Source organism: Parambassis ranga, chromosome 2 (assembly GCF_900634625.1).
Source record: "Parambassis ranga chromosome 2, fParRan2.1, whole genome shotgun sequence".
NCBI lineage: Eukaryota > Metazoa > Chordata > Actinopteri > Ambassidae > Parambassis > Parambassis ranga.
Genome location: NC_041023.1, coordinates 3,901,656 through 3,973,744, shown reverse-complemented (window position 1 = coordinate 3,973,744; position 72,089 = coordinate 3,901,656). Strand labels below are relative to the sequence as shown.

The following is a 72,089-nucleotide window of genomic DNA, read 5'->3' as shown; positions in this document are numbered from 1 at the left end:
TCCGGAGGAAAATGGTCATGCTGAGGGCCTGTTCCTGGCGCACTGTATAACTGGCTGAGATCCTGCGAGCGGGTTTCCTGAACATTCTGCAAAGCTTATGATGGTAATAAAAGCACAAGATTGGATCAAACTTTCAATGCTAAGAGTAGCAGCTAGCTACTTACTTAACTCTTCTGCGTCAAAAGCCCAAACTGTTATGGCTCTACAGTCTACTTTTTAATAACCAGGTCAGAATGATCTACCTGCTCTAACTGTTACAAACACACACAGCAGGTGTGTCTATATAATGGAACATGGTGTATGAACAGGTGAAATACTCCAGAAAGAAAGCAGCAATAAAACATGACAATCTGTAGTTACATTAACTTTACAGTACAAACATCTTCCACATGTTTCCATAAGCTCTTATGGACAACTGGTCCTATCTGTATCATGGCTCAGGCTGTGGGCACCAAGTGAGGACAGAGAATATTAAATGGATGATAATAAAATATAGTAAAAATAACCCTCCATTTTTACAGTGTATTTAACATCATAATAACAAAGTGTTCCTGCTTTATTTTACTGTTCCTCTTTGATGGATGGACTTGTGTTAGCAGACAGTAGCTAGCTGGCTAATCTACTACTGCTACTCGTGCACCGTCACCGTGTGTGTGTGTGTGTGTGTGTGTGTGTGTGTGTGTGTGTGTGTGTGTGTGTGTGTGTATCTACACCTGCTATGTGACCTGCACACAGACCAATATGGCTGACATTTGACAGACAGTCCGTCCTATGACAGCCAGGTGCATGGTCACTGAAGGGGACATCTGATTGGACCCTTGGACCTGATATAAAAACCGTATGGCACGAACGCTGCTTGTTTTTAGCTTACTAGCTTAACATATTCATGCTGATAATGTTGCTAGATATTTAAAAACGTTTCATACATTGGTGTTATTGTGCAGTGTAGAGATAATGTTGATGTGCTGTGTGTATTTGTCAAATAACCTGCTCTGCTATGATTCTAACGGTTGGCCTGTTTCAAATGTGCTGAGCTCTGTTGATGGACAGTTCTGGAAGAAATGTCTCTTAAAGCTGTTCTCATGGTGTGGCTGGTTTTTGGAGATTATGGTGTGTTTTACAAACGGTCTGTGCCGTGCTGGTTTGGTACAGACAGGCGTGGCTGCTAGCATATGGCTGCTAGCGTGTGGCTGCTAGCGTGTGGCTGCTAGCATGTGGCTGCTAGCGTGTGGCTGCTAGCATGTGGCTGCTAGCATGTGAATGGAAAAGTACTGTGGCTTATGTTAATCAGCAGGTGCTAAATTAAGCAGGGCTCATTTATTTTAACAGTCAACTGAGAATATAAGCATTGCTTAATATTGCTGAAGCTCTGTAATGATGTGGCAGTTTCATGGTGTCTTTTCTCTGCATATTGCTAATGTTAATGCTTTGTGGATTAGCCTGTACACTGAAACATCTGTATGTGGCTTCATTAGCTTTGCTGTGCATTATGAGCTTCTATATTGCCCTGAGGCTGGCTGTGTGTGTCTGTGTGTCTCTGAGACTGGCTGTGTGTGTGTGTGTGTGTGTGTCTGAGGCTGGCTGTGTGTGTGTGTGTCTATGAGGCTGGCTGTGTGTAGTTAGTTAGTGTATTTTGCTGCATGTGAAAGGCTAACAGTGTCAGTGGTGAATCCTAATCCTCATGTATGGTTTCACATTAACGTGCTGGTTTTGGTGCTATAATGCTCTCATCATGAATGAAGTTGTGTGGGACAGTGTAAAAGCATCAGTGCAGTTGTGACTGGGTAAATGACTGTGGTCTGCCATGTTTGGTTACTGTGGTTAGTGCAGTGTGTTGTGACTGAAAGTGTAATAAGTAGAGGTCATAGATGATGAGTGCTGTGTAAAAGCACACTGTCATCACCTTGGAAGCATTAATATGTGGGATAGCCTTTTTTGCTAATTGACAGATGTAGTTGTTTTGTGTGTTGTCGTGTTTTGCTCTGCTGCTTCTGATGCAAATGTGTGCTTAACTGTTTCATCACTAGCAGTTTATACATATGATTTAAATGAGGCTGGTAGACTGGTGCTTTAGTAACTGATGTGGCGTCAAGTTGAATGATTATTGCTGTGTTTTGTAACTGTTTCAAACATGTCATTTTTTTCTGTTGTCTGGTACTTTTGGTAATTAAACTGTGAGTTGCAACTGTGAGTTAAAATGCTAATTGCATTATTTGTAATTACATGTAATTGTTGATCACAAGGAGAGGTCAGAAGTACAGGATTACTAATTAATTTTGAGTTCATTTGATTAGGTTAAATCCTTAATGTTATGCTGAGAGGCCTAGTATCTGGGTCATGGCTGTTTCATGCTGTTCACTTGTTTAATGAAGATGTGTTAATGTGTTACCATAGCTACTGAACTCCTTGTGTGTGAGAGCCTGTTTGGTTTGTCATTTAAACCTGAACATGATCAAAGTGTCGTGCATTCACATGAACTTTATTAATACCCATGGAGTTAGCAGCTACCAGAACTGACAGTAAACACAATGCATTTGTTGTTTTTCTGTGTCCTCTTCACAGATACTGTGTTGATACTCCAGTATTTTCTGAGCCAGTCATCTACAAAGTAAGTTACTAACACAGCCACAACTGTTATGTTGTATGTTATTTTAAGTGATACAATGATTCTGTACATAGTTTGTGTTGTGTGAGGTGTAGTTTTTAACAGGACCCAGGCGCAGACAAAACAAAGTGCAACAAAAAGGGAGCTTTATTCAAAGCTAAACTACAAAACAATGACCAGAGGAGCAGGCGAACTGAAGGAGGGCTACTGAAAGCAGTGCCAGTCAAAAATGCAAAATAAAAGTACAAATAAACACAAAAGAAAGGAGGTCAAAAACAAAACCAAACCTGAGGAAGAAGGGGGAAGAAGGGAGGACAAGGAAACATGGAGGAGACATGGAGGAAGAAGGAGGACGACGAAACGGTGGAAGGCAGGATTCACATGGGGTTCACAAGGGAAGAACTGACAAAGACAAAGGGAAAGCACAGGGCTTAAAAAGAGGAGAGACGACACAGGTGAACACAATTAGGGAGGAGCAGGTAATCAGGGAGGAGGAACAGAAGGAGAGAGGGAAGGACTGAAGAGCAGCAGAGAAAGAGGGCAAACACTGCAAACTAAATAACAAAACAAACAATATAATAACACAATAAGACAAAGAGCCAAAACCCTGGCTCATGACAGTTTGTAAACCTTCCAGTGTATTTCCCACATTCCGCATTTCCCAGTTATCCATTTATTTATTTTTTTCCTTATAAATTCTTTCCTTTCTGTTTCCTCGTTACTTCCGTAAATGCTCATGATTCTTAGTTTCTCTCTGTTCTTCCCCAGATCTGTCACGACCAGCCGGCCCCCGTCGCCAGCATGCAACCAGGACACATCGCAGGGGAGGCCCGGTTTGCACAGAATTGCTGCGCCTGCCTGGCCCGTGGGTCCAGGGGCATAAAAAATGTCCCCTCCCCAGTGTTTTTTCACCGTTTCCAACAGGTCGGTGCTCCATCGTACCTCTTGCAGGCAGAGGATGTCTGAGTGTGTGTTGTTTAGTATGTCCTTAATTTTTTCTATTGCCCTTACCCCCCTGATGTTCAGTGACGTTATAATCATCATTATGATAGTTAATATAGATGGTTTTATTTTCATTTCCTTGTTCTCCGAGTTACTCTCCCCGGTTTACTGTCCTGTGCTTTCTTCCTGTGTTGCAGTCTTGGTCCTATTTCTCTTTCTAAATCTGAGTCTGAGGAGATCTGCTTGATCTATTGAAACCTTAGAGATGATTATTTTTCATTTTGTTTTTTTTCCGACTCGATGATCACATTTTTGGGGGCCTTAACATGCTAACTAACTAACACACTGACTGATCATGTAAATAATTTAAAATATATATACTTTTCTAAATGTACCTGATTAAGATTTGGTTCTTACAGCAGATAAAATCATATATTTAACTGTACTATAACTGCCATGAATACTTCCTGCTCTTGGAGCTGAATGTTTTGCAAACACAACAGAGCTTGAACCTGAACAAGGAGCTGCAGCCTGTCTCCTCGGATTTTGCTGATCATTGAGGCAAAAAAAATGAAAGTTTTTTTTTTATCTGTGTGAGTGCAGGTATTTATTTTATTTTTTTACACCAATGATAATTAAGAGTAGATCCTGGTCAATGCTGCAGGTGGAGTATGAGCTGTGTGTATCCTCTGCCTGTCAAAGACTCCATCCACCACCAAAATAAGAAAGTTAACTGTTAATGTATTTTCAAGACATGGAAGGCATTTACACAGTATGATGTGCTGATGTGTTGGGACATATTTAGCTTATAAAAGTAATGGAGGAAGGACTTGGTGCACCCTGAAGGTGGAGCAGAAGTGCCATGCATCAGTTGTCTACCTCCCCAGGACACCGCAGCCCTCATTACAGGGGACTGCCACTGTCAGCTGTGCTGCTTCTCATGTGTAACCCTTATTCAAGAGTCTAGAGTCTGATCTCACCGTTTATAGGAACTACACTGCAGTTTTGGGCGGATTGTCTTCAGTCGATTATTTGATGATTTGGCAGGTCTGGTTTTAGATCTGCAGATTGCACCCCCTCCTACATTAGCACAGGCCACTGCATGGTGCAGCTTTGACACCTACTTGTAACACTTGTGTCGCTGAAAACAAGTGATGGACCAGTTCTAGGTTCGTGGAGTGGTGTAATTAATAATATTAGGAACAGAGACTTGAAGATTTGTATATAAGCCGGCAGTTTACTTAACAACAATAAATATTTAACAGGTTAATAAACAGATGAATAGATAATGAAATAAAATATCAATAAATAGAGTAATGAAAGTATCAATAAATAGATCAATAAAATATGTACAAAAATATCAATAAAAATATCAATGAATATTTACAGTGCAAAATGAGCAATAAACAGTATAAAATAACCCGTTTGGTCCTTCTTATTAAAATAGAGTTTAAAAAGATTTAAATACTGGTTTGCTCTAGTTTTTTCTGTTTCTCTTAGACCGGTCTTTTATATTCTGTATAGCTAATTTAGAACAATTGCTTTAACTAATTTTCAGCTATTTATCTTTGTTTGTTCTGTTTTTCTTGGAGTTAACTCTTTTCTTTAGGGAACAGGTAAGTATTTAGGTTAGTTTTAGTGTGATCTTTTCACAAAAGGTAAGTATTCAGGTACCCTTTAGCAGGAAAACACATAGAAAAAATAAAATACCTTAACCATGTCGCATATACATTTACCTATTCACACCTCAATAATTCCTAAATAATTGTGTTGCAACACAATAATTTCAATTTGGGGATCCCCTTCTAATTTGATCTGTTAAATATCACAGTTCAGTTCAGTTTGTCTTGGTCAAACCGTAACAGTGGTCCGTTTGCGGTGTTTCAGTCCTTGCAGGTTATCCTTCCTTGGGTAGGCTCGCCATCATGCTCACGTAACGTCTTTCAGTTGGTTCCAGTGAGTCTGGTCTGTCTCTGAGCTGTCCTCAACTCTCCCGGGGGTAGGGAAAAACCTGGCCAAAACCGTCATCAAGCACTCGCATCAAAATCACTGTTTTGATGTTGGAGGGTTGCCTAAATATGTTAAATAAATGTACAAGATGTTGGATAAACTTAATTTTGCGTGTATCAGTTGGTCAGCGTCTGTTTCTATCCGTGTCTTCAGGAGCTCGCACACAGCGCCTGGGACAGCGTCTTAAAGGGACAGTAACATTAAATTTCAACTCACATGAAAGCTGTGAGAAAATAAACGGGAGCTTTAGAATATGTTAACAGGGTTATTTATTAAATAGTCATTGCTATGTTTTCATTGTTATTTATTAACTGTACATATATATATTTGTACTTGTGATATATATATATATATATTATTTATGCTATTTAATTGATTTTAATTATTTATTACCCTATTTGGACCATGGGTTACATACTGCTAGGAGGGTTTTTTTAATGCACTAAAATTGGAAAGCAGTTTTTGTGACTGGGGGACAGGACACAGAAGAGCAGGGCTCTCTGATAAGGTGGACCAATGTGACCACTAGTGTGACGTGTGGCGCCCTCAGTGACACCATGAGCTTCTTTTGGGTGTCGCCTCTTTAACCGGGGTCAGATTTATTGTGGCAACGGCGCCCTTAGCAACGCGGCGGGTCCATGGAGACAAACAACAGTCCGAGTAGTGAGGGAATGCTGGGCTGCACGGTTAACAGACACGAGGAAAGAAATCTGATTAAACTGCATGTTTGAGGACTTTTTATGGGCTCACTTCTTACCGCTGCTGTGAGGTGAAGATGGGATGCCTAAGCTCGACGCACACGGCGGTTGAGCCGCTGGTAGCCGCGGAGGTGCAGGAGGTAGGCTCGGTGTGTGGAGACGTGTTACAGAGATTTACGTACTGTATCCTACCAATGATTTAGCTGCTGATTCTCATTCATTATTAACCAAAACTAGCAACTCTAAGTGAGAAACTTCTGCTAACTCATACAACACTATCAATAAAATCAGTCAATCAAATTACAGGATGGAACATAAATGTGATATATAAATAAAACGGGCATTGACATAATAATAAACCTTAAAATGTTTGGAGACTAACCTGAATTAAAAAAACTACAAATGAATTTAGTGTTAGATTTAGTTAAATATAAATTATACCTGTCCTCTGAAATGAAAGCGTGACAGATTTTCTCTGGTTCTACATTTACACCAGCAAAAATTGGCAAAATTTACTTCAATCTCTTTGTAGTGTATCATTGTTGTTGCTGAGTTACTGTATTCATGACAATATGTCAACACAATGATGATGTCACCATGACAACGTCACGTCTGGGATTCAGGATGCTGTCAAATTGTGATAATGTGTGTGTGTGTGTGTGTGTGTGCTGCCAGGAGGAAACTAAAAGTAAACTCAGCGGTCGTAGGGACTCTGCTGTGTCGAAGGGCACTGCGGACAGCGGGGTGGTGATGGAGAACACAGAGATCCCCAACTTACCCGACACAGTGCCCAGTAACCTTCCTCCTCTAACATCAGTGAGCATCACAGAAAGTGAGGGGAACAAAGAAACACAGCACAGTGAGGATGTGCTCCACACAGGCTGGAGAGAGAAAACATGTGTCTTAAAATGTGTTTATGTTCTGTCTGCTGCTCCAGGTCAGCTGCTGCAAAATGGCACAGAACAGAACCGTCCAAAGGCCAGAGAGATCCTGGAGGAACTGATGCAGCAGGGAATCATCATAGAAGGGCAAAGAGAGGCCGGCAGTGGCGCAGGACAGGCCTACAGCATCATGGTGGGCACCTGGTTAGCATGCTTCATTCACAATATCAATGCTATGATAAAATATGTAACATTGTGTGTGTGTGTGTCAGCTGGATGACAGTGAAGGGTTCCGGCGAAGGTACCCTGCCAGACTTAAGTCTCTGAGGGGCAAAAAAGCTCCCCGCACCAGAGAACAGATTGATGAGAAGATGAGGCTCGCTGATGAGAGACGCAAGGTAGTGTGTGTGTGTGTGTGTGTGTGTGTGTGTGTGTGTGTGTGTACTAACCACCTTCTTCTAATGTCTTCTCTCTCACATGCTTGATATTTCAGTCAAAGGAAGACGCGCTCAAAACACGTTTAAGAGCCAAGTCTGCGCGTATTCGTGGCCCCGCTCCTGTCTGCACCACTGAGGAGGATGAAGATGCAACCATTACCCCTGTGGTGCCGCTGCAGTTACCTGTCAGTCCTGCCAGACAGATTGGTCAAAAAGCTGGTGAGGAAGGAGAGTGGGTGAGAAAGGCTGGAGGTGACGGCAGGGAAAAAAGTGGCCCCGCTCCTGTCTGCACCACTGAGGGGGATGAAGATGCAACCATTACCCCCGTGGTGCCGCTGCAGTTACCTGTCAGTCCTGCCAGACAGATTGGTCAAAAAGCTGGTGAGGAAGGAGGGTGGGTGAGAGACGCTGGAGGTGACGACAGTGGCCTTCCTCCTGTCTGCATCACATAAACCCAATAGTGGATTGGGTTCATTCTCTGGAATGTTGAATTAAAATAAACGTTGTTCTCGGACCTGCAGGACTTTGTAGTCACTTCAGCTGGACACGCATCAGAAAGTCTCACCTACGCTTACTACGTGGCCGGTTGTGGTGAAACGGCCACTTCATAGGACGTGAGCCAAACTCAAACATTTTGCACTGTGAAGACTCCTCTTTAAGATATATATTGTTTGCAGGTAAATAGACAGGATGTCATTAAGCATCAGCACTTTAATGGAGGTAACATTATTATATATATTTGCATTTAGGAGGGATCAGTCTGGCACTGAAAGTACTCCTGCACCACGTGCTGCTGAGGAACAGGAGTACTTTCAGTAGCCAGACTGATCCCTCCTAAATGCACCACTGAGTGCCACTGGAGGTCATTCCTTTCTGTGGCCATCAAACTGTACAACTCCTCCCTCTGAGATCAGACAATCTAACGCACTGTCTTGTAATTATACCCATATTGGATTTATAGTAGACAAGATTTTACTGCACACAGTTTTAGTTGTATTATATATGACTATCAGTCTTCACTTGCCTGGATTTTACTTGAATGTTTATTAACGTTTAGAATTTCTAACCTGTTTTATTTTTATTTTACTCTTTCGTTTCTTACTCGTTTCATTTCCCTGTAGATGAGCTACTAGGAAAAGTCTGAGTAACATGAGGAAGTGCCTTATGTGAAAAGACATTAAAAACTTATTTATGAATAAAGTTCCAGCTTTTCTTTAACTGTAAGTGTGTACAGTGGCAGTGTGTGAAGATATATGTGCTACAAAAGGATGCTGAATATGAATGAAATGTGATAAATTAAGAGGGAAAGATTACTATTTTAGGGGATATAACAACTCATATTACACACTGCTCAGAGACTGACCCACTAGTGTAACCTGATCTTTTAATATTTGTTTTAACTTACGCTTAAAAGTAACTTTAAAGTTATACAAATATTGGGTAGAGTAACAGTATTTCCCTCTGAAATGTACGTGAACATAACAGAAAAATGGAGAAGTTCCTCTCCCTATATTGAACACACAGTGCATATTTGACCATTTATCTATGTCATCTATGTCTTCAGGTTGGTTGTAGCCACACACACACACAAGTGGAAGCTGTCAGGAAGCTGCACCTGTCTGTGGAGCATCTGTCCTCTGAGCTGCTGCCTGTCTGTTGGACAGGATGGATCTCAGTAACAGTTCAATCATGAGAGACTCAGCGAACTGAATGAGAAATATTTATTAAGTACAAAGTTTGAATGTGCATCGGCGTCCTAGACCCCGTCGTGAAGACCACATCCGAAAAGGGGGGAAAACGCAAGAAGAGAGGCCGCTGGATCAGAAGATGAAACGCACTAAAAAAAACTGGGTGGGGTTAGAGGCAGCGCTTTTAGGAATGGGTCCCAAACGTATTTAGTTAGACAGCAGAGTTACCAAGAAGAGCTGGAAACACCTGATGCTATCCGTGGGACAATCCGCTCCATGTCACAGCCCTCTTAACTGACATCTACCTCCAGGCTGCTTCAGTATTATCACTTTTGTCGAGTTTTTTTGTTTGTTTTCTCCCGAGAAAGTCACAGAGCCAGCTGATCTTTTGCTTTCCTCTCCACACACGTATCGATAAGGAGACTTTGCACTATAATTAGGGCCCGAGCACCGAATGGTGCAAGAGCCCTATTGAAACCTTAGAGATTATTATTTTTCATTTTGTTTTTTTTTCCGACTCGATGATCACATTTTTGGGGGCCTTAACATGCTAACTAACTAACACACTGACTGATCATGTAAATAATTTAAAATATATATACTTTTCTAAATGTACCTGATTAAGATTTGGTTCTTACAGCAGATAAAATCATATATTTAACTGTACTATAACTGCCATGAATACTTCCTGCTCTTGGAGCTGAATGTTTTGCAAACACAACAGAGCTTGAACCTGAACAAGGAGCTGCAGCCTGTCTCCTCGGATTTTGCTGATCATTGAGGCAAAAAAAATGAAAGTTTTTTTTTTATCTGTGTGAGTGCAGGTATTTATTTTATTTTTTTACACCAATGATAATTAAGAGTAGATCCTGGTCAATGCTGCAGGTGGAGTATGAGCTGTGTGTATCCTCTGCCTGTCAAAGACTCCATCCACCACCAAAATAAGAAAGTTAACTGTTAATGTATTTTCAAGACATGGAAGGCATTTACACAGTATGATGTGCTGATGTGTTGGGACATATTTAGCTTATAAAAGTAATGGAGGAAGGACTTGGTGCACCCTGAAGGTGGAGCAGAAGTGCCATGCATCAGTTGTCTACCTCCCCAGGACACTGCAGCCCTCATTACAGGGGACTGCCACTGTCAGCTGTGCTGCTTCTCATGTGTAACCCTTATTCAAGAGTCTAGAGTCTGATCTCACCGTTTATAGGAACTACACTGCAGTTTTGGGCGGATTGTCTTCAGTCGATTATTTGATGATTTGGCAGGTCTGGTTTTAGATCTGCAGATTGCACCCCCTCCTACATTAGCACAGGCCACTGGTGCAGCTTTGACACCTACTTGTAACACTTGTGTCGCTGAAAACAAGTGATGGACCAGTTCTAGGTTCGTGGAGTGGTGTAATTAATAATGTTAGGAACAGAGACTTGAAGATTTGTATATAAGCCGGCAGTTTACTTAACAACAATAAATATTTAACAGGTTAATAAACAGATGAATAGATAATGAAATAAAATATCAATAGAGTAATGAAAGTATCAATAAATAGATCAATAAAATATGTACAAAAATATCAATAAAAATATCAATGAATATTTACAGTGCAAAATGAGCAATAAACAGTATAAAATAACCCGTTTGGTCCTTCTTATTAAAATAGAGTTTAAAAAGATTTAAATACTGGTTTGCTCTAGTTTTTTCTGTTTCTCTTAGACCGGTCTTTTATATTCTGTATAGCTAATTTAGAACAATTGCTTTAACTAATTTTCAGCTATTTATCTTTGTTTGTTCTGTTTTTCTTGGAGTTAACTCTTTTCTTTAGGGAACAGGTAAGTATTTAGGTTAGTTTTAGTGTGATCTTTTCACAAAAGGTAAGTATTCAGGTACCCTTTAGCAGGAAAACACATAGAAAAAATAAAATACCTTAACCATGTCGCATATACATTTACCTATTCACACCTCAATAATTCCTAAATAATTGTGTTGCAACACAATAATTTCAATTTGGGGATCCCCTTCTAATTTGATCTGTTAAATATCACAGTTCAGTTCAGTTTGTCTTGGTCAAACCGTAACAGTGGTCCGTTTGCGGTGTTTCAGTCCTTGCAGGTTATCCTTCCTTGGGTAGGCTCGCCATCATGCTCACGTAACGTCTTTCAGTTGGTTCCAGTGAGTCTGGTCTGTCTCTGAGCTGTCCTCAACTCTCCCGGGGGTAGGGAAAAAACCTGGCCAAAACCGTCATCAAGCACTCGCATCAAAATCACTGTTTTGATGTTGGAGGGTTGCCTAAATATGTTAAATAAATGTACAAGATGTTGGATAAACTTAATTTTGCGTGTATCAGTTGGTCAGCGTCTGTTTCTATCCGTGTCTTCAGGAGCTCGCACACAGCGCCTGGGACAGCGTCTTAAAGGGACAGTAACATTAAATTTCAACTCACATGAAAGCTGTGAGAAAATAAACGGGAGCTTTAGAATATGTTAACAGGGTTATTTATTAAATAGTCATTGCTATGTTTTCATTGTTATTTATTAACTGTATATATATATATTTGTACTTGTGATATATATATATATATTATTTATGCTATTTAATTGATTTTAATTATTTATTACCCTATTTGGACCATGGGTTACATACTGCTAGGAGGGTTTTTTTAATGCACTAAAATTGGAAAGCAGTTTTTGTGACTGGGGGACAGGACACAGAAGAGCAGGGCTCTCTGATAAGGTGGACCAATGTGACCACTAGTGTGACATGTGGCGCCCTCAGTGACACCATGAGCTTCTTTTGGGTGTCGCCTCTTTAACCGGGGTCAGATTTATTGTGGCAACGGCGCCCTTAGCAACGCGGCGGGTCCATGGAGACAAACAACAGTCCGAGTAGTGAGGGAATGCTGGGCTGCACGGTTAACAGACACGAGGAAAGAAATCTGATTAAACTGCATGTTTGAGGACTTTTTATGGGCTCACTTCTTACCGCTGCTGTGAGGTGAAGATGGGATGCCTAAGCTCGACGCACACGGCGGTTGAGCCGCTGGTAGCCGCGGAGGTGCAGGAGGTAGGCTCGGTGTGTGGAGACGTGTTACAGAGATTTACGTAGTGTATCCTACCAATGATTTAGCTGCTGATTCTCATTCATTATTAACCAAAACTAGCAACTCTAAGTGAGAAACTTCTGCTAACTCATACAACACTATCAATAAAATCAGTCAATCAAATTACAGGATGGAACATAAATGTGAATAAATGGCCCTTAAAATGATCACATCATAGTGCTAATATTTGTTTTAAAACATGTCACTAACAAAAGGATAAGTTGAATTAAACAATTTAATACTTAATAATCTTGGCCTTTGCCTGAGTATTGGCAGCTCTTGGGGATTTTATGCTTCATGATTGTATCTTTGTTTTATTGTATTTTACTGCAGTTTGTCTCTTTTATGTATTTTATTAGTTTGAGTTTATTTCATGTATTTTAATGTTAAGCACTTTGGTGGGCAATGCCCTTATAAATGTGATATATAATTAAAACGGGCATTAACATAATAATAAACCTTAAAATGTTTGCAGACTAACCTGAATTAAAAAAACTACAAATGAATTTAGTGTTAGATTTAGTTAAATATAAATTATACCTGTCCTCTGAAATGAAAGCGTGACAGATTTTCTCTGGTTCTACATTTACACCAGCAAAAATTGGCAAAATTTACTTCAATCTCTTTGTAGTGTATCATTGTTGTTGCTGAGTTACTGTATTCATGACAATATGTCAACACAATGATGATGTCACCATGACAACGTCACGTCTGGGATTCAGGATGCTGTCAAATTGTGATAATGTGTGTGTGTGTGTGTTTGTGCTGCCAGGAGGAAACTAAAAGTAAACTCAGCGGTCGTAGGGACTCTGCTGTGTCGAAGGGCACTGCGGACAGCGGGGTGGTGATGGAGAACACAGAGATCCCCAACTTACCCGACACAGTGCCCAGTAACCTTCCTCCTCTAACATCAGTGAGCGTCACAGAAAGTGAGGGGAACAAAGAAACACAGCACAGTGAGGATGTGCTCCACACAGGCTGGAGAGAGAAAACATGTGTCTTAAAATGTGTTTATGTTCTGTCTGCTGCTCCAGGTCAGCTGCTGCAAAATGGCACAGAACAGAACCGTCCAAAGGCCAGAGAGATCCTGGAGGAACTGATGCAGCAGGGAATCATCATAGAAGGGCAAAGAGAGGCCGGCAGTGGCGCAGGACAGGCCTACAGCATCATGGTGGGCACCTGGTTAGCATGCTTCATTCACAATATCAATGCTATGATAAAATATGTAACATTGTGTGTGTGTGTGTCAGCTGGATGACAGTGAAGGGTTCCGGCGAAGGTACCCTGCCAGACTTAAGTCTCTGAGGGGCAAAAAAGCTCCCCGCACCAGAGAACAGATTGATGAGAAGATGAGGCTCGCTGATGAGAGACGCAAGGTAGTGTGTGTGTGTGTGTGTGTGTGTGTGTGTGTGTGTGTACACCTTCTTCTAATGTCTTCTCTCTCACATGCTTGATATTTCAGTCAAAGGAAGACGCGCTCAAAACACGTTTAAGAGCCAAGTCTGCGCGTATTCGTGGCCCCGCTCCTGTCTGCACCACTGAGGAGGATGAAGATGCAACCATTACCCCTGTGGTGCCGCTGCAGTTACCTGTCAGTCCTGCCAGACAGATTGGTCAAAAAGCTGGTGAGGAAGGAGAGTGGGTGAGAAAGGCTGGAGGTGACGGCAGGGAAAAAAGTGGCCCCGCTCCTGTCTGCACCACTGAGGGGGATGAAGATGCAACCATTACCCCTGTGGTGCCGCTGCAGTTACCTGTCAGTCCTGCCAGACAGATTGGTCAAAAAGCTGGTGAGGAAGGAGGGTGGGTGAGAGACGCTGGAGGTGACGACAGTGGCCTTCCTCCTGTCTGCATCACATAAACCCAATAGTGGATTGGGTTCATTCTCTGGAATGTTGAATTAAAATAAACGTTGTTCTCGGACCTGCAGGACTTTGTAGTCACTTCAGCTGGACACGCATCAGAAAGTCTCACCTACGCTTACTACGTGGCCGGTTGTGGTGAAACGGCCACTTCATAGGACGTGAGCCAAACTCAAACATTTTGCACTGTGAAGACTCCTCTTTAAGATATATATTGTTTGCAGGTAAATAGACAGGATGTCATTAAGCATCAGCACTTTAATGGAGGTAACATTATTATATATATTTGCATTTAGGAGGGATCAGTCTGGCACTGAAAGTACTCCTGCACCACGTGCTGCTGAGGAACAGGAGTACTTTCAGTAGCCAGACTGATCCCTCCTAAATGCACCACTGAGTGCCACTGGAGGTCATTCCTTTCTGTGGCCATCAAACTGTACAACTCCTCCCTCTGAGATCAGACAATCTAACGCACTGTCTTGTAATTATACCCATATTGGATTTATAGTAGACAAGATTTTACTGCACACAGTTTTAGTTGTATTATATATGACTATCAGTCTTCACTTGCCTGGATTTTACTTGAATGTTTATTAACGTTTAGAATTTCTAACCTGTTTTATTTTTATTTTACTCTTACTACTCCTGTTGGACTTGAGATGGCGCTGTTTCATTTCCCTGTGGATGAGCTACTAGGAAAAGTCTGAGTAACATGAGGAAGTGCCTTATGTGAAAAGACATTAAAAACTTATTTATGAATAAAGTTCCAGCTTTTCTTTAACTGTAAGTGTGTACAGTGGCAGTGTGTGAAGATATATGTGCTACAAAAGGATGCTGAATATGAATGAAATGTGATAAATTAAGAGGGAAAGATTACTATTTTAGGGGATATAACAACTCATATTACACACTGCTCAGAGACTGACCCACTAGTGTAACCTGATCTTTTAATATTTGTTTTAACTTACGCTTAAAAGTAACTTTAAAGTTATACAAATATTGGGTAGAGTAACAGTATTTCCCTCTGAAATGTACGTGAACATAACAGAAAAATGGAGAAGTTCCTCTCCCTATATTGAACACACAGTGCATATTTGACCATTTATCTATGTCATCTATGTCTTCAGGTTGGTTGTAGCCACACACACACACAAGTGGAAGCTGTCAGGAAGCTGCACCTGTCTGTGGAGCATCTGTCCTCTGAGCTGCTGCCTGTCTGTTGGACAGGATGGATCTCAGTAACAGTTCAATCATGAGAGACTCAGCGAACTGAATGAGAAATATTTATTAAGTACAAAGTTTGAATGTGCATCGGCGTCCTAGACCCCGTCGTGAAGACCACATCCGAAAAGGGGGGAAAACGCAAGAAGAGAGGCCGCTGGATCAGAAGATGAAACGCACTAAAAAAACTGGGTGGGGTTAGAGGCAGCGCTTTTAGGAATGGGTCCCAAACGTATTTAGTTAGACAGCAGAGTTACCAAGAAGAGCTGGAAACACCTGATGCTATCCGTGGGACAATCCGCTCCATGTCACAGCCCTCTTAACTGACATCTACCTCCAGGCTGCTTCAGTATTATCACTTTTGTCGAGTTTTTTTGTTTGTTTTCTCCCGAGAAAGTCACAGAGCCAGCTGATCTTTTGCTTTCCTCTCCACACACGTATCGATAAGGAGACTTTGCACTATAATTAGGGCCCGAGCACCGAATGGTGCAAGAGCCCTATTGAAACCTTAGAGATTATTATTTTTCATTTTGTTTTTTTTCCGACTCGATGATCACATTTTTGGGGGCCTTAACATGCTAACTAACTAACACACTGACTGATCATGTAAATAATTTAAAATATATATACTTTTCTAAATGTACCTGATTAAGATTTGGTTCTTACAGCAGATAAAATCATATATTTAACTGTACTATAACTGCCATGAATACTTCCTGCTCTTGGAGCTGAATGTTTTGCAAACACAACAGAGCTTGAACCTGAACAAGGAGCTGCAGCCTGTCTCCTCGGATTTTGCTGATCATTGAGGCAAAAAAATGAAAGTTTTTTTTTATCTGTGTGAGTGCAGGTATTTATTTTATTTTTTTACACCAATGATAATTAAGAGTAGATCCTGGTCAATGCTACAGGTGGAGTATGAGCTGTGTGTATCCTCTGCCTGTCAAAGACTCCATCCACCACCAAAATAAGAAAGTTAACTGTTAATGTATTTTCAAGACATGGAAGGCATTTACACAGTATGATGTGCTGATGTGTTGGGACATATTTAGCTTATAAAAGTAATGGAGGAAGGACTTGGTGCACCCTGAAGGTGGAGCAGAAGTGCCATGCATCAGTTGTCTACCTCCCCAGGACACCGCAGCCCTCATTACAGGGGACTGCCACTGTCAGCTGTGCTGCTTCTCATGTGTAACCCTTATTCAAGAGTCTAGAGTCTGATCTCACCGTTTATAGGAACTACACTGCAGTTTTGGGCGGATTGTCTTCAGTCGATTATTTGATGATTTGGCAGGTCTGGTTTTAGATCTGCAGATTGCACCCCCTCCTACATTAGCACAGGCCACTGGTGCAGCTTTGACACCTACTTGTAACACTTGTGTCGCTGAAAACAAGTGATGGACCAGTTCTAGGTTCGTGGAGTGGTGTAATTAATAATATTAGGAACAGAGACTTGAAGATTTGTATATAAGCCGGCAGTTTACTTAACAACAATAAATATTTAACAGGTTAATAAACAGATGAATAGATAATGAAATAAAATATCAATAAATAGAGTAATGAAAGTATCAATAAATAGATCAATAAAATATGTACAAAAATATCAATAAAAATATCAATGAATATTTACAGTGCAAAATGAGCAATAAACAGTATAAAATAACCCGTTTGGTCCTTCTTATTAAAATAGAGTTTAAAAAGATTTAAATACTGGTTTGCTCTAGTTTTTTCTGTTTCTCTTAGACCGGTCTTTTATATTCTGTATAGCTAATTTAGAACAATTGCTTTAACTAATTTTCAGCTATTTATCTTTGTTTGTTCTGTTTTTCTTGGAGTTAACTCTTTTCTTTAGGGAACAGGTAAGTATTTAGGTTAGTTTTAGTGTGATCTTTTCACAAAAGGTAAGTATTCAGGTACCCTTTAGCAGGAAAACACATAGAAAAAATAAAATACCTTAACCATGTCGCATATACATTTACCTATTCACACCTCAATAATTCCTAAATAATTGTGTTGCAACACAATAATTTCAATTTGGGGATCCCCTTCTAATTTGATCTGTTAAATATCACAGTTCAGTTCAGTTTGTCTTGGTCAAACCGTAACAGTGGTCCGTTTGCGGTGTTTCAGTCCTTGCAGGTTATCCTTCCTTGGGTAGGCTCGCCATCGTGCTCACGTAACGTCTTTCAGTTGGTTCCAGTGAGTCTGGTCTGTCTCTGAGCTGTCCTCAACTCTCCCGGGGGTAGGGGAAAAACCTGGCCAAAACCGTCATCAAGCACTCGCATCAAAATCACTGTTTTGATGTTGGAGGGTTGCCTAAATATGTTAAATAAATGTACAAGATGTTGGATAAACTTAATTTTGCGTGTATCAGTTGGTCAGCGTCTGTTTCTATCCGTGTCTTCAGGAGCTCGCACACAGCGCCTGGGACAGCGTCTTAAAGGGACAGTAACATTAAATTTCAACTCACATGAAAGCTGTGAGAAAATAAACGGGAGCTTTAGAATATGTTAACAGGGTTATTTATTAAATAGTCATTGCTATGTTTTCATTGTTATTTATTAACTGTATATATATATATTTGTACTTGTGATATATATATATATATATATTATTTATGCTATTTAATTGATTTTAATTATTTATTACCCTATTTGGACCATGGGTTACATACTGCTAGGAGGGTTTTTTTAATGCACTAAAATTGGAAAGCAGTTTTTGTGACTGGGGGACAGGACACAGAAGAGCAGGGCTCTCTGATAAGGTGGACCAATGTGACCACTAGTGTGACATGTGGCGCCCTCAGTGCCACCATGAGCTTCTTTTGGGTGTCGCCTCTTTAACCGGGGTCAGATTTATTGTGGCAACGGCGCCCTTAGCAACGCGGCGGGTCCATGGAGACAAACAACAGTCCGAGTAGTGAGGGAATGCTGGGCTGCACGGTTAACAGACACGAGGAAAGAAATCTGATTAAACTGCATGTTTGAGGACTTTTTATGGGCTCACTTCTTACCGCTGCTGTGAGGTGAAGATGGGATGCCTAAGCTCGACGCACACGGCGGTTGAGCCGCTGGTAGCCGCGGAGGTGCAGGAGGTAGGCTCGGTGTGTGGAGACGTGTTACAGAGATTTACGTACTGTATCCTACCAATGATTTAGCTGCTGATTCTCATTCATTATTAACCAAAACTAGCAACTCTAAGTGAGAAACTTCTGCTAACTCATACAACACTATCAATAAAATCAGTCAATCAAATTACAGGATGGAACATAAATGTGATATATAAATAAAACGGGCATTGACATAATAATAAACCTTAAAATGTTTGGAGACTAACCTGAATTAAAAAACTACAAATGAATTTAGTGTTAGATTTAGTTAAATATAAATTATACCTGTCCTCTGAAATGAAAGCGTGACAGATTTTCTCTGGTTCTACATTTACACCAGCAAAAATTGGCAAAATTTACTTCAATCTCTTTGTAGTGTATCATTGTTGTTGCTGAGTTACTGTATTCATGACAATATGTCAACACAATGATGATGTCACCATGACAACGTCACGTCTGGGATTCAGGATGCTGTCAAATTGTGATAATGTGTGTGTGTGTGTGTTGTGCTGCCAGGAGGAAACTAAAAGTAAACTCAGCGGTCGTAGGGACTCTGCTGTGTCGAAGGGCACTGCGGACAGCGGGGTGGTGATGGAGAACACAGAGATCCCCAACTTACCCGACACAGTGCCCAGTAACCTTCCTCCTCTAACATCAGTGAGCGTCACAGAAAGTGAGGGGAACAAAGAAACACAGCACAGTGAGGATGTGCTCCACACAGGCTGGAGAGAGAAAACATGTGTCTTAAAATGTGTTTATGTTCTGTCTGCTGCTCCAGGTCAGCTGCTGCAAAATGGCACAGAACAGAACCGTCCAAAGGCCAGAGAGATCCTGGAGGAACTGATGCAGCAGGGAATCATCATAGAAGGGCAAAGAGAGGCCGGCAGTGGCGCAGGAGAGGCCTACAGCATCATGGTGGGCACCTGGTTAGCATGCTTCATTCACAATATCAATGCTATGATAAAATATGTAACATTGTGTGTGTGTGTGTCAGCTGGATGACAGTGAAGGGTTCCGGCGAAGGTACCCTGCCAGACTTAAGTCTCTGAGGGGCAAAAAAGCTCCCCGCACCAGAGAACAGATTGATGAGAAGATGAGGCTCGCTGATGAGAGACGCAAGGTAGTGTGTGTGTGTGTGTGTGTGTGTGTGTGTGTGTACTAACCACCTTCTTCTAATGTCTTCTCTCTCACATGCTTGATATTTCAGTCAAAGGAAGACGCGCTCAAAACACGTTTAAGAGCCAAGTCTGCGCGTATTCGTGGCCCCGCTCCTGTCTGCACCACTGAGGAGGATGAAGATGCAACCATTACCCCTGTGGTGCCGCTGCAGTTACCTGTCAGTCCTGCCAGACAGATTGGTCAAAAAGCTGGTGAGGAAGGAGAGTGGGTGAGAAAGGCTGGAGGTGACGGCAGGGAAAAAAGTGGCCCCGCTCCTGTCTGCACCACTGAGGGGGATGAAGATGCAACCATTACCCCTGTGGTGCCGCTGCAGTTACCTGTCAGTCCTGACAGACAGATTGGTCAAAAAGCTGGTGAGGAAGGAGGGTGGGTGAGAGACGCTGGAGGTGACGACAGTGGCCTTCCTCCTGTCTGCATCACATAAACCCAATAGTGGATTGGGTTCATTCTCTGGAATGTTGAATTAAAATAAACGTTGTTCTCGGACCTGCAGGACTTTGTAGTCACTTCAGCTGGACACGCATCAGAAAGTCTCACCTACGCTTACTACGTGGCCGGTTGTGGTGAAACGGCCACTTCATAGGACGTGAGCCAAACTCAAACATTTTGCACTGTGAAGACTCCTCTTTAAGATATATATTGTTTGCAGGTAAATAGACAGGATGTCATTAAGCATCAGCACTTTAATGGAGGTAACATTATTATATATATTTGCATTTAGGAGGGATCAGTCTGGCACTGAAAGTACTCCTGCACCACGTGCTGCTGAGGAACAGGAGTACTTTCAGTAGCCAGACTGATCCCTCCTAAATGCACCACTGAGTGCCACTGGAGGTCATTCCTTTCTGTGGCCATCAAACTGTACAACTCCTCCCTCTGAGATCAGACAATCTAACGCACTGTCTTGTAATTATACCCATATTGGATTTATAGTAGACAAGATTTTACTGCACACAGTTTTAGTTGTATTATATATGACTATCAGTCTTCACTTGCCTGGATTTTACTTGAATGTTTATTAACGTTTAGAATTTCTAACCTGTTTTATTTTTATTTTACTCTTTCGTTTCTTACTCGTTTCATTTCCCTGTAGATGAGCTACTAGGAAAAGTCTGAGTAACATGAGGAAGTGCCTTATGTGAAAAGACATTAAAAACTTATTTATGAATAAAGTTCCAGCTTTTCTTTAACTGTAAGTGTGTACAGTGGCAGTGTGTGAAGATATATGTGCTACAAAAGGATGCTGAATATGAATGAAATGTGATAAATTAAGAGGGAAAGATTACTATTTTAGGGGATATAACAACTCATATTACACACTGCTCAGAGACTGACCCACTAGTGTAACCTGATCTTTTAATATTTGTTTTAACTTACGCTTAAAAGTAACTTTAAAGTTATACAAATATTGGGTAGAGTAACAGTATTTCCCTCTGAAATGTACGTGAACATAACAGAAAAATGGAGAAGTTCCTCTCCCTATATTGAACACACAGTGCATATTTGACCATTTATCTATGTCATCTATGTCTTCAGGTTGGTTGTAGCCACACACACACACAAGTGGAAGCTGTCAGGAAGCTGCACCTGTCTGTGGAGCATCTGTCCTCTGAGCTGCTGCCTGTCTGTTGGACAGGATGGATCTCAGTAACAGTTCAATCATGAGAGACTCAGCGAACTGAATGAGAAATATTTATTAAGTACAAAGTTTGAATGTGCATCGGCGTCCTAGACCCCGTCGTGAAGACCACATCCGAAAAGGGGGGAAAACGCAAGAAGAGAGGCCGCTGGATCAGAAGATGAAACGCACTAAAAAAAACTGGGTGGGGTTAGAGGCAGCGCTTTTAGGAATGGGTCCCAAACGTATTTAGTTAGACAGCAGAGTTACCAAGAAGAGCTGGAAACACCTGATGCTATCCGTGGGACAATCCGCTCCATGTCACAGCCCTCTTAACTGACATCTACCTCCAGGCTGCTTCAGTATTATCACTTTTGTCGAGTTTTTTTGTTTGTTTTCTCCCGAGAAAGTCACAGAGCCAGCTGATCTTTTGCTTTCCTCTCCACACACGTATCGATAAGGAGACTTTGCACTATAATTAGGGCCCGAGCACCGAATGGTGCAAGAGCCCTATTGAAACCTTAGAGATTATTATTTTTCATTTTGTTTTTTTTCCGACTCGATGATCACATTTTTGGGGGCCTTAACATGCTAACTAACACACTGACTGATCATGTAAATAATTTAAAATATATATACTTTTCTAAATGTACCTGATTAAGATTTGGTTCTTACAGCAGATAAAATCATATATTTAACTGTACTATAACTGCCATGAATACTTCCTGCTCTTGGAGCTGAATGTTTTGCAAACACAACAGAGCTTGAACCTGAACAAGGAGCTGCAGCCTGTCTCCTCGGATTTTGCTGATCATTGAGGCAAAAAAAATGAAAGTTTTTTTTTTATCTGTGTGAGTGCAGGTATTTATTTTATTTTTTTACACCAATGATAATTAAGAGTAGATCCTGGTCAATGCTGCAGGTGGAGTATGAGCTGTGTGTATCCTCTGCCTGTCAAAGACTCCATCCACCACCAAAATAAGAAAGTTAACTGTTAATGTATTTTCAAGACATGGAAGGCATTTACACAGTATGATGTGCTGATGTGTTGGGACATATTTAGCTTATAAAAGTAATGGAGGAAGGACTTGGTGCACCCTGAAGGTGGAGCAGAAGTGCCATGCATCAGTTGTCTACCTCCCCAGGACACTGCAGCCCTCATTACAGGGGACTGCCACTGTCAGCTGTGCTGCTTCTCATGTGTAACCCTTATTCAAGAGTCTAGAGTCTGATCTCACCGTTTATAGGAACTACACTGCAGTTTTGGGCGGATTGTCTTCAGTCGATTATTTGATGATTTGGCAGGTCTGGTTTTAGATCTGCAGATTGCACCCCCTCCTACATTAGCACAGGCCACTGGTGCAGCTTTGACACCTACTTGTAACACTTGTGTCGCTGAAAACAAGTGATGGACCAGTTCTAGGTTCGTGGAGTGGTGTAATTAATAATATTAGGAACAGAGACTTGAAGATTTGTATATAAGCCGGCAGTTTACTTAACAACAATAAATATTTAACAGGTTAATAAACAGATGAATAGATAATGAAATAAAATATCAATAAATAGAGTAATGAAAGTATCAATAAATAGATCAATAAAATATGTACAAAAATATCAATAAAAATATCAATGAATATTTACAGTGCAAAATGAGCAATAAACAGTATAAAATAACCCGTTTGGTCCTTCTTATTAAAATAGAGTTTAAAAAGATTTAAATACTGGTTTGCTCTAGTTTTTTCTGTTTCTCTTAGACCGGTCTTTTATATTCTGTATAGCTAATTTAGAACAATTGCTTTAACTAATTTTCAGCTATTTATCTTTGTTTGTTCTGTTTTTCTTGGAGTTAACTCTTTTCTTTAGGGAACAGGTAAGTATTTAGGTTAGTTTTAGTGTGATCTTTTCACAAAAGGTAAGTATTCAGGTACCCTTTAGCAGGAAAACACATAGAAAAAATAAAATACCTTAACCATGTCGCATATACATTTACCTATTCACACCTCAATAATTCCTAAATAATTGTGTTGCAACACAATAATTTCAATTTGGGGATCCCCTTCTAATTTGATCTGTTAAATATCACAGTTCAGTTCAGTTTGTCTTGGTCAAACCGTAACAGTGGTCCGTTTGCGGTGTTTCAGTCCTTGCAGGTTATCCTTCCTTGGGTAGGCTCGCCATCATGCTCACGTAACGTCTTTCAGTTGGTTCCAGTGAGTCTGGTCTGTCTCTGAGCTGTCCTCAACTCTCCCGGGGGTAGGGAAAAACCTGGCCAAAACCGTCATCAAGCACTCGCATCAAAATCACTGTTTTGATGTTGGAGGGTTGCCTAAATATGTTAAATAAATGTACAAGATGTTGGATAAACTTAATTTGAAGGAGGTCTTTAGATTTTGCGTGTATCAGTTGGTCAGCGTCTGTTTCTATCCGTGTCTTCAGGAGCTCGCACACAGCGCCTGGGACAGCGTCTTAAAGGGACAGTAACATTAAATTTCAACTCACATGAAAGCTGTGAGAAAATAAACGGGAGCTTTAGAATATGTTAACAGGGTTATTTATTAAATAGTCATTGCTATGTTTTCATTGTTATTTATTAACTGTATATATATATATTTGTACTTGTGATATATATATATATATATATATATATATATATATATATATATATATATATATATATATATATATATATATATTATTTATGCTATTTAATTGATTTTAATTATTTATTACCCTATTTGGACCATGGGTTACATAATGCTAGGAGGGTTTTTTTAATGCACTAAAATTGGAAAGCAGTTTTTGTGACTGGGGGACAGGACACAGAGGAGCAGGGCTCTCTGATAAGGTGGACCAATGTGACCACTAGTGTGACATGTGGCGCCCTCAGTGACACCATGAGCTTCTTTTGGGTGTCGCCTCTTTAACCGGGGTCAGATTTATTGTGGCAACGGCGCCCTTAGCAACGCGGCGGGTCCATGGAGACAAACAACAGTCCGAGTAGTGAGGGAATGCTGGGCTGCACGGTTAACAGACACGAGGAAAGAAATCTGATTAAACTGCATGTTTGAGGACTTTTTATGGGCTCACTTCTTACCGCTGCTGTGAGGTGAAGATGGGATGCCTAAGCTCGACGCACACGGCGGTTGAGCCGCTGGTAGCCGCGGAGGTGCAGGAGGTAGGCTCGGTGTGTGGAGACGTGTTACAGAGATTTACGTACTGTATCCTACCAATGATTTAGCTGCTGATTCTCATTCATTATTAACCAAAACTAGCAACTCTAAGTGAGAAACTTCTGCTAACTCATACAACACTATCAATAAAATCAGTCAATCAAATTACAGGATGGAACATAAATGTGAATAAATGGCCCTTAAAATGATCACATCATAGTGCTAATATTTATGTTTTAAAACATGTCACTAACAAAAGGATAAGTTGAATTAAACAATTTAATACTTAATAATCTTGGCCTTTGCCTGAGTATTGGCAGCTCTTGGGGATTTTATGCTTCATGATTGTATCTTTGTTTTATTGTATTTTACTGCAGTTTGTCTCTTTTATGTATTTTATTAGTTTGAGTTTATTTCATGTATTTTAATGTTAAGCACTTTGGTGGGCAATGCCCTTATAAATGTGATATATAAATAAAACGGGCATTGACATAATAATAAACCTTAAAATGTTTGGAGACTAACCTGAATTAAAAAAACTACAAATGAATTTAGTGTTAGATTTAGTTAAATATAAATTATACCTGTCCTCTGAAATGAAAGCGTGACAGATTTTCTCTGGTTCTACATTTACACCAGCAAAAATTGGCAAAATTTACTTCAATCTCTTTGTAGTGTATCATTGTTGTTGCTGAGTTACTGTATTCATGACAATATGTCAACACAATGATGATGTCACCATGACAACGTCACGTCTGGGATTCAGGATGCTGTCAAATTGTGATAATGTGTGTGTGTGTGTGTGTGCTGCCAGGAGGAAACTAAAAGTAAACTCAGCGGTCGTAGGGACTCTGCTGTGTCGAAGGGCACTGCGGACAGCGGGGTGGTGATGGAGAACACAGAGATCCCCAACTTACCCGACACAGTGCCCAGTAACCTTCCTCCTCTAACATCAGTGAGCGTCACAGAAAGTGAGGGGAACAAAGAAACACAGCACAGTGAGGATGTGCTCCACACAGGCTGGAGAGAGAAAACATGTGTCTTAAAATGTGTTTATGTTCTGTCTGCTGCTCCAGGTCAGCTGCTGCAAAATGGCACAGAACAGAACCGTCCAAAGGCCAGAGAGATCCTGGAGGAACTGATGCAGCAGGGAATCATCATAGAAGGGCAAAGAGAGGCCGGCAGTGGCGCAGGACAGGCCTACAGCATCATGGTGGGCACCTGGTTAGCATGCTTCATTCACAATATCAATGCTATGATAAAATATGTAACATTGTGTGTGTGTGTGTCAGCTGGATGACAGTGAAGGGTTCCGGCGAAGGTACCCTGCCAGACTTAAGTCTCTGAGGGGCAAAAAAGCTCCCCGCACCAGAGAACAGATTGATGAGAAGATGAGGCTCGCTGATGAGAGACGCAAGGTAGTGTGTGTGTGTGTGTGTGTGTGTGTGTGTGTGTACTAACCACCTTCTTCTAATGTCTTCTCTCTCACATGCTTGATATTTCAGTCAAAGGAAGACGCGCTCAAAACACGTTTAAGAGCCAAGTCTGCGCGTATTCGTGGCCCCGCTCCTGTCTGCACCACTGAGGAGGATGAAGATGCAACCATTACCCCTGTGGTGCCGCTGCAGTTACCTGTCAGTCCTGCCAGACAGATTGGTCAAAAAGCTGGTGAGGAAGGAGAGTGGGTGAGAAAGGCTGGAGGTGACGGCAGGGAAAAAAGTGGCCCCGCTCCTGTCTGCACCACTGAGGGGGATGAAGATGCAACCATTACCCCTGTGGTGCCGCTGCAGTTACCTGTCAGTCCTGCCAGACAGATTGGTCAAAAAGCTGGTGAGGAAGGAGGGTGGGTGAGAGACGCTGGAGGTGACGACAGTGGCCTTCCTCCTGTCTGCATCACATAAACCCAATAGTGGATTGGGTTCATTCTCTGGAATGTTGAATTAAAATAAACGTTGTTCTCGGACCTGCAGGACTTTGTAGTCACTTCAGCTGGACACGCATCAGAAAGTCTCACCTACGCTTACTACGTGGCCGGTTGTGGTGAAACGGCCACTTCATAGGACGTGAGCCAAACTCAAACATTTTGCACTGTGAAGACTCCTCTTTAAGATATATATTGTTTGCAGGTAAATAGACAGGATGTCATTAAGCATCAGCACTTTAATGGAGGTAACATTATTATATATATTTGCATTTAGGAGGGATCAGTCTGGCACTGAAAGTACTCCTGCACCACGTGCTGCTGAGGAACAGGAGTACTTTCAGTAGCCAGACTGATCCCTCCTAAATGCACCACTGAGTGCCACTGGAGGTCATTCCTTTCTGTGGCCATCAAACTGTACAACTCCTCCCTCTGAGATCAGACAATCTAACGCACTGTCTTGTAATTATACCCATATTGGATTTATAGTAGACAAGATTTTACTGCACACAGTTTTAGTTGTATTATATATGACTATCAGTCTTCACTTGCCTGGATTTTACTTGAATGTTTATTAACGTTTAGAATTTCTAACCTGTTTTATTTTTATTTTACTCTTACTACTCCTGTTGGACTTGAGATGGCGCTGTTTCATTTCCCTGTAGATGAGCTACTAGGAAAAGTCTGAGTAACATGAGGAAGTGCCTTATGTGAAAAGACATTACAGTTTTTTCTGATTGCTTACAGTTTTTTCTGATTGCTTAAACACTAACAATGATTCTTATAGCACAATTTCTAAAACTATTAATAGTTATAGCAAAATCACTCACTGAGTTTGCAAAACTAAAAGCAAAAAAACTGCTTTACACTCAATTTGCACTTTTGTAACACACAATTTGCAATTGTATAAATATAATCCACTTCACAGCACTCTTTTTGCTGAACTGTAAACACAACTCACTGCTTTACACACAACTTCCAAATGATCAACACACTCCTAGTAAAACTACACACATTTATGGCTGGTATTTACACTATTTTGCCAACTGTCTGGCTACACTGTCACATGTGAGAACTGTTTTACATCATTAGTTCACTTTGCAATCAGCATGAGATCTGTAAATAAGCCACAGGTAAGCTTCAGTGTGGAGAACAATGGAGGGAGAAGGAGACTGAGAAGAACGAGAATTAGAGGAGGATGAGGACATGAGGAAGCAGGAGGAAGAGGACGAGGAGGTGAGGAAGGAGGAAGGGTAAGAAGAAATAGAATTACTGATGTCATCGGAGCTACAATAGTGGATCATGTGATCAACTATGGAATGACCCTGAACGGGTTCAGCCTGAGCCGCTACACTGTAGCAAGCATCATGAGGCTTATTGAGGCATATTGATGAGAATGGGTTAGTACAGTTCCTTCACAGTTTTGTAGGTGTACCATACTCTAATGAGAAAAACATCAATACTGTACATGTAAAACTGAAACTGTTACTCCATAGAATTGCTAGACATCCAGCATCTGGAAGGAGGCATGCGAGGATATTGACCAGGCATCATGTCAGGCCTGGATACGGCACTCCAGGAGATATTTTCCCCAGTGCCTTGGACTAGAAGACATTGCATGTGATGTTGATGAAATTCTGTGGCCGGACCCAGAGAGACAATGAGACTGATTTTCTCTCTCTTTCAGTGAAATTGTATGTTTTCTTGTGTGTGTTTTGATGTGTGTGAATAAACATTCATACTTGAAATTTGAATCCCTGTGTTTATAGAACTATTTATGACAAAAGTTTGACCTCACATGGACAGACCTTGTGCACAGAGAAAGCAAAAGCCAGATGTGTTTTCAGTTAATACCATCAGTGTGTAGTTGGCACATTGTGTGCTTAGTAATATGATGGTTTGTGTTAACTGTGTGGTACAAAAATACCATTTTTACAAAGGTTTGAAGAGTTAAGCAAGATGTATTAGCTTTTGCAAAAGATCTACAATGTTTTGCTGATTTGGTGTAAGGTTTTTTTATTTGTGTGTAGAGTTTTGCACAAATAGCCAATAGTTACAGAAATGTGCTTAAGCAATCAGAAAAAACTGTAAGCACATTTCTGTAACTATTGGCTATTTGTGCAAAACTCTACACACAAATAAAAAAACCTTACACCAAATCAGCAAAACATTGTAGATCTTTTGCAAAAGCTAATACATCTTGCTTAACTCTTCAAACCTTTGTAAAAATGTTATTTTTGTACCACACAGTTAACACAAACCACCATATTACTAAGCACACAATGTGCCAACTACACACTGATGGTATTAACTGAAAACACATCTGGCTTTTGCTTTCTCTGTGCACAAGGTCTGTCCATGTGAGGTCAAACTTTTGTCATAAATAGTTCTATAGAAACACAGGGATTCAAATTTCAAGTATGAATGTTTATTCATACACATCAAAACAAACACTAGAAAACATACAATTTCACTGAAAGAGAGAGAGAGAGAGAGAAAATCAGTCTCATTGTCTCTCTGGGTCCGGCCACAGAATTTCATCAACATCACATGCAATGTCTTCTAGTCCAAGGCACCGGGGAACATGTCTCCTGGAGTGCCGTATCCAGGCCTGACATGATGCCTGGTCCATATCCTCGCATGCCTCCTTCCAGATGCTGGATGTCTAGCAATTCTATGGAGTAACAGTTTCAGTTTTACATGTACAGTATTGATGTTTTTCTCATTAGAGAAAAACTTAGAGTGAAGGAACTGTACTAACCCATTCTCATCAATATGTCCTCATGATGCTTGCTATATTGTAGCGGCTCAGGCTGAACCCGTTGTCCAGCTTCCCTCAGGGTCATTCCATGGTTGATCACATGATCCACTATTGTAGCTCCGATGACATCAGTAATTCTATTTCTTCTTACCCTTCCTCCTTCCTCTTCACCTCCTCGTCCTCTTCCTCTTCCTCCTGCTTCCTCATGTCCTCATCCTCCTCTAATTCTCACTCTTCTCAGTCTCCTTCTCCCTCCATTGTTCTCCACACTGAAGCTTACCTGTGTCTTATTTACAGTGCTCATGCTGATTGCAAAGTGAACTAATGATGTAAAACTGTTCTCACATGTGACAGTGTAGCCAGACAGTTGGCAAAATAGTGTAAATACCAGCCATAAATGTGTGTAGTTTTACTAGGAGTGTGTTGATCATTTGGAAGTTGTGTGTAAAGCAGTGAGTTGTGTTTACAGTTCAGCAAAAAGAGTGCTGTGAAGTTTATTATATTTATACAATTGCAAATTGTGTGTTACAAAAGTGCAAATTGAGTGTAAAGCAGTTTTTTTGCTTTTAGTTTTGCAAACTCAGTGAGTGATTTTGCTAAAACTATTAATAGTTTTAGAAATTGTGCTATAAGAATCATTGTTAGTGTTTAAGCAATCAGAAAAAACTGTAAGCAATCAGAAAAAACTGTAACTGATCACAAATCTATTACAGTTTTTTCTGAGGAGAACAATGGAGGGAGAAGGAGACTGAGAAGAGTGAGAATTAGAGGAGGATGAGGACATGAGGAAGCAGGAGGAAGAGGACGAGGAGGTGAAGAGGAAGGAGGAAGGGTAAGAAGAAATAGAATTACTGATGTCATCGGAGCTACAATAGTGGATCATGTGATCAACCATGGAATGACCCTGAGGGAAGCTGGACAACGGGTTCAGCCTGAGCCGCTACAATATAGCAAGCATCATGAGGACATATTGATGAGAATGGGTTAGTACAGTTCCTTCACTCTAAGTTTTTCTCTAATGAGAAAAACAACAATACTGTACATGTAAAACTGAAACTGTTACTCCACAGAATTACTAGACATCCAGCATCTGGAAGGAGGCATGCGAGGATATTGACCAGGCATCATGTCAGGCCTGGATACGGCACTCCAGGAGATATTTTCCCCAGTGCCTTGGACTAGAAGACATTGCATGTGATGTTGATGAAATTCTGTGGCCGGACCCAGAGAGACAATGAGACTGATTTTCTCTCTCTTTCAGTGAAATTGTATGTTTTCTTCTGATTGTTTTGATGTGTGTGAATAAACATTCATACTTGAAATTTGAATCCCTGTGTTTATAGAACTATTCATGACAAAAGTTTGACCTCACATGGACAGACCTTGTGCACAGAGAAAGCAAAAGCCAGATGTGTTTTCAGTTAATACCATCAGTGTGTAGTTGGCACATTGTGTGCTTAGTAATATGATGGTTTGTGTTAACTGTGTGGTACAAAAATACCATTTTTACAAAGGTTTGAAGAGTTAAGCAAGATGTATTGGCTTTTGCAAGAGATCTACAATGTTTTGCTGATTTGGTGTAAGGTTTTTTTATTTGTGTGTAGAGTTTTGCACAAATAGCCAATAGTTACAGAAATGTGCTTAAGCAATCAGAAAAAACTGTAATACTTTTCTGTGGCTTTTCCATAACACTTATCTAAAGCCTGTGTGACCTTCCGTACACAAAGAGAGTAAGTTCATAATGCAAAGTGTGGAGTTTGTTTTGGTTCAGTAGATTTGCATGTGATGCGTGCAGTCACTGTTTGAAGGTTAAACTGACTGTGTGGTGTGTGTGTAAATTTACATAAAGCAGTGGCAAATGTAAATTTGAAATTCACTGAATCTGCTGTCCATTGAATGACTGCTGTGTGTTCATTGTTGTTCATACAGTGTATGCAAAAGTATTCATACCCCTTGAACTTTTCCACATTTTCTCACATTATTCCAACAAAAATAAATATATTTTATTGGAATGTTATGTGAAAGACCAACACAAAGTGGCATACAGTTGTGACGTAGAAAGAAAGTTAAACATGTTCATTTTTTTTTTACAAATAAAAAACTGAAAGGTGCAGTGTGCAAAAGTATATAGCCCTCTTTTCTCTGAGTGCATCCAATTGCCTTCAGAAGTTGCCTCATGATTTCTGACTGGTCGAATGTTGACCTGATGACTAGATAGAGTCCACCTGTGTGTAATTTAATCTCAGTCCAAATACAGCTGTTCTGTGACGGCCTCTGTGGTTTGTTGAGAGAACATTGAGGCGCAAACAGCATCATGAAGTGCAAGGAACACAGCAGACAGGTCAGGAATAGTTCAATCATGAGAGACTCAGCGAACTGAATGAGAAAGAATTTATTAATACAATAATTGTGAATGTGCATTGGCGTCCTAGACCCCGTCGTGAGGACCACGTCCGAAAGGGGGGAAAGCTCGAGCGGAGAGGCCGCTGATCCGAAGACCCCCCGGGTCTAGACCTGGTGGTGGTGTAGAAGCAGGAGAGCAGGAGAGGGGAGACCTTGAACTGCGAGGATGGGGAGGTGCTTGGGGTGGAGGAGGGTTGCCGGATTCGATCGGGAGACAGCTGGAGAAGAGACAGAGACTTTTAAATCTCTTGCTACGTTATGATTGGGCAGGAGAGGGACAGATCGACAGCTGATTGGTGAGGGAGGTGCCATCATTAAACACCTGACTATGTGGGAGGTCACTAGACAGAGTGCAGTGCAGTGAAGGAGAGTGCTAGGATGGTGAAGAGGGAAGGGGATAGAGATAAGAGGTGAATGATGTGGAATAGAGTCTTCATGACTGAACTTACGCTGAGAGCTACATTTCAATCATGAGAGACTCAGCGAACTGAATGAGAAAGAATTTATTAATACAATAATTGTGAATGTGCATTGGCGTCCTAGACCCCGTCGTGAGGACCACGTCCGAAAGGGGGGAAAGCTCGAGCGGAGAGGCCGCTGATCCGAAGACCCCCCCAAAAGAGAAGGAGATGAAAATTGAGTTTGATACTTACATGATTTGGGCACTAACAGACACCATGTAGCATGAAAAGACAATTGTTAGAGGCAGCATGCAAAATGAAATTACGACAATCAGATGCAGTTGGATTCGAAGCATAGAGAGGAGAATAGAGAGCTTAGGGAGCGAATGCTTGAGCTAAGGATAGCTAAGTATAGAGAGAGTTTAGCGAGCATGCGCTCAAGCCGAAGAAGGTATAGGGATTTTAGCGAGCGTGCGCTAAAGCTGCGGAATGTAGGGAGAGTGTTTAGCAAGCAAGTGCTCAAGCTAGGGGAGGAATAGAGGTTTAGCGAGCATGCGCTCGAGCTATGGAAAGTAGAGAGGATTTGGCGAGCATGCGCTCAAGCCAAGGGGAGAGTGGAGAGAGTTTAGCGAGTGCCGCTCAAGTAGGGAAAATTTATAGAGACAGTTTAGCAAGCATATACTTGAGCTGGAAGCAGGGAAGGCGTGGAAGAAGACTTTGCATGAAAGAAGGGAGCTGACTGTGACTACGTGGGGATAGGTCGGCATGAATCGAAGCCCACTGGCTGTTAATAAAGGGGATATGGTTGCGTGAATCGAAGCCCACTGGCTGTGAATAATGGGGGATAGGGTTGCGTGAATTGAAGCCCACTGGCTGATAATAAAGGGGATATGGTTGCATGAATCGAAGCCCACTGGCTGATAATAAAGGGGATATGGTTGTATGAATCGAAGCCCACTGGCTGATAATAAAGGGGATATGGTTGTATGAATCGAAGCCCACTGGCTGTGAATAAGAAGGATATGGTTGCATGAATCTAGGCCCGCTGACTACGAATACATGGGGGTATGGTCTGCATGAATCGAAGCCCACTGGCTGTGAATAAAGGGGATATGGTTGCATGAATCGAAGCCCACTGGCTGATAATAAAGGGGATATGGTTGCATGAATCGAAGCCCACTGGCTGAGAAAAAAGGGGATATGGTTGCATGAATCGAAGCCCGCTGGCTGTTGATAAAGGGGATATGGTTGCATGAATCGAAGCCCACTGGCTGTGAATAAAGGGGATATGGTTGCATGAATCTAGGCCCGCTGACTACGAATACATGGGGGTATGGTCTGCATGAATCGAAGCCCGCTGGCTGAGAATAAAGGGGATATGGTTGCATGAATCAAAGCCCGCTGGCTGTTAGTAAAGGGGATATGGTTGCATGAATCGAAGCCCGCTGGCTGTTAATAAAGGGGATATGGTTGCATGAATCGAAGCCCACTGGCTGTGAATGAAGGGTATATGGTTGCATGAATCGAAGCCCGCTGGCTGTTAATAAAGGGGATATGGTTGCATGAATCGAAGCCTGCTGGCTATGAATGGATGGAGGTATGGTCTGCATGGATCGACGCCCACTGGCTATAAATACATGGGGGTATGGTCTGCATGAATCGAAGCCTACTAGCTGTGAATAAGGGGATATGGTTACGTGAATCTAGGCCCGCTGACTATAGATGCATACATTTTTTGGGGTAGCATGAACGAAGCCCACTGGCTATGGATGCACTGATTTTTAGGGTAGCGTGAACGAAGCCCACTGGCTATGGATGCATTGAATTACGGCCTTGCATGAGCGAAACCCACTGGCTATGGATGCGATGGTTTAAGGCCTTGCGTGATGAAGCCCACCAGCATTGGTGCATTGATATGAGGCCTAGAGAATGCCGTGAGAGTTAAGTTAGCAGACATGAATTGACGATACAGCAATAATAGGTGAAACTCACCAGGGACGGAGAGATTTCTGAGATGCGAGCATGTGTCCGGTGTTTTGGCCAATACAGGAAGTGAAGACCATCGACCAAGTGATTGCAGAGATGAAGGGGATACCTTGAGCTGACAGAATGAAGCCCACTGGCTGAGATGCATTGCCTTGAATGAAACGAAGCCCGTCGGCTGACAGTACATTAATTATAAAGCTTGAGGGAAAGCTGAGAGGATAGAGAAAAGGAGGGCATGGAGATAACATGCATGATTCGAGCATTACACCACCACCAGTAATATGATGAAAAACTCACAATGATGAAATCACGGTAATATTATTAACAATCCTACCAGCTAGGCCAGGTGGGCCTGAAGACGAATGTGAAGAGAGAAGATGACCGAGCGTGCCGATTAGCAGGAATTCATTGGTTATGTGGCCTGCATGAAAAGAACCCACTGCTGTGATAGTATAGCTAAAGGGCCTTGCATGAACCAGAGCCGCTGAGTTGCTGCTGAAGTAGTTGCACCTATTCTAAAGGGATGACCCGAATAATGATTAAGGGACAATGGGGATCTGACGAGAGGTTGTATGAGCAAAGACCAGTTCCTAGACAGAGGGAGAGATTCCTGTGGTCACAGAGGGACTTGAGGATCTGAATGGGACGAACCTGTAGAGAACCACTCATGTATTTAAAAGGACATAAGGACGAATTGTGCAGGCTATGACTACTGAACATGCGCCACTGCATTTAGGGTGTTGCAACAGCTTGTAGTAGTTCGATGGAATACTAGTTCTGCGAAGGTGACTTCTAGAGGGATTGAAGGAATGGGAGGCCTCCTCTAAGAAAACCAAAAGCTACGCGAAGAGGGATTCCGGGAGAGGATCAACGGAAGGAGAAATACGCCCGATCTGGGTTGAAACCAATTAGTGGAGAATTGAAAGGGTTATAGGCCACGGGAAGTCTAGAGGAGAGGGAGAAGCCTTCGAATGCCTTTAAATAGTATGGTTTGATAAATAACCTGAGATTGAATTGAATGTGAGCTGCCACGGTTCTGATGAAAGGTAGTATGAGCACCCTTATCTAAACCAAATGTGTTTCCAATGAAGCAATGAGAATTTAAAGGCCGGCATCTAGCAGACCACTGCCCTTGGAGGAAAGAACCCCCCAAAACCCACGGATGTGCACCATCTGTGAACAACCTGAGAAAATCGGATGAATGCACTACGTCATCATTAAAAGAACAACACCATGTTGCGAGCTCATAGCAGGAGAGACCGGGTCCACCGATCATGCTGCAGCCTTGGTTCGAGGCAACATGGACACGGAAGTTAGGAACTGTGGAGGACCGTCCAAAGGGAGCTGTGAAAGGTTGGCCTTATGAATGGTATAGTTGCTGCTTGGAGATATCTGAATGCAGATTTTGAAGCGCTCTAAATTTATTTATTCATTTATTTTTATTTATTAAATTATATCAGCATTTCTAACGGGGAGAGATGGTTTCATGTCGGAAGGGATGAGCGTATGCTGAGGAACACCGGGTGGGAGTTTTTTTTTTTTTTTTTTTTTTTTTAAACCAGTATTTAACTATTTTAATTATTAGTAATATCTAACCGTTTGTCCTATCGAACCATATGAATTTAAACGTAGCACAATAGCTATAACGACAGAATAGCGAACTCACCGTCTAATGCATGTAAACACAAGCACATGGCTACTTAATATGCAGACAATTCGACTACGTCATCGTCGTGATAGCGTTGTACAGGGATCGACTCACGTTATCAATACGCGCATCAGGCAGTAAGCTCCATGCAGCACGATCGAAGATGACTAAGCAGGGATGTCTGAGGGGGAAATCATCCAGCATGTGAGCATAGAGGGAACACTAGCTTCTTCAGCAGAATCTGGCATAAGGAGTTTGACGCGAGATTGAAGATGCAGGTACTAATGCAAATGAGACGAACAGAGAAATATATTTTAAATCCCACTTAATGCCGAAAGATACCATAGCAACAGGTGAATGGAGGAATCTAAATGCATCAGAGAAGTCGGCTCCCTGGTCCATGAATAAATAAGTTTAAAGCGCTGTCCACTGGCATAAAGAGGGGACAGAGGTTCGGGCGTAATAAGACTAATTGCCGAAATAGGCCGGAGTGAGGAGCGGACAGATCGAATAATGCCATTCTGCAGGAGTATTGCGTATGGCTTGCCTTGTAGGCGCTACGATTTTTTTTTTTTTTTTTTGCACGCCTGACGGCCTTGTATATCCGTGCAGATTGAGAAAAGTAGGCTGAAGCACAGAGGGACACGGAGCAGTGAGCCCGCGAGCGCCACATTTTTGCTGAGATCATTTGGGACCACGGCGATCAAGGCCAAATTCGGAGTCCACAGACCAGGCCAGGCTAGTAGCCGAATAGTGAGAATAAGCGCTGCTTACTGGAAGTGCTAGTGATATTGATTGAATATGTTTTCCGGCTATTGGGATGGAGGTCTCCGGTTAGAGCTAGATAGACCATTCTTGGCCACAAATTTATGACGCTGAGGAGATTACAGGATGAGGTTTACTAAAATATTGTCTCTGCCTGCAGAAGTAAACCCTCATATTTTAGTGGATTGCGAATGAAGGGCCTACCTGTAGGAGGGACAGGCCGAGCAGATGCCAGAGTGTAGCGGCGGAAGATGGCGGAGGAGAACGGGAGATCAGCGGCTGAGAGCAAGCGGCTGGATCGGCAGAGACTACAGGAGCAGGAGACATGGACTCAGGTGGAGGTCGACTGACCGAAGAAACAACGACCGGCACCGAAGTGTTTGATTGAGCGTGTCGGGGGGAAAAGCGGAGCAGCGGCAGCGGGAGAGCGAGAAGCGTTCCCTCGTGTAGCCCTGGGAGCAGAGGAGGCTGACTTCTTGCTCCTTTTACAGGCCGCGGGTAGCCACTGCGGCGCGGGGCAGGGGAGATGGGATTGGATCTGAAGTTGGATTGAGAGAGTTCCGGAGGAGGAATAATGCCAGTTGATTGCGGCATAGAGCAGCGCAGAATCGTTGCCGGATTCGATCGGGAGACAGCTGGAGAAGAGACAGAGACTTTTAAATCTCTTGCTACGTTATGATTGGGCAGGAGAGGGACAGATCGACAGCTGATTGGTGAGGGAGGTGCCATCTATTAAACACCTGACTATGTGGGAGGTCACTAGACAGAGTGCAGTGCAGTGAAGGAGAGTGCTAGGATGGTGAAGAGGGAAGGGGATAGAGATAAGAGGTGAATGATGTGGAATAGAGTCTTCATGACTGAACTTACGCTGAGAGCTACATTTGTGGTGAAATTTAAAGCAGGGTTAGGCTATAGAAAGATTTCCCAAGCTTTGAACATGTCACGGACCACTGTTCAGTCCATCATCGGTGAATGGAAGGAGTATGGCACAACTGCAAACCTACTGAGACATGGTCATCCACCTAAACTAACAGGCCAAACAAGAGCACTGATCAGAGACGCAGCCAAGAGGCCCATAGTGACTGTGGATGAACTGCAGAGATCTACAGCTAAGGTGGGGGAATCTGTCCATGGGACAACTATCAGTCATGCACTGCACAAAACTGGACTTTATGGAAGAGTGGCATTAAGAAAGCCATTGTTAAAGTAAACCATAAGAAGCCATATGAGTGACCTAGCAATCATGTGGAAGAAGGTGCTCTGGTCAGATGAGACCAAAATTGAACTTTCTGGCCTAAATGCAAAACGCTATATGTGGCAGAAATCTAACACTGCACATCACTCTGAACACACCATGCCCACTGTCAAACATGGTGGTGGCAGCATCATGCTCTGGGGCTGCTTCTCTTCAGCAGGGACAGGGAAGCAGGTCAGAGTTGATGGGAAGATAGATGGAGCCAAATACAGGGCAATCTTGGAGGAAAACCTGTTGGAGTCTGCAAAACACTTGATACTGGGGCAGAGATTCACCTTCCAACAGGACAACAACCCTAAACATAAAGCCAAAGCTACAGTGGTATGGTTTAAAATGAAACATATTAATGTGTTAGAATGACCCAGTCAAAGTCCGGACCTAAATACAATCGAGAATCTGTGGCAAGATCTGAAAACTGCTGTTTGCTATTTGACTCAGTTTGAATTGTTTTGCAACGAAGAATGGGCAAAGATTTCAGTCTGTAGATGTGCAAAGCTGGGAGAGACATACCCCAAAAGACTTGCAGCTATAATTGCAGCAAAAGGGGGTTCCACAACGTCTTGCCTCAGGGGGGCTGAATACTTTTGCACACTACAGTTTTCAGGTTTTTAATTGTAAAAAAAAAATTAACTCATGTTTAATTTTCTTTCTACTTCATAATTGTATGCCACTTTGTGTTGGTCTTTCACATAACATTCCAATAAAATATATTTATGTTTATGGTCATAATGTGAGAAAATGTGGAAAAGTTATTAATAATAATAATGCATTGGTCTTATATTGCACTTTTCTGCTCTGTTGGGCAGGCACTCAAAGCGCTTACATTGAGATGCATACTTTATTATTTATTATTATTCATATACACAGTGGCAGTGGTAAGCTACCCAGTGGTAGCCACAGCTCCCCAGGGGGAGACTGACAGAGATGAGGCTGCCAAGGTGCCCCTACGGCCTCTCCGACCACCGCCGATTCATTCAGTGAGTGTGAGTGTACTGGAGGCAATGCGGGTAAAGTGCCTTGCCCAAGGACACACAACAATGACTAGGGAGGAGCTGCTGCTGCCCTTATTCAAGTTCAAAGGGTATGAATACTTTTGCAAGCCACTGTATTTATTTTGAACTCATGTTCCAGAGAACTCATCGGGTCCATCACAGTCATGGTGAAAGAAGCACATGGTGAGTGTGTGTATATACAGTAGGTACAGAAAGTTTTCAGACCCCCTTAAATTTTTCACTTGTTATATTGCAGCCATTTGCTAAAATCATTTCAGTTCAATATTCCCTCATTAATGTACACACAGCATCCCATATTGACAGAAAAACACATTTTGTTGACATGTTTGCAGATTTATTAAAAAAGAAAAAGTGAAATATCACATGGTCCTAAGTATTCAGAGCCTTTGCTCATTATTTAGTAGCCACCCTTTTGATCGAATACAGCCATGAGTCTTTTTGGGGGTCCTCTGCCAATCCTCCTTGCAGATTCTCTTTTGTTCTGTCAGGTTGGATGGGAAACGTTGGTGGGAAGCCATTTTTAGGTCTCTCCAGAGCTGCTCAATTGGGTTTAAGTCAGGGCTCTGGCTGGGCCATTCAACAACAGTCACAGAGTTGTTGTGAAGCCACTCCTTTGTTATGTTAGCTGTGTGCTTAGGGTCATTGTCTTGTTGGAAGGTAAACCTTCGGTCCAGTCTGAGGTCCTGAGCACTCTGGAGAAGGTCAGATATCCCTGTACTTGGCCGCATTCATCTTTTCCTCAATTGCAACCAGTCGTCATGTCCCTGCAGCTGAAAAACACCCTCACAGCATGATGCTGCCACCACCATGATCCCTGGTTTTCTCCACACAGAACTCTTAGAATTAAGGCCAAAAAGTTCTATCTTGGTCTCATCAGACCATATAATCTTATTTCTCACCATCTTGGTGTCCTTCATGTGTTTTTTTTTACATACTCCATGCAGGCTTTGATGTGTCTTGCACTGAAGAGAAGCTTCGGTCGGGCCACTCTGCCATAAAGCCCCGTCTGGTGGAGGGCTGCAGCGACGGTTGACTTTCTACAACTTCCTCCTGACTGCATCTCTGGGGCTCAGCCACAGTGATCTTTGGGTTCTTTTTTACATCTCACCAAGGCTCCTCCCCTGATCGCTCAGTTTGGCTGGATGGGTTCTGGTCATCCCAAACGTCTTCCACTTAAGGATTATGGAGGCCACTGTGCTCCTAGGAACCTTAAGTGCAGCAGAATGTTTTGTAACCTTGGCCAGATCTGTGCAACAATTCTGTCTCTGAGCTCTTCAGGCAGTTCCTTTGACCTCATGATCCTCATTTGCTCTAACATGCACTGTGAGCTGATAGGCCTTCTATAGACAGGTGTGTGTCTTTCCTAATCAAGTCCAATCAGTATCAGCATCAAACACAGCTGGACTCAGATGAAGGTGTAGAACCATCTGAAGGATGGTTGTAGGCTAATACGGATGTTTTGTGTGCAGGTGGAAATTTACATGAAGCAATGACAAATGTAAATTTGGAATACACTGAATCTGCTGTCCACTGAAGGACTGCTGTGTATTCTGTTCATACTTATGTTCCAGAGAACTCATCGGGTTCATCATGTATAACATGATGTGTGTGTGTGTGTCCACTAAAGTAAACAAATGAGTAGAAATTAAGCAACTGTGTGTGTACAGTTCTCTAAAACGTGTAAAGACTTCTGTCGAAATATGAAAGGATATAAAGTAGAGGCCACACCCTAAAGAGCACCTATCGGTAGTTTGCAGAAACATTTTATACATTTATACATTCTGGCAATAGAGATGCTCATTTACATAGTGACACTGATAAAAGCAGAGTTTCCTCTGAGATCCCACAGAGCTCATCATGATGGAGAGGATCCTGCTGGCTGTCTTGTTCCTCTCAGGTCAGTCAACTCTTTCTGTTTGCTAGAATCTACTGGATGAAATCCTCTTTGTTAATCTGGAGCCACCTCACATGTTCAAACATTTGATTTTCTCACAGGGGGACTCGTCCTCTCCTCTTGTCTTGTCCATCAGTTCCACTTTGTTAATGCAAATAAGACTTGGTCTGAGGCTCAGACCTACTGCAGAAACTACCACACAGACCTGGCTACTATTGAAACCACTGAAGAAATGGAACAACTTGTCAACATAGTTTCATCTGCTGGTTACACTTCTGATGTCTGGATTGGCCTTTATGTACAATACTATTCGCGCTGGACATGTCCTAATTATAATGATGTTTGGAACACGATAAACCAAACAGACACTGACCCGACACTAGTCCATTCTTCATGTCTTTACATTACACCTCAATCAGACAGATGGGATAACTGCTCAGTGAAGCGTCCATTTGTCTGTTATGGTGAGTACACAGCACACAGCATTCTCTGTGTTCAAAGGGATGTTATTATTGTTGTGATTATTATTTGCATATATATATTCTGTGCTGTATATAATGTGTAGAGTACATCCTTTATAAATAACTCAGCATTTTAATTTTACAGCTGGTGGAAACAGGTATATTTTTGTGAATCAATCAATGAGCTGGTTCACAGCTTGGAGGTACTGCAGGGAGAACTACACATCTCTGACATGTGGCTGGTCGAGCAGTGGGTATGCGTTGGTTCCGAGTGAAGTGTGGGCATGGGTTGGCATGATCAACTACCCTTATTTTTACTGGAGTGATGGCAGCAAATCTTCATTCAGATACTGGGATGAAAAAATAACTGATAAGTACTCCTATGGATGGAATGGTGCTGCAGCTGTGCAGAATTCAGGAAGATGGAGGTTACTGCAATTTGACACCAAACTACCATTTGTCTGTTACAACCTGACAGTGACAGAGAAGCCTGTAAAAGAAGAGCTTCATAAAAAAGGTACGTTGTTACAGTTGTGAGGTCACACCTTTAAAACAACAACAAACTCACAGTTAGTTTTTGTCTCTCGTGTGTTTGAAGTGTTTCAGGTGAGGATAAAGTCAGAGGACTCCTCTGTGGATCTGAACGACCCTGCTGCTAAAGCAGAGCTCCTGAAAAAGGTCAGTCTGCAAACTCTCCAACATTTATCTTTGGAAATGTTTGCTGTGCTCAGTGCAGGTAAAGAAACAGAAAAACATGCAGCTCATTTGATGTTCAGTCACTGATTTCTCCTCCTGTTACTGTGTGTGTGTTGCAGCTCCAGGACAGACTGAAGGGGAAAGGAGTGACCCTGAAGTGGAGAGAACAGCCTGATGGGAAAGTCTTCCACAAAGAGAGGAAGAGACAGAAGAAGGAGCTCTGAAATATGAACTAACATCATCAGTAGAACTGAGTGGAACATGTACATATAATGACTGTCTTCATTCAGGCTGCCTGTCAGCTTATCAGATAAGAGAGCCCAATCAAACTGATGAAACACAAATAGTATATAGTTTTATTCAATGCTAGAATACGACAGATGATGTAAAACTGCAGAACTAGCTGAGAGCTAATTAGCACTGTATGAATTCTTTTGCCATTTGGGCTGCATACAGACATTTACATGAAATCAGCACTGCAGCTTATTTTAACCCAGTCTGCAGGATGAAACATCACCATGCATATATCTTTTTACAAGTTTTATTGAACCAGCTGGGACATTTTCAACAAAGCAGCAAAACACAGCAGAAGTGTTTGTATGCACATTCCCTGCAACATTAATACATCTGTCATATGTATATATATGTATATACATACATACACTTTAACTTCAGTTCACTTTTATTCACATGCTTTTTACAATCAGAACTGTGTCATTCATGTATTCTTTGTATAAATATAATCACAGTAGAATATATTTCTCATCTGCAAACAAACAATTGACTCATTTAGACACGGCCCTGGGTTAGCCTCTCAGGGAGTGGTGTTGCTGCTGTCTCTTTTCTCATGTGTGTGCAGGAGATTGCTGGGTGGAGCCGATCCTGCACTCATGCAGTACACCTGAGCTGACGAGCTGGAGAAGGTTTAAGAGGGCCCAGCTTGCTTGCCTCACTCTCTCTGCCCTCCTGGCCTTCTTGGATGGCAGCTGCTCTCTCTTGTCAGCTGCACCCATGGCAGTGTATTTTGCCAGCACCTTACTTTGTTTGTTAGTTGCATGTGTTCAACTACTTTTCTTTTTTTAATGAAATGGTAAAATTGTTTTTTGTTGTGTTTGGTCTCCCCAATTTGTTACACTTTCTGAGCTGAGTGTGACATTTTGAATACATTATTGATATGCAAGTTGAATAATTTAGGGCCCACTACTGACCCCTGGGGGACACCACAGGACACGTCAAGACACCGGGATGAAAACGTTTCTTCACAAACTGTACTTATTGTAAGACCAGATTTGTTTTGTCGATATTTTATTTTATTTTGAAAAGGGGAACTATTTTTTTTCTTTAACCTTTTTATGTGACAACCTCTGTCAGGATTGTGTTTTTGTTACTTTTAGGACATAAACAGATTTGAACTTGAATTTTTTTTCTGATTGGTTTTATATAATGTTTAATAGGCCCTAAGTTGCTCCATTCATTCTGAATGGAGAAATCCTAAAGATGTGGATGCAAGTTTGGCTGCTCTTTTATGTAGTTGGGTAAAAGACATGAAAATGGGGACTCAGTATGAGAAAGTTCAAGTCTAAATATAATCCAAAGTAAACACTAGGAAAACCAGTGTATACATTGCTTTGAAATGAGCATGAAATTATTATACTCATCTAAATTTAGATAATGGGGTAACAAACAGCTGAACGCTTACCAATGTATCTATGTAGGCCTATTTATTATTTCACCTCTGCTCTGTACACATAAAACTTCCTGAATATAACATTATATGAAATATAAAACAGGTTTAGAGTGTTTACAATAGAGCAAAGGCTATAAATACATTCATGGTAAGTTTGCCTTACCGGTCATGGCCGATGACAAAAGGCGGGTCAGTCACCTCATCATCCTCAGCGCCACTCTCCTCCTCCGATGATGAAGATGAAGTGGGCTCACCCTCTTACTTCCTCTCTAAAAAACAAGTCAAGGGCTTGCTGGACATTCATCGAACGCTTCATGTTCTCCTCGATAGTCTTGGTCTTTTTCTGATCTTCTTCTCTTCTTCTCTAAATACACATGTCTTCTCCCGCTAACTCCGCTAACTCCCACGGTTGACTGCCGGTTCGGTGACTTTGGCGCCTCCCCGAGTGACGTCAGACGTCGCTGTCATCACGTAGAATTACGTCATCACGTAGAATTACGTCAGCTCATTCAACACATCTGACCGACTTGTAAACAGACCAAAATTGACGAGTACGTCGAGAGAAATGCAACGCCTGCCGAGCGCTCTGATCGCTCTTTTATGCTCTGACAAATACTCGAACTAAAACGTATCATATCTCCGGTTTTACTGGGTGTATCAATATAAAATAAAAATCTGGGTGAAAGTTCGAAATCTGCACTTTCCAAAGCATTGTAGATGGCGGAGTTTTTCTGTTACGGTGCATTGAAAATGTCACGTGATATAATCACGCCGGCGTGATCTTAGACTAAAAACGCCGAAGCCCCGGTAACACGGTGACAGCTGCAAGAGTGGCTTTGGCCTGCAGAGGGCGTCATGGCACAAGAAGAGGAAAATGGATTTTTCAGAACTACTCATAACATGAATACATAAACAAATATATGTATTTATTTATATGATTTATTCACACTTCACAATAGACCTATTGTTTGTGCTCTTAGTGTGAATAAATCATTAGAAAGCCTGTTCATAATTAATTATGAACAGGCTTTCTGACCTCCCTGGCCATGCATGCATGGTCCCAGCCCAACACTGCACACAGTGGTCACGGCCATCCTCCACAGGCATTTTGATTACACAGCAGGTGTGGCCATCCTCAGTGTTTGTGCAGACAATACTGTCAGAGGCACCATTTACACCCCCAACTCTTCTGAGGTAAGTGTGCCACTATTCACACTCCATCCTCTATACCCAAGCACACATGGAGCGGCAGAAGAACATGAAGCACGCGCGGCGCGTCCTCCGGCGAGTCGGATTTCTCGCTCAGGTAGCCTGTACTCATTCAGCGCCAACGCCAGCTACAGAGCAAGTCTGCACGCTACCTGCAACACAAAATAAGCCTTGATTAAATCACAGACATAGCTCTAACATGAAGAAGCTACACATTGCAAATATTAAACTCAAACTTCCTGCTGTGTGTCATGGATACCAGCAGATGTGCTTGCATAGCTCTTTCTCTGGTTTAAAAACAGGGCAGGTACACTGATGCAGTTCACCCAAGGACACCTGACCAAAATGAGCAGACGAGTTAGAATAAGGATGAGAATCAGTTGGAGTTTAGCAACACACAGCATTCCCCTGGAATAAACTCACAGTGAATTCTGCATCCTCTCCCTCCTCTCTGAGCAGAAACTTTGTCGGGCCATATATCTTCCGGAGGAAAATGGTCATGCTGAGGGCCTGTTCCTGACGGAGACGCACTGTATGACTAGCTGAGATCCTCCGAGCGGGTCTCCTGAACATTCTGCAAAGCTTATGATGGTAATAAAAGCACAAGATTGGATCAGACTTCCATTTGGGAAATAAACTTTTAACTGTGACTAAAATAAATTTAAAGGTGGACGAAGAATAACACCTTTTTGTGTAATACACTAACCTTCTCAGGTCTATACGTATAGAAAGGCACCTCTTCTGTGTCAAAACCCCAAACCGTTTTAACAGCAAAAACGACGAAGCCCCGGTGACGCGGTGACAGCTGCAAGAGTGGCTTTGGCCTGCAGAGGGCGCCGTGGCACAAGAAGAAAAGGATTGTACACATTTTCAGAACTACTCATAACATGAATACATAAACAAATATATGAATTTATTTATATGATTTATTCACACTAAGAGCACAAACAATCTATATTTATTAATTATGAACAGGCTTTCTAATGGCCATGGCTTCTCTCTCTGAGGGATGTTTCTCCACACCGTGTGATGTCATCTCCAGCCTCCAGTTAGTTTTTATCAGCACAGCTCAGCTTGTGCTGCTGATTTGTGCAGGAGTCGTTCAAGCGGGCCTTTGAGGTTACGCCCCAGTGCCAGCCTGGCAGGTGTTGTCCCTGTAGTCTCATGCACCGCTGTGTTGATAGCCAGGTGCAGGTCCCTTCAAAACAGAATTGAGAGTTTAACAGTAACAGTGGCCTAAGAGTGAGAAAATTCTCACATTGTTCGATAAAGTCTGTGACATCCGAGGAGCGGCGTGAGACACCAAATTCAGGGAACTCCATCCTGATGGGTGGGTGGACAGTTGCTGGAGGTAAGGATGAGCAGGCCGTATTATCCACGTGGCAGGTTGACCAGTGGATGATGAAGCGGCAGGCGTGGAAAAGCTAGGTGGTCTCCAGGAGATCGGTTGCTTGTCAAGAGCCTTTTTTAAATCATCACTCCACTGTTTGTCCCTGCGCTTCAGGCAAGCCACCAACACTCGGTCAAACTCCTCAAGCTTAGCATCAATGTAAGCCTTAGCCTCCCCAGCAATGGACTCTGCTGCTGCTCTAAGACCCTCCTCAAGGTGCAGCGTACTGCCCATTGTCTCATTTTCGAGTCCCTGAACTTTTTCCTGGAGGTACTGTAGCTCCACTTAAATAGGAGCCGCATCGTCCTGATCATCAGCCTGTCATGGTTTCAGCCAGGTCTTTTATTTTGTAGTTCATTTTCTGTTTGTATTAGTTTTACTAGTCACTTCCTGTTTTATTTTGAGACTTGATCTTCCCCTTCTGTTTCAGTTCTGTTTACTTCCCCTTCCTCAGGTGTGCTCCCTTCCCCCTCCTGTGATTACCTGCTCCGCCCTAATGTGCTTCACCTGTGTCCAATTGTCTTCCCGCCCTCCTGTGTCTAAAGCCTGTGTGTTTCCTTCCCCTTGTTGCCAGTTCGTCTTGTGAGTAATCCTAGCGACACAGCCGTCCAAGTAGCCTTTCCACACTTGTGATTTCCCCAGTGAGTTTCGAGTGAGTTTTGGATTTTCCTGTGTATCACCTGTTTTGGATCTGACTACTGCTTTTTGCCTTTGCCCTTTGTGTTACCTCTGCCTCACGGACTGAACATCTGTGTACCGAACCTAGCCTGTATTAAACACTGAGATTTGCCTGATGCTTCCGACTAGTCTGCATTTGTGTCCTCTGTCTCACAATCTCCTGACACAGCCTGCTCCAGACCTGGTTCTGGCTGCTCTAGTTACATAGACTCTAACAAACTTGTTACTTCTGTGACTCCGATCTGATCGTGTCATGTAGTGACGTATCTGTATGGGTCTACAGAAGGTGCAGGGTCCTGTGTTGCATCTGCAATGTCTGAGGTACTACCACCCCCCTCTGACCCCAAATGGCTCATAGTGGACATGGCCACATTAAGCATAAGAGTAGATTGTCTGTTTATGCACTTTGTTTTTATTTTTTTCTGTTCCGGTCTGTGAAAGTATTGTTTTACATGATACCGGTCCGTGGTGCAAAAAAGGTTGGGGACCGCTGTGTTAGAGCACCTGTGGGGGTTACCATGGAAACGGCCCCCTCAGCCCCCCCAACCCCCTCCCTTCTGTTGCAGGGCGAGAGCACAGACAGCTCAGAAAACTCAGAAGCAGCTAGAAACTGCCTCCCAAACAAATGCTTCTTACTAGACAACAAAAAGTCCCAGAGGAAACATTCTTCCACCGTCAGCACCAGACACTTGTCTACTAATATCATTTTCAAATTCATGTGTTTTGATCAACGTATGTGTCCATAACAGCAGGTTAGAAATGCCTTGCCCATCAGGATTTTCATCTGAAATCTTGGCCACGTTTAACATGGGAGTGAATGGGTGGAGGGAGTGGCGCTCCCTTCGCTTGAGGGTCAGCTGACCAAAAACCGTGGGTCACATGGCAAAGAGAGGTGCACCAGGTTGACCAGGACAAAAATCCCTACGTTTAGCATATTTATGTATGTGGAGCACCCAGTGTGGCCACAAATTGGAAAAAGGAGGGAAAGTTAGAGTGCGTGACATCATCACACACTGGAGAGAGAGAAAAAGGCGTTTAAAATTTCGACAAAATGTAAACTGCCACAGCTCCTAAACTAAACAAAATTGAAACACACATGTATTTAGGAAAATGTAGGTCTACTGCTGCTGACCCGTTTAAACTCTAAATCATGTCTGTATATGTCATTCGCCCACTGTTTTTTTGCGATTTACGCGAACACCGTACATCGGATCGGAAAGAAAAGTCATGGCACACCATTCCCGATATGGCCGGACATTCTGTGAAAGTTTCAGGTCGCTGGCGCAATGCTGTGGAGGCAGCTACTGGTAAGAGAGATGGATTTGAATGCAGCAAGGTCAAATGTTTGGCAGACTCATAATTCTGGTCTCTTCCTCCATCAGGCAAATGATCAAAATTGCAGTGTGCAAAAGTATTCAGCCCCCCTGAGGCAATACGTTGTGGAACCCCCTTTTGCTGCAATTACAGCTGCAAGTCTTTTGGGGTATGTCTCTACCAGCTTTGCACATCTACAATCTGAAATCTTTGCCCATTCTTCGTTGCAAAACAATTCAAACTGAGTCAAATTAGATGGAGAACGTTTGTGAACAGCACTTTTCAGATCTTGCCACAGATTCTCGATTGTATTTAGGTCTGGACTTTGACTGGGTCATTCTAACACATTAATATGTTTCATTTTAACCTTTTAAGTACACGCGGCCCGAGGACGGGACGGTTCATGTTTTCACTGCAATATCTCCGTCTGGGCGCAGCCATTTTGTGCTCTTTGTTGACAACCTACACCTCGTTGGAAAGCCACTTCCCTACTCTATTGATTGACAGCTCGTTTGACCATACAAAAGGATCGAGGGCCTGTCCCTAGCCAAAAGAATCCAATGAGCGACTATATCGAGCGAAGCACCTCCCCCCACTCTTACGCTTGTATTTTCAGCCCATTATATTTGACGCTGAATCTGATGCAATGGACGTATAGCCAATAAGATTTCCGTCACGGGGATGTCCCACATGAAGGGGTTGTGGAAGGAGGGTGGGCTACAGGCCTAAGCGTAAACATGAACAATGGATGCCGGCTGTCCATGCGTAAATGCGTAATAGTGAGAGTGAGCGTATATCTCCATTCCAGTGGTATTTCCAGTGACCAGAGAGATGGCGAAACGCATGGAAAAGAAGAATTACACTGTTGAAGAAGTTATTGAAGAGTGTACGAGACGGGAAAGCGACTTTTCTGACGAGGATGTGTCGGATGCGCAAAGTTATGTGTCGTCTGTTGACTCGGTGGAGGAGGACATGTTCATTGAAGGAGAAGATATTGTCCATGACAAGTAAGTGTAACTTTTATACATGTTGCAGTTTTATAAATAGAATGTAGACGTTTCAAAGAATTAGTGAATACAGTGTTGTGTCCTTTGTTTTGTTTACCTGTGTGGGGGAGGTGTGCGCTTTTACTATTCCTCCAAAAGTAGTTGTGGAGGACTGATTTGTGAGGTGAACAATGAATACAGCTACAGTTGTTCTGTGAATGAATATCTGATATATACATACAACCATACATACATCTATAGTTATTTTGTTTTATATATATTTTGTGCATTTTTAGGCAAACACTGTGTTCTATTTCATTTACCTGTGTGGGTCCTTTGTTCTGTTTACCTGTGTGGGGGAGGTGTGTGCTTTTACTATTCCTCCAAAAGTAGTTGTGGAGGACTGATTTGTGAGGTGAACAATGAATACAGCTACAGTTGTTCTGTGAATGAATATCTGATATATACATACAACCATACATACATCTATAGTTATTTTGTTTTATATATATTTTTTGCATTTTAGGCAAACACTGTTCTATTTTGTTTACCTGTGTGGTGTGCACTTTTACTATTGATTTGTGAGGTGAACAATGAATGCAGATACAGTTGTTCTGTGAATGAAAACCTTATTTTTTGCATTTTAGGCAAACTGATTCAGATACAGAGTGGGAGCCAAGCACCAGAGCCAGAGCAGCCTCCTACTCCCAGTGTACAACATCACAAGCCAGTCTACATCTCTGGTGACAGTAAGACACCCATCAAGCTTTCTAGCTGTGCTTTGTAGCAGCCCGTGACTGTAACAGTGGCATACTGAGAACAACATGTGGCTGTGAAACCTGTGGAATTGTAAACATGTAAACAGTTTGCTGTAAGTAGTTTGGGTATTTGTTTAGATAAAGGTGTTGTTTTTGACCATATCTCTTGTTCTGAGTCTTTTCTTGTGATGCACAATTTCAGTTTCAGTAGAATAATGAGCATTCAATGTGTTTTTGCTTCACTAACATTATTTCAATCATACTAATAGTGAATCTGAATATGGAATGAGGTTCCTCTAAGTGGCACCTTTCATTAGAGCTCTCATTGATGTCTGTATGTTGAAGCATTCCAGAGTTATGCACTTTGGTGCCAAAGTGTCCATTTGGAGACTCCAAATGGCACTTTTTGGAGAGCGCCTGGGAATACCTACAGAAAAACCTGTCCCAAATGGTCATTTCTTGTCCAATTACTATCTACTTTTAACTGGGAATAGGTAAGACTTCAGCCTGTGTCACTATATTGTCATCTAATCAACATCACCATGCTCCAGTTGTCAAGCAGCCTTTTTTTACAAAAAAAATTTAGGCGAGCTACAAAATCTTTTTATTTCTCTGTGTTTAGACTTCTCTCACTGTTAACCATTTGCAATTGCAGTAAATCACACAGCTAAAATAAAAATTTCAGAGTGTTACCTTCACAATGAGACCAAGCTTTTGCACATACTCCTAAGGGGTCACAAACAGCTTGTAGTTTAATTTGGGTATGCCTTTGACAGGCGTTTCATCAACTATTGAGGGTGGTGTTAAAGGGTTAAACCATTCCACTGTAGCTTTGGCTTTATGTTTAGGGTCATTGTCCTGTTCGAAGGTGAATCTCCGCCCCAGTATCAAGTGTTTTGCAGACTCCAACAGGTTTTCCTCCAAGATTGCCCTGTATTTGGCTCCATCCATCTTCCCATCAACTCTGACCTGCTTCCCTGTCCCTGCTGAAGAGAAGCAGCCACAGAGCATGATGCTGCCACCACCATGTTTGACAGTGGGTATGGTGTGTTCAGAGTGATGTGCAGTGTTAGGTTTCCGCCACACATAGCGTTTTGCATTTAGGCCAAAAAGTTCAATTTTGGGCTCATCTGACCAGAGCACCTTCTTCCACGTGCTTTCTGGGTCACTCACATGGCTTCTGGCAAACTGCAAACGTGACTTCTTGTGGTTTTCTTTTAACAATGGCTTTCTTCTTGTTACTCTTCCATAAAGTCCAGATTTGTGCAGTGCACGACTGATAGTTGTCCCATGGACAGATTCCCCCAGCTGTAGATCTCTGCAGTTCATCCACAGTCACTATGGGCCTCTTGGCTGCGTCTCTGATCAGTGCTCTCCTTGTTTGGCCTGTTAGTTTAGGTGGATGACCATGTCTCAGTAGGTTTGCAGTTGTGCCATACTCCTTCCATTCGCAGATGATGGACTGAACAGTGGTCCGTGACATGTTCAAAGCTTGGGAAATCTTTGTATAGCCTAACCCTGCTTTAAATATCTCCACAACTTTATTCCTGACCTGTCTGCTGTGTTCCTTACACTTCATGATGCTGTTTGCGCCCCAATATTCTCTCAACAAACCACAGAGGCCGTCACAGAACAACTGTATTTGGACTGAGATTAAATTACACACAGGTGGACTCTATTTAGTCATCAGGTCAACATTCGATCAGTCAGAAATCATCAGGCAACTTCTGAAGGCAACTGGATGCACTCAGAGAAAAGGGGGCTGAATACTTTTGCACACTGCACCTTTCAGATTTTTATTTTAAAAAAAATAATTAACTCATGTATAATTTTCTTTCTACTTTACAATTGTGTGCCACTTTTTGTTGGTCTTTCACATAACATTCAAATAAAACATTTATGTTTGTGGTCATAATGTGAGAAAATGTGGAAAAGTTCAAGGGGTATGAATACTTTTGCAAGCCACTGTATTTGTAAATGTTTAAAGGAAAATACTAGCTTCCCTTTGTTTATTTATGTTGATATATTTAAAGTATTTTTGTAGAATATTCCCATTTCCTCATTGGTGGCCATACACAGAGGTGCATCTCATGAAGGTAGCGCAACACCAGCCGAGTAAAAAAGCAGCTTCTGTATGGGGAATTTAAAAAAAGCAGAATTACCCTACACTGAGACATTTTCACACACACATGGTGATCCATGACTTCCCACTGATTTCCATAAATTCAGCTCAGCTTCCTGCTTCCTGCTCTACATTCAAACTAGTTCCCCCTGAATAATCCCCTAAGGTACGCTTCAAGAGTATCCCAAACTATTAGACTAGGTATATCTTTGGACATATTAGTCTGGAAAAAAGTATGTGTTCTTCCATAAATTTCACAAACTTATTGTCTGAGAGGAGAGTTTAGGTTAGGACTTGGAAGCGAGAGGAAGGGTCCAGCATGGGATCTAACCATCAGTTAAAATTTATGTGTGTAATAATTGATGTAGGGATGTAAGTAAACAAGGAGGTGACATCAAATGAGACCATGGTGTCGTCTGGGTCCATTCGGATCTTCTCCACCTTGTTCACAAAGTCCTGAGAGTTGTGGATGTGATGTGGTGTGTCACCTACCAGTGGTGTCAGGAGTTCAGCCAAGTGCTTAGCCACGTTGTATGTGACTGAGTTTGTGCTGCTGACGATGGGTCTGAGGGGGACTCCTTCCTTGTGTATCTTGGGGAGTCCATACAGGCGTGGAGTGGCTTCCCCAGGATACAGTCGAAAGTAGAGCTTGCGGTTGATGGTTTGGTCCTTCTCCAGTTTTTGTAGGTAGCTGACTAGTTTCTTCTTGTAGTTTCCGGTGGGGTCCCTCTTCAGTGTCTCATATGTGGCTGTGTCACTGAGGAGTTCTGTCACTTTGGAGTGGTAGTCCTGTGTGTTGAGTACCACTGTGCATCTCCCTTTGTCTGCTGATAAGATGGTGATGTCCCGGTCCTTTTGTAGTGCAATCAGGGCCTTCCTTTCATCACTGGAGAGGTTACCTTTTTTCTGTTTTGGAAAAAGGAGGGAAAGCTAGAGTGTATTCGGGAAAATGTAGGTCTACTTGTGCTGACCCATTTAAACTTCAAATCATGTCTGTAGGTGACAGTATGGCGGACTTATAGGGCCCACTGGTTTTTTGCGATTGGTGGCCATACACAGAGGTGCATCTCATGAAGGTAGCGCAACACCAGCCGAGTAAAAAAGCAGCTTCTGTATGGGGAATTTAAAAAAAAAAATAGCACCGAGACATTTTCACACACATGGTGATCCATGACTTCCCACTGATTTCCATAAATTCAGCTCAGCTTCCTGCTTCCTGCTCTACATTCAAACTACAGCACATTCACAGTCTTCTGCAATATTATCTGTATTCATGTATGTGTCTACTACTATGTTTTCTACTCTGTTGTATATCTCAGACAGTCTCCACCTCAGGGACAGACATGGCTGTACATAAATGAATAAACATCCTGACAAACAAACTGCTGTCTGCACTTTATTCTCAAGAGACCATTTCGGTTAACCATCACTGTGAGTTCCCCCTGAATAATCCCCTAAGGTACGCCTCAAGAGTATCCCAAACTATTAGACTAGGTATATCTTTGGACATATTAGTCTGGTTTGAGGGCTTTTTTTCCTGTGATGTATGGGACAAAGATCAGGGGGGAAAGGTCAAAGAGTTGGTAGAGGTTAAAGGTTATGGGTTGATGTTGTAAGTTACACTTAACAAAAATATAAACGCAACACTTTTTTTTTGCTCCCATGTTTCATGAGATGGACTTGAAGATCTAAACTTCATTCCAGATACACAATATTACCATTCCTCTCAAACATTGTTCACAAATCTGTCTAAATGTGTGATAGTGAGCACTTCTGCTTTGCTGAGATAATCCATCCCACCTCACAGGTGTGCCACATCAAGATGCTGATCTGACATCATGATTAGTGCACAGGTGTACCTCAAACTGCCCACAATAAAAGGCCACCCTGAAATGTGCATTTTGTTTCTGCTTTATTGGCGGTCTGGGGACTCAGAACCAGTCAGTATCTGGTGTGACCACCATTTGCCTCATGCAGTGCAACACATCTTCTTCGCATAGAGTTTATCAGATTGTCTATTGTGGCCTGTGGAATGTTGGTCCACTCCTCTTCAATGGCTGTGCGAAGTTGCTGGATATTAGTGGGAACTGGTGCACGCTGTCGTATACGCCGGTCAAGCACATCCCAAACATGTTCAATGGGTGACATGTCCGGTGAGTATGCTGGCCATGCAAGAACTGGGACATTTTCAGCTTCCAAGAATTGTGTACAGATCCTTGCAACATGGGGCTGTGCATTATCTTGCTGAAACATGAGGTAATGTTCATGGATGTATGGCACAACAATGGGCCTCAGGATCTCATCACGGTATCTCTGTGCATTCAAAATGCCATCAATAAAATGCACCTGTGTTCTTCGTCCATAACAGATGCCTGCCCATACCATGACCCCACCACCACCATGGGCCACTCGATCCACAACATTGACATCAGCAAAGCGCTCACCCACACGACGCCACACACGCTGTCTGCCATCTGCCCTGAACAATGTAAACCGAGATTCATCCGTGAAGAGAACACCTCTCCAACGTGCTAGACGCCATCGAATGTGAGCATTTGCCCACTCAAGTCTGTTACGGCGACGATCTGGAGTCAGGTTAAGACCCCGATGAGGACGACGAGCATGCAGTTGAGCTTCCCTGAGACGGTTTCTGACAGTTTGTGCAGAAATTTTTTGGTTATGCAAACCAATTGTTTCAGCAGCTGTCTGAGTGGCTGGTCTCAGACGATCTCGGAGGTGAACCTGCTGGATGTGGAGGTCCTGGGCTGGTGTGGTTACTCGTGGTCTGCGGTTGTGAGGCCGGTTGGATGTACTGCCATATTCTCTGAAACGCCTTTGGAGACGGCTTATGGTGGAGAAATGAACATTCAATGCACGAGCAACAGATCTGGTTGACATTCCTGCTGTCAGCATGCCAATTGCACGCTCCCTCAATGCTTGTGGCATCTGTGGCATTTTGCTGTGAGACAAAACTGCACATTTCAGGGTGGCCTTTTATTGTGGGCAGTTTGAGGTACGCCTGTGCACTAATCATGATGTCAGATCAGCATCTTGATGTGGCACACCTGTGAGGTGGGATGGATTATCTCAGCAAAGCAGAAGTGCTCACTATCACACATTTAGACAGATTTGTGAACAATGTTTGAGAGGAATGGTAATATTGTGTATCTGGAATGAAGTTTAGATCTTCAAGTCCATCTCATGAAACATGGGAGCAAAAACAAAAGTGTTGCGTTTATATTTTTGTTGAGTGTAGTTGAGTGTCCAGTGAAGGGCCAGAATGGAGCCAGTCTCCTGCTATGGGTCACATAGTCTGGGCAGTAAACTCCCAAGCACCCAAACATATTTATATAGCTTTTTCTGAGAATATCTTACTTGTGTAAGACATAGATTTTTACAGTTTGCACTATTACCTTTTTCCTTCTTCTTCTTCGGACGACTTTTTGTTCGAATCACTACATAAACTACCAGGTGTTTTTCAGCCTAATACGTTCCACGCCTTGACACAGGTACAAGAGCAAGATGATCATTGTGATTAATTTCCTGTCAGTGTTTTTTGTGACACAGGTGAAAGTTGACCGACCATTGAAAGCTACAGCTAACAGCTCATTAACAGAGCATAACAAATTTTGCCATTTTGTCCTCAGTGGATACTATCAGTGGGGACAAAAAGAGGTCAACTTGAAGTCAAAGCCGGGTTTGGACTGCTGAGGGTGTTTTCACCCCTGTGGTATGTGTTTTGGTTCATCAGGTCACCACTAGTACGAATAAAATAGATATCAGGAGATTTAGAAGTGCCAGATTGGTTTTAGTCTTTAGGATCGCTGTTGCTGTGAAATTCATTTCACATAAATTTCACAAACTTATTGTCTGAGAGGAGAGTTTGGGTTAGGACTTGGAAGCGAGAGGAAGGGTCCAGCATGGGATCTAACCATCAGTTAAAATTTATGTGGGAAAATCCCCTCCTCCCCCCTATAACTGTTGTAATATGAGAACTGGTTAAATGTCAGCACACCCGGATGATGACTTGTCCGCAGACATTTACATAAAATCACCATTGCAGTTTTTTTTGCATAGGGAGCCCACAGAGCTCCTCATGATGGAGAGGATCCTGCTGGCTGTCTTGTTCCTCTCAGGTCAGTCAACTCTTTCTGTTTGCTAGAATCTATTGGATGAACCAAACCATCCTCTATTATTCTGATCGATCACAATGTACCAGCATGACAAAGAGCCAAGAAATCATGCATGAAAACTGCGCAGTGAAACGTCCATTCATCTGTTACAATGGTGGTGAGTGAATACATGGGACAAGAAACACAGCATCTCTCTCTCTCTCTCTCTCTCTCTCTCAAGCTATATACATGATGAACCCGATGAGTTCTCTGGGCAGCAGATTCAGTGTATTCCAAATTTACATTTGTCACTGCTTCATGTAAATTTCCACCTGCACACAAAACAGCCATATTAGCCTACAAACAGCGATCACAAGAAACCCACGTAAATGTATACTGGGCCAAAACACACTCCACACTTTGTGGACCCACACAGGTGTGGAGGATAATGGATTCTTAAATCTTCACACATTTTAGAGCACCACCATGTACAGTGGGTACAGAAAGTATTCAGACCCCCTTAAAACTTTCACTCTTATATCCTTATATTGCAGCCATTTGCTAAAATCATGTAAGTTCATTTTTTCCTCATTAATGTACACACATCACCCCATATTGACAGAAAAACACAGAATTGTTTACATTTTTGTAGATGTATTAAAAAAGAAAAAGTGAAATATGACATGGTCCTAAGTATCAGAGCCTTTGCTGTGAATCATATATTGAACTCAGGTGCGTCCATTTCTTCTGATCATCCTTCAGATGGTTCTACACCTTCATCTGAGTCCAGCTGTGTTTGATGATACTGATTGGACTTGATTAGGAAAGACACACACCTGTCTATAGAAGACCTATCAGCTCACAGTGCATGTTAGAACAAATGAGGATCATGAGGTCAAAGGAACTGCCTGAAGAGCTCAGAGACAGAATTGTTGCACAGATCTGGCCATGGTTACAAAACATTCTGCTGCACTTAAGTTTCCTAAGAGCATAGTGGCCTCCATAATCCTTAAGTGGAAGATGTTTGGGATGACCAGAACCCTCCCATCCAGCCAAACTGAGCGATCAGGGGAGGAGCCTTGGTGAGATGTAAAAAAAGAACCCAAAGATCACTGTGGCTGAGCTCCAGAGATGCAGTCGGGAGGAAGTTGTAGAAAGTCAATCATCGCTGCAGCCCTCCACCAGACGGGGCTTTATGGCAGAGTGGCCCGACCGAAGCTTCTCTTCAGTGCAAGACACATCAAAGCCTGCATGGAGTATGTAAAAAAACACATGAAGGACACCAAGATGGTGAGAAATAAGATTATATGGTCTGATGAGACCAAGATAGAACTTTTTGGCCTTAATTCTAAGGCCCCGTTCACACTGGAGAAAGTCATTCCAGCTAGAGTAGGATTGAGTCCAGATAGCCTTTAAGCTGGATGTGTTCAGACCTATTTTCAAATCTGGCTAGCACACACTTGTGTCCGCACTCAATCCGGCTTCATCCAGTGTGTTTGCTGTCCTCCAAACCACTAGGTGGCGCCTCGTAATATACAGAGTCTGCAGTCGCAGTACTTCCAGGCTCTGACCCAGTCCATTTGTTCATTCACAAAGACACTCTGGAGTGTTTCTGCATGATGGAGATAGAACACAAACACACACATATACAGTATAACATGATGTGTGTGTGTGTGTGTGTGTGTGTGTACAGTTCTCTAAAACGTATAAAGACTTCTAAATATGAAAGGATATAAAGTAGAGGCCACACCCTAAAGAGCACCTATCGGTAGTTTGCAGAAACATTTATAACAATAGTTTATTCTGGCAATAGAGATGCTCATTTGCATAGTGACACTGATAAAAGCAGAGTTTCCTCTGAGATCCCACAGAGCTCATCATGATGGAGAGGATCCTGCTGGCTGTCTTGTTCCTCTCAGGTCAGTCAACTCTTTCTGTTTGCTAGAATCTATTGGATGAAATCCTCTTTGTTAATCTGGAGCCACCTCACATGTTCAAACATTTGATTTTCTCACAGGGGGACTCGTCCTCTCCTCTTGTCTTGTCCATCAGTTCCACTTTGTTAATGCAAATAAGACTTGGTCTGAGGCTCGGACCTACTGCAGAAACTACCACACAGACCTGGCTACTATTGAAACCACTGAAGAAATGGAACAACTTGTCAACATAGTTTCATCTGCTGGTTACACTTCTGATGTCTGGATTGGCCTTTATGTACAATACTCTTGGCGCTGGACATGTGCTAATGATAATGATGTTTGGAACATGATAAACCAAACAGACACTGACTCGACACTAGTCCATTCTTCATGTCGTTACATTACAAGTGGATCATGGGCATCGGATAACTGCTCACTGGAGCGTCCATTTGTCTGTTATGGTGAGTACACAGCACACAGCATTCTCTGTGTTCAAAGGGATGTTATTATTGTTGTGATGATTATTTGCATATATATATTCTGTACTGTATATAATGTGTAGAGTACATCCTTTATAAAGAACTCAACATTTTAATTTTACAGCTGATGGAGACAGGTATATTTTTGTGAATCAACCAATGAGCTGGTTCACAGCTTGGAGGTACTGCAGGGAGAACTACACATCTCTGACGTGTAGCAAAGAGTATGCGTTGGTTCCGAGTGGAGTGAGGGCATGGATTGGCTTGATCCACTACCCTCATTTTTACTGGAGTGATGGCAGCAAATCTTCATTCAGATACTGGGATGAAAAAATAACTGATAAGTACGCCTATGGATGGAATGGTGCTGCAGCTGTGCAGAAATCAGGAAGATGGAGGTTACTGCAATCTGGCACCACACTACCATTTGTCTGTTACAACCTGACAGTGACAGAGAAGCCTGTAAAAGAAGAGCTTCATAAAAAAGGTACGTTGTTACAGTTGTGAGGTCACACCTTTAAAACAACAACAAACTCGCAGTCAGTTTTTGTCTCTCGTGTGTTTGAAGTGTTTCAGGTGAGGATAAAGTCAGAGGACTCCTCTGTGGATCTGAACGACCCTGCTGCTAAAGCAGAGCTCCTGAAAAAGGTCAGTCTGCAAACTCTCCAACATTTATCTTTGGAAATGTTTGCTGTGTCAGTGCAGGTAAAGAAACAGAAAAACATGCAGCTCATTTGATGTTCAGTCACTGATTTATCCTCCTGTTACTGTGTGTGTGTTGCAGCTCCAGGACAGACTGAAGGGGAAAGGAGTGACCCTGAAGTGGAGAGAACAGCCTGATGGGAAAGTCTTCCACAAAGAGAGGAAGAGACAGAAGAAGGAGCTCTGAAATATGAACTAACATCATCAGTAGAACGGAGTGGAACATGTACATATAATGACTGTCTTCATGCAGGCTGCCTGTCAGCTTATCAGATAAAAGAGCCCAATCAAACTGATGAAACACAAATAGTATATTGTTTTATTCAATGCTAGAATATGACAGATGATGTAAAACTGCAGAACTAGCTGAGAGCTAATTAGCACTGTATGAATTCTTTTGCCATTTGGGCTGCATACAGACATTTACATGAAATCAGCACTGCAGCTTATTTTAACCCAGTCTGCAGGAGGAAACATCACCATGCATATATCTTTTTACAAGTTTTATTGAAGCAGCTGGGACATTTTCAACAAAGCAGCAAAACACAGCAGAAGTGTTTGTATGCACATTCCCTGCAACATTAATACATCTGCCATATGTATATATATGTATATACATACATACACTTTAACTTCAGTTCACTTTTATTCACATGCTTTTTACAATCAGAACTGTGTCATTCATGTATTCTTTGTATAAATATAATCACAGTAGAATATATTTCTCATCTGCAAACAAACAATTGACTCATTTAGACACGGCCCTGGGTTAGCCTCTCAGGGAGTGGTGTTGCTGCTGTCTCTTTTCTCATGTGTGTGCAGGAGATTGCTGGGTGGAGCCGATCCTGCACTCATGCAGTACACCTGAGCTGACGAGCTGGAGAAGGTTTAAGAGGGCCCAGCTTGCTTGCCTCACTCTCTCTGCCCTCCTGGCCTTCTTGGATGGCAGCTGCTCTCTCTTGTCAGCTGCACCCATGGCAGTGTATTTTGCCAGCACCTTACTTTGTTTGTTAGTTGCATGTGTTCAACTACTTTTCTTTTTTTAATGAAATGGTAAAATTGGTTTTTGTTGTGTTTGGCCTCCCCAATTTGTCACACTTTCTGAGCTGAGTGTGACATTTTGAATACATTATTGATATGCAAGTTGAATAATTTAGGGCCCACTACTGACCCCTGGGGGACACCACAGGACACGTCAAGACACCTGGATGAAAACGCTTCCATCTTCACAAACTGTACTTATTGTAAGACCAGATTTGTTTTGTCGATATTTTATTTTATTTTGAAAAGGGGAACTATTTTTTTTCTTTAACCTTTTTATGTGACAACCTCTGTCAGGATTGTGTTTTTGTTACTTTTAGGACATAAACAGATTTGAACTTGAATTTTTTTTCTGATTGGTTTTATATAATGTTTAATAGGCCCTAAGTTGCTCCATTCATTCTGAATGGAGAAATCCTAAAGATGTGGATGCAAGTTTGGCTGCTCTTTTATGTAGTTGGGTAAAAGACATGAACATGGGGACTCAGTATGAGAAAGTTCAAGTCTAAATATAATCCAAAGTAAACACTAGGAAAACCAGTGTATACATTGCTTTGAAATGAGCATGAAATTATTATACTAAATTTAGATAATGGGGTAACAAACAGCTGAGTGCTTACCAATGTATCTATGTAGGCCTATTTATTATTTCACCTCTGCTCTGTACACATAAAACTTCCTGAATATAACATTATATGAAATATAAAACAGGTTTGGAGTGTTTACAATAGAGCAAAGGCTATAAATACATTCATGGTAAGTTTGCCTTTCCGGTCACGGCCGATGACAAAAGGCGGGTCAGTCACCTCATCATCCTCAGCGCCACTCTCCTCCTCCGATGATGAAGATGAAGTGGGCTCACCCTCTTACTTCCTCTCTAAAAAACAAGTCGAGGGCTTGCTGGACATTCATCGAACGCTTCATGTTCTCCTCGATAGTTCTGGTCTTTTTCTGATCTTCTTCTCTTCTTCTCTAAATACACACGTCTTCTCCCGCTAACTTCCGCGGTTGACTTCCGGTTCCCCGAGTGACATCAGACGTCGCTGTCATCACGTAGAATTACGTCATCACGTAGAATTACGTCAGCTCATTCAACACATCTGACCGACTTGTAAACAGACCAAAATTGACGAGTACGTCGAGAGAAATGCAACGCCTGCCGAGCGCTCTGATCGCTCTTTTATGCTCTGACAAATACTCGAACTAAAACGTATCATATCTCCGGTTTTACTGGGTGCATCAATATAAAATAAAAATCTGGGTGAAAGTTCGAAATCTGCACTTTCCAAAGCATTGTAGATGGCGGAGTTTTTCTGTTACGGCGCATTGAAAATGTCACGTGATATAATCACGCCGGCGTGATCTTAGACTAAAAACGCCGAAGCCCCGGTAACACGGTGACAGCTGCAAGAGTGGCTTTGGCCTGCAGAGGGCGTCATGGCACAAGAAGAGGAAAATGGATTTTTCAGAACTACTCATAACATGAATACATAAACAAATATATGTATTTATTTATATGATTTATTCACACTTCACAATAGACCTATTGTTTGTGCTCTTAGTGTGAATAAATCATTAGAAAGCCTGTTCATAATTAATTATGAACAGGCTTTCTGACCTCCCTGGCCATGCATGCATGGTCCCAGCCCAACACTGCACACAGTGGTCACGGCCATCCTCCACAGGCATTTTGATTACACAGCAGGTGTGGCCATCCTCAGTGTTTGTGCAGACAATACTGTCAGAGGCACCATTTACACCCCCAACTCTCTTCTGAGGTAAGTGTGCCACTATTCACACTCCATCCTCTATACCCAAGCACACATGGAGCGGTAGAAGAACATGAAGCACGCCCGGCGCGTCCTCCGGCGAGTCGGACTCAGGTAGCCTGTACTCATTCAGCGCCAACGCCAGCTACAGAGCAAGTCTGCACGCTACCTGCAACACAAAATAAGCCTTGATTAAATCACAGACATAGCTCTAACATGAAGAAGCTACACATTGCAAATATTAAACTCAAACTTCCTGCTGTGTGTCATGGATACCAGCAGATGTGCTTGCATAGCTCTTTCTCTGGTTTAAAAACAGGGCAGGTACACTGATGCAGTTCACCCAAGGACACCTGCCCAAAATGAGCAGATGAGTTAGAATAGGATGAGGATCAGTTGGAGTTTAGCAACACACAGCATTCCCCTAGAATAAACTCACAGTGAATTCTGCATCCTCTCACTCCTCTCTGAGCAGAAACTTTGTCGGGCCATATATCTTCCGGAGGAAAACGGTCATGCTGAGGGCCTGTTCCTGACGGAGACGCACTGTATAACTAGCTGAGATCCTCCGAGCGGGTTTCCTGAACATTCTGCAAAGCCTATTATGGTAATAAAAGCACAAGATTGGATCAGACTTCCATTTGGGAAATAAACTTTTAACTGTGACTAAAATAAATTTAAAGGTGGACGAAGAATAACACCTTTTTGTGTAATACACTAACCTTCTCAGGTCTATACATATAGAAAGGCACCTCTTCTGTGTCAAAACCCCAAACCGTTTTAACAGCAAAAACGACGAAGCCCCGGTGACGCGGTGACAGCTGCAAGAGTGGCTTTGGCCTGCAGAGGGCGCCGTGGCACAAGAAGAGGAAAATGGATTTTTCCTGATTAGAAAAGGATTGTACACATTTTCAGAACTACTCATAACATGAATACATAAACAAATATATGAATTTATTTATATGATTTATTCACACTAAGAGCACAAACAATCTATATTTATTAATTATGAACAGGCTTTCTAATGGCCATGGCTTCTCTCTCTGAGGGATGTTTCTCCACACCGTGTGATGTCATCTCCAGCCTCCAGTTAGTTTTTATCAGCACAGCTCAGCTTGTGCTGCTGATTTGTGCAGGAGTCGTTCAAGCGGGCCTTTGAGGTTACGCCCCAGTGCCAGCCTGGCAGGTGTTGTCCCTGTAGTCTCATGCACCGCTGTGTTGATAGCCAGGTGCAGGTCCCTTCAAAACAGAATTGAGAGTTTAACAGTAACAGTGGCCTAAGAGTGAGAAAATTCTCACATTGTTCGATAAAGTCTGTGACATCCGAGGAGCGGCGTGAGACACCAAATTCAGGGAACTCCATCCTGATGGGTGGGCGGACAGTTGCTGGAGGTAAGGATGAGCAGGCCGTATTATCCACGTGGCAGGTTGACCAGTGGATGATGAAGCGGCAGGCGTGGAAAAGCTAGGTGGTCTCCAGGAGATCGGTTGCTTGTCAAGAGCCTTTTTTAAATCATCACTCCACTGTTTGTCCCTGCGCTTCACGCAAGCCACCAACACTCGGTCAAACTCCTCAAGCTTAGCATCAATGTAAGCCTTAGCCTCCCCAGCAATGGACTCTGCTGCTGCTCTAAGACCCTCCTCAAGGTGCAGCGTACTGCCCATTGTCTCATTTTCGAGTCCCTGAACTTTTTCCTGGAGGTACTGTAGCTCCACTTAAATAGGAGCCGCATCGTCCTGATCATCAGCCTGTCATGGTTTCAGCCAGGTCTTTTATTTTGTAGTTCATTTTCTGTTTGTATTAGTTTTACTAGTCACTTCCTGTTTTATTTTGAGACTTGATCTTCCCCTTGTGTTTCAGTTCTGTTTACTTCCCCTTCCTCATGCGTGCTCCCTTCCCGCTCCTGTGATTACCTGCTCCGCCCTAACGTGCTTCACCTGTGTCCAATTGTCTTCCCGCCCTCCTGTGTCTAAAGCCTGTGTGTTTCCTTCCCCTTGTTGCCAGTTCGTCTTGTGAGTAATCCTAGCGACACAGCTGTCCAAGTAGCCTTTCCGCACGTGATTTCCCCAGTGAGTTTCGAGAGTTTTGGATTTTCCCGTGTATCACCTGTTTTGGATCTGACTACTGCTTTTTGCCTTTGCCCTTTGTGTTACCTCTGCCTCGCGGACTGAACTCCTGTGTACTGATCACTGCTTTGGACTTTGACCACTTGTTTTTGCCTTTGCCCTTTTGGGTAGCTCTGCCTCACAGACTGAACATCTGTGTACCGAACCTAGCCTGTATTAAACACTGAGATTTGCCTGATGCTTCCGACTAGTCTGCATTTGTGTCTCACAATCTCCTGACACAGCCTGCTCCAGACCTGGTTCTGGCTGCTCTAGGTACATAGACTCTAACAAACTTGTTACTTCTGTGACTCCGATCTGATCGTGTCATGTAGTGACGTATCTGTATGGGTCTACAGAAGGTGCAGGGTCCTGTGTTGCATCTGCAATGTCTGAGGTACTACCACCCCCCTCTGACCCCAAATGGCTCATAGTGGACATGGCCACATTAAGCATAAGAGTAAATTGTCTGTTTATGCACTTTGTTTTTATTTTTTATTTTTTTCTGTGCCGGTCCGTGAAAGTATTGTTTTACATGATACCGGTCCGTGGTGCAAAAAAGGTTGGGGACCGCTGTGTTAGAGCACCTGTGGGGGTTACCATGGAAACGGCCCCCTCAGCCCCCTCCCTTCTGTTGCAGGGCGAGAGCACAGACAGCTCAGAAAACTCAGAAGCAGCTAGAAACTGCCTCCCAAACAAATGCTTCTTACTAGACAACAAAAAGTCCCAGAGGAAACATTCTTCCACCGTCGGCACCAGACACTTGTCTACTAATATCATTTTCAAATTCATGTGTTTTGATCAACGTATGTGTCCATAACAGCAGGTTAGAAATGCCTTGCCCATCAGGATTTTCATCTGAAATCTTGGCCACGTTTAACATGGGAGTGAATGGGTGGAGGGAGTGGCGCTCCCTTCGCTTGAGGGTCAGCTGACCAAAAACCGTGGGTCACATGGCAAAGAGAGGTGCACCAGGTTGACCAGGACAAAAATCCCTACGTTTAGCATATTTATGTATGTGGAGCACCCAGTGTGGCCACAAATTGGAAAAAGGAGGGAAAGTTAGAGTGCGTGACATCATCACACACTGGAGAGAGAGAAAAAAGTGTTTAAAATTTCGACAAAATGTAAACTGCCACAGCTCCTAAACTAAACAAAATTGAAACACACATGTATTTAGGAAAATGTAGGTCAACTGCTGCTGACCCGTTTAAACTCTAAATCATGTCTGTATATGTCATTCGCCCACTGTTTTTTTGCGATTTACGCGAACACCGTACATCGGATCGGAAAGAAAAGTCATAGCACACCATTCCCGATATGGCCGGACATTCTGTGAAAGTTTCAGGTCGCTGGCGCAATGCTGTGGAGGCAGCTACTGGTAAGAGAGATGGATATGAATGCAGCAAGGTCAAATGTTTGGCAGACTTATAATTCTGGTCTCTTCCTCCATCAGGCAAATGATCAAAATTGCAGTGTGCAAAAGTATTCAGCCCCCCTGAGGCAAGACGTTGTGGAACCCCCTTTTGCTGCAATTACAGCTGCAAGTCTTTTGGGGTATGTCTCTCCCAGCTTTGCACATCTACAGACTGAAATCTTTGTCCATTCTTCGTTGCAAAACAATTCAAACTGAGTCAAATTAGATGGAGAACGTTTGTGAACAGCAGTTTTCAGATCTTGCCACAGATTCTCGATTGTATTTAGGTCTGGACTTTGACTGGGTCATTCTAACACATTAATATGTTTCATTTTAAACCATTCCACTGTAGCTTTGGCTTTATGTTTAGGGTCATTTTCCTGTTGGAAGGTGAATCTCCGCCCCAGTATCAAGTGTTTTGCAGACTCCAACAGGTTTTCCTCCAAGATTGCCCTGTATTTGGCTCCATCCATCTTCCCATCAACTCTGACCTGCTTCCCTGTCCCTGCTGAAGAGAAGCAGCCCCAGAGCATGATGCTGCCACCACCATGTTTGACAGTGGGTATGGTGTGTTCAGAGTGATGTGCAGTGTTAGGTTTCCGCCACACATAGCGTTTTGCATTTAGGCCAAAAAGTTCAATTTTGGGCTCATCTGACCAGAGCACCTTCTTCCACGTGCTTTCTGGGTCACTCACATGGCTTCTGGCAAACTGCAAATGTGACTTCTTGTGGTTTTCTTTTAACAATGGCTTTCTTCTTGTTACTCTTCCATAAAGTCCAGATTTGTGCAGTGCACGACTGATAGTTGCCCCATGGACAGATTCCCCCACCTTAGCTGTAGATCTCTGCAGTTCATCCACAGTCACTATGGGCCTCTTGGCTGCGTCTCTGATCAGTGCTCTCCTTGTTTGGCCTGTTAGTTTAGGTGGATGACCATGTCTCAGTAGGTTTGCAGTTGTGCCATACTCCTTCCATTCGCCGATGATGGACTGAACAGTGGTCCGTGACATGTTCAAAGCTTGGGAAATCTTTGTATAGCCTAACCCTGCTTTAAATATCTCCACAACTTTATTCCTGACCTGTCTGCTGTGTTCCTTGCACTTCATGATGCTGTTTGCGCCCCAATATTCTCTCAACAAACCACAGAGGCCGTCACAGAACAACTGTATTTGGACTGAGATTAAATTACACACAGGTGGACTCTATCTAGTCATTAGGTCAACATTCGTTCAGTCAGAAATCATCAGGCAACTTCTGAAGGCAACTGGATGCACTCAGAGAAAAGGGGGCTGAATACTTTTGCACACTGCACCTTTCAGATTTTTATTTTAAAAAAAATAATTAACTCATGTATAATTTTCTTTCTACTTTACAATTGTGTGCCACTTTTTGTTGGTCTTTCACATAACATTCCAATAAAACATATTTATGTTTGTGGTCATAATGTGAGAAAATGTGGAAAAGTTCAAGGGGTATGAATACTTTTGCAAGCCACTGTATTTGTAAATGTTTAAAGGAAAATACTAGCTTCCCTTTGTTTATTTATGTTGATATATTTAAAGTATTTTTGTAGAATATTCCCATTTCCTCAATGGTGGCCATACACAGAGGTGCATCTCATGAAGGTAGCGCAACACCAGCCGAGTAAAGAAGCAGCTTCTGTATGGGGAATTTAAAAAAAGCAGAATTACCCTACACTGAGACATTTTCACACACACATGGTGATCCATGACTTCCCACTGATTTCCATAAATTCAGCTCAGCTTCCTGCTTCCTGCTCTACATTCAAACTAGTTCCCCCTGAATAATCCCCTAAGGTACGCCTCAAGAGTATCCCAAACTATTAGACTAGGTATATCTTTGGACATATTAGTCTGGAAAAAAGTATGTGTTCTTCCATAAATTTCACAAACTTATTGTCTGAGAGGAGAGTTTAGGTTAGGACTTGGAAGCGAGAGGAAGGGTCCAGCATGGGATCTAACCATCAGTTAAAATTTATGTGTGTAATAATTGATGTAGGGATGCAAGTAAACAAGGAGGTGACATCAAATGAGACCATGGTGTCGTCTGGGTCCATTCGGATCTTCTCCACCTTGTTCACAAAGTCCTGAGAGTTGTGGATGTGATGTGGTGTGTCACCTACCAGTGGTGTCAGGAGTTCAGCCAAGTGCTTAGCCACGTTGTATGTGACTGAGTTTGTGCTGCTGACGATGGGTCTGAGGGGGACTCCTTCCTTGTGTATCGGGGAGTCCATACAGGCGTGGAGTGGCTTCCCCAGGATACAGTCGGAAGTAGAGCTTGCGGTTGATGGTTTGGCCCTTCTCCAGTTTTTGTAGGTAGCTGACTAGTTTCTTCTTGTAGTTTCCGGTGGGGTCCCTCTTCAGTGGCTGTGTCACTGAGGAGATCTGTCACTTTGGAGTGGTAGTCCTGTGTGTTGAGTACCACTGTGCATCTCCCTTTGTCTGCTGATAAGATGGTGATGTCCCGGTCCTTTTGTAGTGCAATCAGGGCCTTCCTTTCATCACTGGAGAGGTTACCTTTTTTTCTGTTTTGGAAAAAGGAGGGAAAGCTAGAGTGTATTCGGGAAAATGTAGGTCTACTTGTGCTGACCCGTTTAAACTTCAAATGATGTCTGTAGGTGACAGTATGGTGGACTTATAGGGCCACAAAGAGACCCTGGTTTTGTGATTGTTGCATTTTTTTCTCTCTCTCCCCATTTACTGTCTATGTCGTTCGCCCACTGGTTTTTGCAATTGGTGGCCATACACAGAGGTGCATCTCATGAAGGTAGCGCAACACCAGCCAAGTAAAAAAGCAGCTTCTGTATTGGGAATTTAAAAAAAAAGCACCGAGACATTTTCACACACACATGGTGATCCATGACTTCCCACTGATTTCCATAAATTCAGCTCAGCTTCCTGCTTCCTGCTCTACATTCAAACTACAGCACATTCACAGTCTTCTGCAATATTATCTGTATTCATGTATGTGTCTACTACTATGTTTTCTACTGTTGTATATCTCAGACAGTCTCTACCTCAGGGACAGACATGCCTGTACATAAATGAATAAACATTCTGACAAACAAACTGCTGTCTGCACTCTATTCTGAAGAGACCATTTCTGAATGATCCCCTAAGGTACGCCTCAAGAGTATCCCAAACTATTAGACTAGGTATATCTTTGGACATATTAGTCTGGAAAAAAGTATGTGTTCTTCCATAAATTTCACAGACTTATTGTCTGAGAGGAGAGTTTGGGTTAGGACTTGGAAGCGAGAGGAAGGGTCCAGCATGGGATCTAACCATCAGTTACAATGTATGTGTGAAAATACCCTCCTCCCCCCTATAACTGTTGTAATATGAGAACTGGTCAAATGTCAGCACACCCGGATGATGACTTGTCCGCAGACATTTACATAAAATCACCATTGCAGTTTTTTTTCGCATAGGGAGCCCACAGAGCTCCTCATGATGGAGAGGATCCTGCTGGCTGTCTTGTTCCTCTCAGGTCAGTCAACTCTTTCTGTTTGCTAGAATCTATTGGATGAACCAAACCATCCTCTATTATTCTGATCGATCACAATGTACCAGCATGACAAAGAGCCAAGAAATCATGCATGAAAACTGCGCAGTGAAACGTCCATTCATCTGTTACAATGGTGGTGAGTGAATACATGGGACAAGAAACACAGCATCTCTCTCTCTCTCTCTCTCTCTCTCTCTCTCAAGCTATATACATGATGAACCCGATGAGTTCTCTGGACAGCAGATTCAGTGTATTCCAAATTTACATTTGTCACTGCTTCATGTAAATTTCCACCTGCACACAAAACAGCCGTATTAGCCTACAAACAGCGATCACAAGAAACCCACGTAAATGTATACTGGGCCAAAACACACTCCACACTTTGTGGACCCACACAGGTGTGGAGGATAATGGATTCTTAAATCTTCACACATTTTAGAGCACCACCATGTACAGTGGGTACAGAAAGTATTCAGACCCCCTTAGAACTTTTACTCTTATATCCTTATATTGCAGCCATTTGCTAAAATCATGTAAACTCATTTTTTCCTCATTGATGTACACACATCACCCCATATTGACAGAAAAACACAGAATTGTTTACATTTTTGTAGATGTATTAAAAAAGAAAAAGTGAAATATGACATGGTCCTAAGTATCAGAGCCTTTGCTGTGACTCATATATTGAACTCAGGTGCATCATTTCTTCTGATCATCCTTCAGATGGTTCTACACCTTCATCTGAGTCCAGCTGTGTTTGATGCTGATACTGATTGGACTTGATTAGGAAAGACACACACCTGTCTATAGAAGGCCTATCAGCTCACAGTGCATGTTAGAGCAAATGAGGATCATGAGGTCAAAGGAACTGCCTGAAGAGCTCAGAGACAGAATTGTTGCACAGATCTGGCAAAGGTTACAAAACATTCTGCTGCACTTAAGGTTCCTAAGAGCACAGTGGCCTCCATAATCCTTAAGTGGAAGACGTTTGGGATGACCAGAACCCTCCCATCCAGCCAAACTGAGCGATCAAGGGAGGAGCCTTGTTGAGATGTAAAAAAGAACCCAAAGATCACTGTGGCTGAGCTCCAGAGATGCAGTCGGGAGGAAGTTGTAGAAAGTCAATCATCGCTGCAGCCCTCCACCAGACGGGGCTTTATGGCAGAGTGGCCCGACCGAAGCTTCTCTTCAGTGCCAGACACATCAAAGCCTGCATGGAGTATGTAAAAAAAAAAAACACATGAAGGACACCAAGATGGTGAGAAATAAGATTATATGGTCTGATGAGACCAAGATAGAACTTTTTGGCCTTAATTCTAAGGCCCCGTTCACACTGGAGAAAGTCATTCCAGCTAGAGTAGGATTGAGTCCAGACAGCCTTTAAGCTGGATCTGTTCAGACCTATTTTCAAATCTGGCTAGCACACACTTGTGTCCGCACTCAATCTGACTTCATCCAGTGTGTTTGCTGTCCTCCAAACCACTAGGTGGCGCCTCGTAATATACAGAGTCTGCAGTCGCAGTACTTCCAGGCTCTGACCCAGTCCATTTGTTCATTCACAAAGACACTCTGGAGTGTTTCTGCATGATGGAGATAGAAAACACAAACACACACATATACAGTATAACATGATGTGTGTGTGTGTGTGTGTGTGTGTGTGTACAGTTCTCTAAAACGTATAAAGACTTCTAAATATGAAAGGATATAAAGTAGAGGCCACACCCTAAAGAGCACCTATCGGTAGTTTGCAGAAACATTTATAACAATAGTTTATTCTGGCAACAGAGATGCTCATTTACATAGTGACACTGATAAAAGCAGAGTTTCCTCTGAGAGCCCACAGAGCTCATCATGATGGAGAGGATCCTGCTGGCTGTCTTGTTCCTCTCAGGTCAGTCAACTCTTTCTGTTTGCTAGAATCTACTGGATGAAATCCTCTTTGTTATTCTGGAGCCACCTCACATGTTCAAACATTTGATTTTCTCACAGGGGGACTCGTCCTCTCCTCTTGTCTTGTCCATCAGTTCCACTCTGTTAATGCAAATAAGACTTGGTCTGAGGCTCAGACCTACTGCAGAAACTACCACACAGACCTGGCTACTATTGAAACCACTGAAGAAATGGAACAACTTGTCAACATAGTTTCATCTGCTGGTTACACTTCTGATGTCTGGATTGGCCTTTATGTACAATACTATTCGGGCTGGGCATGTCCTAATGATAATGATGTTTGGAACATGATAAACCAAACAGACACTGAGCCGACACTAGTCCATTCTTCATGTCGTTACATTACAAGTGGATCATGGGCATGGGATAACTGCTCACTGGAGCGTCCATTTCTCTGTTATGGTGAGTACACAGCACACAGCATTCTCTCTGTTCAAAGGGATGTTACTATTGTTGTGATTATTATTTGCATATATATATTCTGTACTGTATATAATGTGTAGAGTACATCCTTTATAAAGAACTCAACATTTTAATTTTACAGCTGGTGGAGACAGGTATATTTTTGTGAATCAATCAATGAGCTGGTTCACAGCTTGGAGGTACTGCAGGGAGAACTACACATCTATGATGTGTAGCTTGTCGAAAAATGAGAATATGTTGGTTCGAAGTAAAGTGGGGGCATGGGTTGGCATGATCAACTACCCTTATTTTAACTGGAGTGATGGCAGCAAATCTTCATTCAGATACTGGGATGAAAAAATAACTGATAAGTACTCCAGTGGATGGTATGGTGCTGCAGCTGTGCAGAATTCAGGAAGATGGAGGTTACTGCAATTTGACACCAAACTACCATTTGTCTGTTACAACAAGCTGACAGTGACAGAGAAGCCTGTAAAAGAAGAGCTTCATAAAAAAGGTACGTTGTTACAGTTGTGAGGTCACACCTTTAAAACAACAACAAACTCACAGTCAGTTTTTGTCTCTCGTGTGTTTGAAGTGTTTCAGGTGAGGATAAAGTCAGAGAACTCCTCTGTGGATCTGAACGACCCTGCTGCTAAAGCAGAGCTCCTGAAAAAGGTCAGTCTGCAAACTCTCCAACATTTATCTTTGGAAATGTTTGCTGTGCTCAGTGCAGGTAAAGAAACAGAAAAACATGCAGCTCATTTGATGTTCAGTCACTGATTTCTCCTCCTGTTACTGT

At 42.4% G+C, this 72,089-nt stretch overlaps 1 protein-coding gene across 1 annotated transcript; it reads left to right on the top strand.

Annotated features, from left to right (window-relative positions):
- The first annotated feature begins 25,435 nt into the window (after positions 1-25,435).
- On the top strand, positions 25,436-41,942 carry LOC114431897 (uncharacterized). Its single transcript, XM_028399573.1, has 6 exons — positions 25,436-25,485; positions 25,591-25,727; positions 25,807-25,932; positions 26,020-26,292; positions 41,629-41,700; positions 41,838-41,942. Exons 2-6 carry the CDS (start codon positions 25,656-25,658, stop codon positions 41,940-41,942), a joined length of 648 nt encoding a protein of 215 aa, XP_028255374.1. The 5' UTR covers positions 25,436-25,485; positions 25,591-25,655.
- Positions 41,943-72,089: the final 30,147 nt, after the last annotated feature.

Coding starts and splice junctions, on each gene's coding strand:
- LOC114431897 (XM_028399573.1), top strand. CDS start 25,656: ATGCAGCAGGGAATCATCATAGAAGGGCAAAGAGAGGCCGGCAGTGGC. Junction 25,933..26,019: donor TCGCTGATGAGAGACGCAAG/GTAGTGTGTGTG, acceptor TTGATATTTCAG/TCAAAGGAAGACGCGCTCAA. Junction 26,293..41,628: donor ATGCAACCATTACCCCTGTG/GTGCCGCTGCAG, acceptor GAAGTGTTTCAG/GTGAGGATAAAGTCAGAGGA.